Below are 72,089 nucleotides of genomic sequence, written 5' to 3'. Positions count from 1 at the left end.
GGGGTCATTTCATAGAAAAAGAGCTGGAGGAACTCATTAGCATAACTCATTATCATATGCCACACCTCTTGCCATCACCAGAAGTGTAATTAAACAAAAATGGCTGTTCCTGTACCAAATAGACAAAATCCAAAAGAGAGTGCACTCACAGGAGCATACAAGTTATAAATTTATAAGTCAATTAATCAAGTGCTTTTGCTACATGTTACTCATAAAGAGTGACCTCATTCATTTTAGTCCATTAGAATCAAGATGAAAAAGTTCAAAAAGTTCATTAAGTGTTGTTCCCTTGTGGTTTCTTCTGTATCAGATTAAAGCAACAGTGTCCCAAACGAAATTCTTCCCCTTCCTCTTCTCCGGAAAGGTTCCCAGTATATTACGCCGCGGTAGTGTTCCAAATGATGGTTAATGCCCAATCTGACTGCCGGCTGTATAAGCTCAGATTTCGTTCATTTGCTTCCTCAGGGGCATTATATACCGCTGTAATACATACATATATTCATACATAACCTTTGTATTATCAATACAGCAAATTAAAAATAATAAATAATAAATACTCCTCATCATTTTACCCATACAGACCTGTTGCTTTCTTGTGTTTTCTGAACTCCCTTGGAAAGGGAGGACACCGGTGGCTGCATGTGGATTCGCGCAGCCTCTCTATTGTCCGTCGGTGTCTCTTATGCATAATCTTTAGAATCAAGCATTTCATTTAAAGGGTCCGTTTCTAATTCTCAAGTAAAACCCTTGTTACCACAATTGTGGATTCATTTATCAGAAAACCATTTACAAAAAACAATTCAAAGAAAGTTCGTTATTCAAGCCTGAAGGTTTAACTGTTTGTAATTCATGAATCCAAAAAGCCTCCCTCCGTAAAAGAACAGTTTGATCTGTTACCTCAAGGACCGCAACTTTAAAACATCTCTCATTGTGAGTTCTTTCCACAAAATGCTGAACTAGAGGCGCTTCCAATATTCTGTTCCGGATTCGAGACATATGTTCCAGTATACGTACTTTAAGGGGTCTAGTAGTACATCCAACATAAAATAATTTACATGGGCATTCAATTATATGAACCGTATTGTAAGTTTGACAGGTAGCAAATTGTTTCAGTATCAGTTTCCTGTCTCCAATCTGTATCTCCTGCCCCTCCCAAATAAGTCTGCACACACTACAGTGACCACATTTAAAGGTACCTGACGGGAGTTTAGAATCAACTCGCGGTTTTCCCAGCTTAGCATGGACAAGCCTATCCCTTAGACTACCTGTTCTGCGTAATCCACAGACAGGGCGCTGTTCACATCCTTCAATACCCTCAATAATATGCCAATGCTTATTTACAATCTTGATAATCTGATTTGTCAAAGGGGTAAAGTCAAGAGCCCATTTAATTCTCTGTGTTGGTTGTTGGAGCTGTGTCTCAAACAGGCGTGATCTATCAGTGGCCTTAGCACGATTTAGGGCCGCCCGAACAACTCTCCAGGGATAATTTCTATTAAGGAAATCCCTGCACATATTTTCACTGTCCCTTTCGAAATCACACATTGTCGATGAATTACGTTTGATACGCAATAATTGCCCATAGGGAATATTCCTTTTCAAATGCTGTGGGTGAAACGACCCATATTCTAAGTATGAGTTCCGGTCAGTACTCTTTATATATGTCCTAATCTTAACCTTATTAGTTTGGTCCCTATAGGTAATCACATCCAAAAAGTTAATTTCCTGTCCATCATAAGTCCAAGTGTACTGAACATTATTATCTCTGGTATTCAACCAATTGCAAAAGGGTTCCACTTCCTCCTTTCCTTTGAATATGAAAAATAAATCATCCAAAAATCTAGCGAAAAAATATATGCACGTTATATATGGATTAGATAAATTCATAATATGTTGTTTTTCCCAGTGTGACATAAATAAATTGGCGATGCTCGGCACTGCCGAGCACCCCATCGCTACACCCTTAATCTGAAAATAAAATTTATCCTCAAAACAAAAATAATTTTTCTCTAGAAATAAATCCACCAACTGCATAATAAATGTCGAAGGGCAAGAGGCCACTTGTTGATCATAAATAATTTCTTCCACTACTGATCTAGCCTCCTCGTGTGGGATTATAGTATAGAGTGATTTAACATCCATAATGAACTTTTTGAACTTTTCCATCTTGATTCTAATGGACTAAAATGAATGAGGTCACTCTTTATGAGTAACATGTAGCAAAAGCACTTGATTAATTGACTTATAAATCACCAGAAGTGTGTCATTAGTATAATATTTGCATATGCCACACCCCCTGACACCACCTATTCTGGCTGTTTTGGACCCAATCCTGGCCATTCAGGGCCAAAATTGGCCCCAAAAGGGGCTCAATCAAGGCCGAAACAAGCCCAAAATGGCTGAGAGTCAGGTGGGTGGGGCCACCTGACATGTGACCTCTTTGGGGAACTGCTGGAACTGCGTTCCTGTGCATTCCCCCTCAAAATGAGCCCTGGTGGTGAACAAAGACAGTGTTATTATTATTCCCGCAATACAGATGGGAGCTGGAGCTGAGAGGAGCGACTTACTTAAGGCAGTAAATGGAGAGTGCAGATTCACAGCCCAGCCACTTAACCACTATGCTTCTGCAGGTCTCTCACTGAGGGAGACCTGAACTGAACTGCTTCTCTCCAGCGTTCTACTTCCCTCTGAAAGGTGATGGGATGCCTGAGCAATACTCCCTTAGGCTCAGGAGCAAAATAGTTTGGTTGGCTGATTTGCCTTTCAGGGGTGGGAGAGCCTCCTGTCTGTCACAATGTCCATTAAAACTGTACTTCAGTGAAATATTTTTGGATATTTTATCATGCTGCTGGTTATCCAGAGCTTTAAAAAATCGTAAGTGGAGCAGTTTGCCATTTCTATTATTTTCATGTATTCATCTTGACACTAACCTTATAGGAATGTTGTTGATTTACTAAAATCCAAATAATGAAAAGCTTTCCCTTAAACTGATTCTGACCCTGCTGTGTCTAGTCTTGATTTCAGCTAAGTGATTCTTCAGGCTTCCTGAGCACAACCCGGGTGTATCAGGCAAACAACAACAAAAAAGAAAAGGTAGCATTTTCCCTGCCAGCATTTGGGTGCTTCATCTCTTTTGAGTGTAATTCTATGGAAAACAGTTTGGCACAGCTGTTATCAAAAGGCCTTCTGCAATAAAACAATTTGTATTTTGAAGGTTACAGCTCACAGCTTCCTGCTGTCAGTTCTGTAGATGGATGATGAAAGTGTTTCAGAATAGCTACCAAAGTATTACATCCTGAACAAAACAGGGGATGAGTTAGTAATAACAAACGGGGGTACCCAGATAATGTTTCTGTACAGCACGCTTTGGTTTTTCAAAAAACAGCGCCTGTTGCAAATAGTATGTTAGTTTTCACTCTCATTTTATTATGTATGACTTGCTTCTCTCCTTAACTGCCTCCTGTTCTTTGCTGTCCCCTTGCAGCTTCTGTTCCAGGTTTTCTCTCAAGGCCTGGATGCTGAAAGACGACACCCATCAAGAATTGGAGGTTGCCTGGAAAGCATAGAGGATTTCTCTGTGTGAGCCTTGAACAGAAAACCTGAGGAAAGAACAATATCCTCGTTCCAATCCAATTATGGCTTGTACACAGAAAAATACTAAACATGATTATGTCACGTTATATGTTACTAGAAGTAGCTGCTGTAGCACAGTGTTTAAGTGGTTTGGCTGCAAATCAGCATTCTATTGGTTCGAATCCCACTACTGCCATGAGCTCAGTAGGTGTCTTTGGGTAAACTACTCTCAGCCTCAGCTTCCTAGCTGCATTGTGGGGATAATAATAACACTAACTTGTTCACTGCTCTGGGTGAGGCACTAATCTGTCTAGTAGAGCGGTATATAAGTGCAGTTGTTGTTGTTGTTGTTGTTGTTGTTGTTGTTGTTGTTGTTGTTGTTGTTGTTGCTGCTGCTGTTGTTGTTGTTGTTGTGTAGATGTTGCCAAGGGAGTGCATTGGGGAATGCAAGTTGATAGTAGCTACACAAGCCCTGTTTGCACATTACAGAGAATGAATACACAAGCAAGCCCTATTCACAAGTTATCATGAATACAAATACAAACTAGCCCTATCTACAAGTTACAGTGAATGCATGTTCAACTTTCATGTAGATGCAAAGAGATAACATACATTCACTTTAGAAATGAAACTAGAGACCACTACCTGGATAATGGATAATACATTCAGCTGTACATGAATTGAGTGTAACATAAGAATTACTCAACACATATATAGAAAAAATCAAGGGCACACTGTACACAGATTGTACATGTGATCCCTGTAACTTATGAACAGGGCTACTGTACACAGTATACACTTGATTTTTCTTTATTTTAAAATAGAGCATGTAGTTAGTGGATATCATCTGGTCAGACTGCAAGATGGTTACAGTCCTTTTTAGAGAATCTGCTCTATCACCATTGTTAGTAAGGTGGTGAGTAAATGAGGCAGAAGCCTTATTAATTGCAGCATCTAAACTGTGGAATGTCCATCCCCACTGCTGTTGCTGAGTAGGGATGTGCGTTTCGGTTATCTGATAACAGAAAAATTACCAAAACAGACCTGTTTCGGTTTGTTTCGGTATTACCGAAACTTTTCTGATTACCGAAACAGTTTCAGTAATACTGAAACAGATATTACCGAAACATTTCGGTATGTTTCGGTAATAGTTTCGGTTATCAGAGAATCGTCACCATTTTGCTAGCCATTTGCATTTGCAAGTGGCTAGCAAAATCCTGCAGGAAGCTATAGCTTCCTGCGGGCTCTTTGAAGAGGGGAGGGGGGGAGAAGGAGTGAGTGACTCACTACCTCCTCCTCACCCCTCTTGCTGGAAAAGGCGGGAATCCTTACTTTGCAAGGTGCTTGCTTGCTAGCATTGCACTTGCAAAATGCAATGCAAAGCAAGCAGCTAGAGAGATTCCTGCCAAGATTCCCAGGTAGGGGAGGGGGGAGCAGGAAAGAGTGATAGAGTAGGACTCCTAGGGGGGATGTGGGGGGTCAGGCAAGGGAGGGGGACTTAGGAGTGTCCAATCCCACTGCTGCATCCTTCTTCCAGCCAATGGATTCCTTGGAAGAAGCAGCAGCAGGGGATTTAAAATACAGGCTGGACTTTGGGACAGCCTCTGTTGCTGCTGGACTGGAGAGAGATAGTGAGAGACTGCTTCTTCTCACTGTCTCTGCCTTGGCCTTCTGGACTGGGCTGGACTGCACTGAGTGGACTTTTGCCTGTGGAGTGGACTTATGCCTGTTGATCAACTCAGGGCTGGACATCAGGAGAGGACTGGTAGAAGAGGGTCTATTTATGGGAGAGATGGGAGGAAGGGAAGGCACAGAGTTTGTTTAATTTGATGCTGGGCCAATTTGCTGGCCTCTGCTTAAAAATGTTTCACTGTGACACTGGCTTTGCCTGCAGAGTGGGCCTTGGTTTTCTTAAGGCTTGGATTATTGTTCCCTGTTTTATCTTTTGGTGCCAGCCATGGAACCAAACTGGGAGCATTTTTACTGGGGGTTTGCCTCACTGCTTACATGTTTGCTCACTTCAACTCTGTGGCCTGGATCTGCACTGTGGCTCAGGGCCTGGCCAGGCCAAAACCAGGCTGAAGTGAAAACGGACCGTGAAAGGACGCAAATTCGTTTCCAAAGTTCTTTTATTGGTTCATCTCAGGCAACGTGTTGTACATCCAATTTAGTAATAATCATACAGGGAGCAAACCCCCACGAACAGTTGGGGGTTTCTCCCGGCGGGAGAGTGGCTTTTTTTTTCCGTTTCCAAAGTTCTTTTATTGGTTCATCTCAGGCAACGTGTTGTACATCCAATTTAGTAATAATCATACAGGGAGCAAACCCCCACGAACAGTTGGGGGTTTCTCCCGGCGGGAGAGTGGCAACGGGTGTGCCTGGCTAAGTATCCCGTTTCGCTATATACACACTTCTTCAAAAGCCTCCATACATTTGCCTGGGAACATAAATTAAATGGATACAATTCAATGTATGTCCAAATACATGAATCTTAACAATTGCACTGGGGTTATAATGTAAAATGCAAAAGAGACCCACCAGTTCTATGTACTCACCAATGAAACCTATTTTTTATATGAAGCAGGAGTCAAATAACATGTGAATTTCCTTATTTTAATCCTGGGCAAAACCTCTATCCTTTCTCGATCTCCTCTCCTGTATAGGTATAATTCTGGGTGGAGTTTATAAGAGTATCACCCCGTTGAGGGTTGCTACTTGCTGTTAACTATTTAAAGTGCACACACACATTTACCCATTCTCCTTGACCACACAAAACAGACTCTAACAACGCCATTCTTTGAAATACAGTACCAGTGTCTTATCACCTGAAACATACCTCCTTATTGAGAACACTTCAAACTACAAGAAAGGTGTAAAATCTGCCTCCAAATTAAGACCATTTGGGGCCAAGGTGCGTAGTCTAATGATCAATTCTGTCTCCAATCTTAGTAAAGACCGCCGCATATTTATGCCTGCCCCCTCCTGCAAAACCTTCAGAACTGTAAATACCAATTCCCGTTCGTTTGTGTGATGCTGAATGAAGTGTTGGGTGAGGGGCACCTCCAAAACTTTATTTCTGATTTTTGACATATGCTCCTGAACGCGGAGCCTAACTGGGCGGGTCGTGCTTCCTATATACAACAGCCCACAAGAACATCTTATTGTATAGACTACATTACAGGTGCTGCACGTGGAAAAATCTTTCGAAAATAAATTCCTCTTGGACACAGGATTCATTATAGTGCTTGTATTCACAGACAAGGGACAAACATTGCAGTGGCCGCATGGAAAATGGCCAGTGGGGAGGGAGCGGGGTGCTTCTTCCCTTTTGAAGTCAGAATGCACCACCAGATCTTTTATATTCTTAGATCATCTCAGCCCCACCAAGGGAGGCTGAGAGCAGCCCGTAATGCTGCTTACTATGTGCCAATTCCGTCTGATGATGCTCATGATGGGCAAAGGTAGGGGGGGGGGAACTTCTACCCATGGCATCCGCCCGTCTCCTCGCATTTTCCACCACTCTATACGGATACCCCCTGGAAAGAAAGGCATCCCTCATCTTAGTGGATTCCCTCCTATAGTCCTCCATTCTAGTTGAGTTCCGTTTAATTCTTAAAAACTGGCCAAATGGAATGTTCTGTTTGAGACTCATCTTATGGTGGGAAGAATAATGTAAGTATTCCCATCTGTCCGTGGGCTTCCTGAATGGTTTTACCCCTAATTTCCCTTCTGAGGTCTTATACATCACCACATCCAAAAAGCTAATGCTGTCGGAATCAGACTGCCAAGTCAATTTAATATTGCTGTCCACCGAGTTCATCCACTGTCCTAATTCCTCAAGATGTTCACTAGATCTCAGGATCATGGCCACATCATCAATGTACCTCCTGTAATAGAGGATCTCCCCATAAAAGGGATTCACCCCAGGGTTTAAATAGTATCTTGTTTCTAAATCCGCCATGTACAGTATGGCTATGCTAGGTGCAGCCGGACATCCCATAGCCACCCCCTTACGTTGATAGTAGAATTTATTCCTGAACCGGAAATAATTTCTTTCCAAAACAATATCCACCAGTTGTAACAACAAACTGGTGGGAGGAATGTTAAGGGATCGTGAATAAAGAGCGTTTTCCACCCCTGTTCTAGCTCCCTCATGGGGGATTGAAGTATATAACGATTCCACGTCCATGGTGACTAGCAAGGATAGTGGGGGGACCGTTAAATGCTCTATGGAATTAATAAAGGCTGTGGTGTCCTTAATATATGCCTCTGTCTTCTGTACAATGGGCTGTAACACATAATCAATGAGGAAGGACAAGGGTTCCAAAACAGAATTGGAGCCTGATATAATGGGGCGGCCCGGGGGCGGGAACCTGTTTTTATGTATTTTAGGGAGAATGTAAAAAACAGGAGTGCGTGGGAAATCATTCATCAAGTCCCTGGCTGAAATGTCATCCAATTCTCCCAACAGAGTAGCTTCGTCCAAAACAATCTTAATGACTCTCTGAATGTCTGGCAAGGGGTCCTGACTCAATGGTGAATAATTTACAGAATCACTGAGTTGTGATTCAATCTCATTGAGATAATCCTTAGTGTTCAAAATTACAACCCCCCCCCCTCCTTTATCAGCCGGCTTCAAAATTATGGACCTGTCATTATCAAGGTCTCTGAGTGTGTTCCGTTCCGCTATGGACAGATTTTGCCGAGCCCTGCAGGGACGGCGTTCTAGGCGTTCTATATCCATTCTCACCAACCTTTCAAAAGTTTCAATTAACCCATCCTGCACCTTGGGGATGAAAGTAGATCGGTGTTTAATGCCCCCCATTCTATTAGGGGCTGCCTGGTCACCAAAAAGCTTTTTAAATTTAATCTGTCTGAATAGCCTAAATAAATCCACTCTGGTTTTGAAACCATCATAACCCTGGGTGGGAACAAAACCCAAACCTTTATTCAGTACTTGAATCTCTGTTTCCGTGAGTCTTCTGTCAGACAGATTGAAAACTAGGTCCGAAACCTCCCGCGTCTGGGCCTGTTGCCCTTCCCTAAAAAAGTCCCAGAGCGCTGATTACCATAAGCTATGGTGGGTCTCTTTTGCATTTTACATTATAACCCCAGTGCAATTGTTAAGATTCATGTATTTGGACATACATTGAATTGTATCCATTTAATTTATGTTCCCAGGCAAATGTATGGAGGCTTTTGAAGAAGCGTGTATATAGCGAAACGGGATACTTAGCCAGGCACACCCGTTGCCACTCTCCCGCCGGGAGAAACCCCCAACTGTTCATGGGGGTTTGCTCCCTGTATGATTATTATTAAATTGGATGTACAACATGTTGCCTGAGATGAACCAATAAAAGAACTTTGGAAACGAATTTGCGTCCTTTCACGGTCCATTTTCACTTCAGCTTGGTTTTCAATTGTGACCGTTCCCACCTTTGGTTTGCAGGCCAAAACCAGGCCTGAGCCTTGACTTTTGGGGGTTGTGCAGTTTATGGATCTCTGCTAACATCCCACTTTTCTGTTCCTGGCCTAGAGAGGTGAGACACTCTCGCTGCTTGGGCGGCTTGCGCCTGCCGCTGAGGAGGAGAGGACTTGCTGCACACCTGTCTGCCTGAACATCACTGGACTGCAGGACAGGTAAGTGAGTCTGTGACTCCCCGGGGTTAATATTTGGGTGGGCATAGGGATGGGTTTTTGCTTGCTTGGGTTGGGGGGAGGTACATTTTCAGAACACTGCATCCACACCCCACACAGACACCCCACAGAAAAGTTTTTCCCATTAAATAGTGTCTTAGGAAGGTAGGCCAGTTTGTAGGCGTTCAGTGGCTAATTGCCCTCAACTTAACTGATAGGGAACCAAGTGTAGATTGTTTAAAACAGTGAATAGGGATCAGCAGGGCAAGCAGTAGTTAGAGTCAGGTTATATTTGATTTCTATTCATATATATACACATATTGGTATAGTTGTTAATAGGCTTCCCATTAGTGCTCCCATAACTAGGGTTTCATTGCCCATCTCTGGCACCCGTGGTGGAGCCAGGCCGGCCCGGACATACTAGTCTTGTTAGTGTATAAGGCTTTCCCTTGTTATTGGGGTTAAGGGTCAGCTCAATTCCGGAGGAATTCAGCTGTTTGGCAGGCTCAGGTCCCCCAACATAAATAGGGTTGTTTAAAAAGACATTTGAGTGACCATCTCCAAGTAATAGAGCCACAAGAAGAACAAATTTAGAAGTAGGTAGATAGGTCTTGAAAACAAAGTTCACCTTTGTTTTCCCTTGGTTTCTGAATAGTCAGTGTAGCTTCTGGGAGGGGAAAGGATGGCAGAAAGGAAAGCTGAGAGGGGCCCTAGGGGAAAGGCCAGAGAGAAATCTAGAGGGGTGGGGGGGGGAGGGGGACAGCTGCAGCAGCCCCCCCATCTGAGTGGAGGAGGACCTTCCCTACACTGCTGCCATTCACCAGCCTGGCTTCTGGTGACAGGAAGAGGGTTCACAAGGCTCTCTTTCCTGAGGCAGCTGCTGGACGGCCACCCCCAACACAGGTGTCTCAGGCAGGGGCTGGCACTGGGTGGGGGCCTGCTGCTGAGGCTCCACCTCCTCCAGTGGTTACGAGCCAGCTGCTGGAGGAGGGGCAGCGGTGTCTCCTGGGATGGGTGCGGGGCACATGACTTTCCCTGCATTCCCGCTCACCCCAGGAACCCAGAGGATGTTGGAGGAACTGCCGGTGAGACCCCCTGTGGGGCGGTCCACCCCTGTTTCCTCTGAGGCCAGCAGCAGGCCTCTCACAGCTGTGCAGGAGGAGAGGGTGCGGGAGGAAGAGGAAGAGACTGTGGTGGAAGAGCCCACATCTCTGCCCCTTCAGCCTTGTCCATCCCCAACTGCCCGGATGAAAGTGGGACACAGTATGTCCAGCCAGAGCACCTCACAGGAGGTGTCTCAGGGTGGGCTCGTGAGCGCTTCTCCTGTAAAGCGTGGGCAACCCTTCAGCTCCGAACTCTGGAGTCACTTCCAGAGAACGGAGGACCCTCGAGTTGCCCAATTCCTGCACTGTAGGCAGCGTGTCAGCCGTGGCAGAGATGTGAACCCTCTCTCCATGTCTGGGATGAGGACCCACATGAAGAGGCATCACCAGGCGGTGCTTCTTCAGGGGGAGAGTTCGAGTGGCACCACATGGCTGCCAGCTAGCCAGAAGGAGGCAGGCTCCTCTGGTGCTCTCCCCCCACGGGTTCCTGTAGGGCAGGGACGCCAAGCCTCTCTGACAGAGATGCTTGGTAAGCAGGGCCCTAGTGTGCCCAGAGAGGGGATCCAGAAGGTGAGCCAGCTCCTCACATGCCACATCGTCAATATGGTAGCTGTGGATGGAAGACCGTTCTCCATAGTTGAAGATTTCAGCTTCTCAGGGCTGCTCCACGATTTCTTTCCCTGGTACACCATCCCTGCTCGCATGACGTTGAGCAGATCGGTAGTGCCCTCGTTTTACAGGGCTGCCAGGGACCATGTGAAGGCACAGCTGTTCCGGGTTGCCGGGAGAACTGTGCACTTCACATCTGACATCTGGACCTGCCCAAGTGTGCAGCAAGCGTACCTGTCACTTACTGCTCACTGGTGGGAACCCGAGTAGGTTTTCGGTGTGTGTGTGGGGGTGCCTATAGCTAGGCAGGGAAGGATGGGAGACTGCCGGGCAGGCTACTGCAAGGCCTTGCTCCACGCCGAGGTTCTCGACATTGCGCACACAATGGAGAACTTCGCTGCCACCCTGAGGAGACAGTTGGAGGAGTGGATAGGCCAGGAACCCACCACCGTGGGATGCATGGTGACGGATGGTGGCAGCAACATGAGGGCAGCAGCGGATCTAGAGAGCCAAGAGTGCATTTACTGTGTAGCCCACAAGCTTCACCTAGTGGTGAGAGATGCGCTTGGGTCGGGCTCCTCGAAGGAACCCCGTGATGCCCGGACTCGTGACTTCCAGTTACTGCTCCAGAAATGTTGGAGGCTCACAAGTAACTTCTCGCTCAGCGTGACAGCCACTCACAAACTGCACCAGAAGCAGGTCAGGACAGGCGTGCCGGAGCACGTACTGTTCGCTGACGTCAGCACTTGCTGGAACTCCACCTGTGCCATGCTTGAGCGCTTGGAACTCCACCTGAGCCATGCTTGAGCGCTTGGAACTCCACCTGTGCCATGCTTGAGTGCTTGGTGGAGCAGCAGGCCGCACTCCACGCATGGCTCTCTGAGAGCAGCGGTGTGAGTCAGGTGGGTGAGTTCAGCTGGGAGGATTGGCTCACCATCACCCAGACAGTGGAGGTCCTGAAGCCCTTCAAGGACTTCACTGTGGCGGTCTCTTCAGACACGGTGACCCTAGGTCTGGTCATTCCCCAGGTGCACACGCTCCAGAGGAATCTGGCCACTCTTGTAGACCCAGACGCACCTCATGCTGCCATCTTTCCAGCAGTTTGCGCACTGGTGAGAAGGCTGCAGTGTGGCATAGTTGCCAGGCTAACTCCTCTCACTCAGAATGAGTCGTACATGTTGGTGACCATGTGCGACCCGTGCATTAAGGGCACTTTCACTGAGCGGGATGGGAACCTCACCCAAACCAGAGACACCCTCTGTACTTGGGTGAGGCGCAGGCAGGCCAAGAGGGGATGCCTGTCATCAGAGGGGACCGGAGAGGGGCCCTGCCATGTGGGCAGGCTCCCCCCATGGCCACCACCGGAGTGCTGATGGAGATGGAGATGCTCCGGTGGGCCCTTGGCCCCTCTGGGATCGTGAGGAACGTGAGAGAGGATTCGGCGGAGGCAGTGGTCAGGGGCTGCCTTGCGGAGCCCTGCGAGTTGCTCTCCACCAATCCGGTCAGCTACTGGGCCAAGAAGGAGTTGGTCTGGCTGGACCTCTCCCTTGAGGCGCAGTGGCTGCTCTCATGCCCTCCAACGAGCGTGGAGAGCGAGCGTGTCTTTTCTCGTGCAGGCGACATTGTCAGCCCACATCACTCTCACTTTCTCCCATGGAGAGTAGAGTAGTTGACCTTCCTGAAGGTCAACCCTCGCCTCTTTGATTTCTCAGGACTGGACTTCCAGAGTGACTGAGGTGAGCCCACCTTGTGGCCTGCATCCTCTGCGAGTGCAGTCCTTTGGAATCGTGCTCTCCCCTGCATAAAACTCTGTAGACGCAGTTAAAACCAGCCAGCAGAAGGAGGGTGGTTAGGTACCAGTGGCAAAGGGAATCCACCCTGCAATTTGAACACGCCCCCCAAAGGGAATTTAAAACATCTCTCAATACTGTGACAGACCCTGTGGGACCAAATTTATTCTGAAAAATAATGACATGCCCCAGAAATGTTGATTGCCACTGGAGGGAGAAATAGGTTAAGATAGGGACTGGTTAGGTTAGGGATGCTGATGTTCAGTGTTAAAATGTTAACTGGTTTTTGAATGTTTTCAATGTTGTTTCAATGTTGAAATGTTACTGTTGGGTGTGCTTGGTGGGGTTGGGGGACAGTTGGGGGAGAGTTGGGGATGTTGAGGCTGGCCAGCTGATGATGAAGAGAACATTTGTGTCTCACAGATGTTTCCAGGTAGAGGCTGAGGCTGGTGGGGGGGGGGGGGAACCTCAGCTACACTGCTCCGGAAATGCCATTGTGTAGTGCCCATGGCAGTGCCCGGTTCAGCTTTGTGTCGTTTCCCCACAGGCTGAACTGAAAGCATAGCTGCAGGAAATGACAATGGTTCTGCTGGACCTTGTTGCAATGATTTCCCCCTATTGAGTTTGGTTTGGGAGGGATGGGTGATTGCCCTCATGGCCTCATGTGCCGAGAAATAAAGTGATTTTGAAAAAAACAATGTATGTGTGTGGTTTTTGTTATTCTGTCCTTGTTTTCTCCAATGAAGGATGTGTTACCTAGAGGAGTTAAGGAAATAAGGTGTTTTTGACAGGAATTGTGTTGTGCTTATTTGATGTGAAGTGAGTTGTGTTATTTTTTGGCTAGGATAATGCTGGCATGCCCTTTGGTGTGCCCTCCTACAGTGTAACCTAAATCTGTTCAAGAAATAAAGTGTTTTTGACAGTTATTGTGTTTTTGGTGATTCTCTAATCTGAAGTGAGTTGTGTTATTTTTGTGTAATGAGCTGCTATCATGCCCTATTGTGCCCTCCTGCTATGTAACCTAAAGCTATTCAAGAAATAAAGTGTTTTTTTAAAAGGAATTGTGTTTTTGGTGATTCTCTGATTTGAAGTTAGTCGTGTTACTTTTGTCCAGTAGACTGCTTTCATGCCCTGTTGTGCCCTCCTGCTGTGTAACCTGAAGCTGTTCAAAAAATGAAGTGTTTTTAACAGGAGTTGTGTGTTTTTGTGATTCTCTGATGTGACATGAATTGTGTTATTCTTGTGTGTGGGACACTGCTGGTGTAATGTGTCATGATGCTTTGCAGACTTGTACTTTGAAAGTTAGAAAATATTTTTTTAACAATTTTATTCAGTGTGTGTTTGTGGTTTATTCTTTGTTGTGAGGTTGGTTCCCATCATAGGGAACAATGGGGCTTGCTGGCCATTCATCTCTGAGGGTGGTGGGGGTATCAGGGGGAGGGTGTCTGTAGATCAGGTGTTCTTTCACAGGGACAAGCTGGCACTCGGGAGTGTGCCCACCATTGTGGCACCCCTGGGCTGTGCAGAATTGCCCTGGGAAAGAGAGTTTAAAAGTTCCCATCATAGGGAACAATGGGGGATGGCTGTCCAGCCTGCTCCTGGGGTTCTGGCAGGTGTGGGGCTGCTGGGAATGGATTTGGGTCTGTGTAGGGCTGCTGGGGGGATTTGGGTCTGTGTGGGGCTGCTGGAGGGGATTTGAGTCTGTGTGGGGCTGCTGGGGGATTTGGGTCTGTGTGGGGCTGTAGGAGGTGGACTTTGGGGGCTGAGAGCACCTACTTTGGGAGGCCATAAAATGGCCCCCTAAAGTGGGAGCAGGTTGAGCCTTGGTGGAGGGTGGAAAGACAGGTGCGAGATGGGCCCCTGAGGGTTGGGGGCATTTTGCATGCAAAATGCCACCCCTAGCCAGACAAGCCTCTCTTATTTCCCCCTTAGGAAATAATGGAGAAAGGTGGGAGAAGGGCCCCTGAGGGTTGGGGGCATTTTGCATGCAAAATGCCACCCCTAGCCAGACAAGCCAATCTTATTTCCCCCTTAGGAAATAATGGAGAAAGGTGGGAGAAGGGCCCCTGAGGGTTGGGGGCATTTTGCATGCAAAATGCCACCCCAGACCACCTAGAAAGATGAGGACTTGTTTTTCCCCATAGAGAACAATGGAGAGTGTAGGAGGATGGGAGCACCTTGTTTGGGGGGGCATAACATGGCCACCCAAAGTTCAATCTTTCTGAAACTTGGGGGTAGTTAGAGGAGAGTTAGGAGAAGGTCCCCATCAAGTTTGGCTTGATTCGGTGGGAAAATGCCTCCCCCAGGCTTCCGCAAACCTGGGAGAAGGTTTTCCCATTGAAATCAATGGCCGAAACACACCGAAATACCGAAACGATTACCGAATCGTGAATACCGAAACGGCTTGCTGTTTTGGTATTTCCTGATCACCAAAACAGTTTCCTGATTCGGTTAAAACTGAAACAGGTTTACTGAATCAGGCAGGCCTTGCACACCTCTATTGCTGAGTCTTCTATGTTCAGTTACCAGACCAAAATATATGTATTTTCAGAGGCAGTTTGTTGATTTGTCTGATTTTTATTGTTATACTATGTGTATGATTTGTTCTGCCCTTGTATTGTTGATATTTGCTGATATTTTTATTAATCTGCTGATTTAAAGATATTATAAATCTTCTAGATTTAACATATTTTATTATTACTGTCACCTATGTTTATTATATACTTTTGTTTCTTTTAAAGTTTTAAATGTAAAATTCTAACCTTTTTGCCACCCTGCTGGTTTTAAACTTTTTAGGAATCACTGGCTGGTGTTTTTATGATGTTTTTATGGTGTTTTTTTGGTTTTTTTAACTATTTGATTAATATATTTTATTTTCTACTTCTACTGTGAGCCACCTTAGGAGGTATAATTGGTTGAGAGCATGAAAGTATAAAAATAAAAATAAATACATTAAATCTTAGGCTTGCCAGAAATTTTCTTAAACAAATTAATGACATGCTTCTGAATCTTCCATTTAAAATAACATTCCAGAAGAATTCATAGATTTCACATTTTCACATTAATCCTAAATACAATTACTTAGAGATATGTCCTAGTGAAATCAACAGAGCCTGACCCGAATATAGATACCATATAATAATTTGCCTGAAACGAAGACAAAGCAAAATGAATGATAATTCACGGAGAATTTTCTCAACATCTGTTAGGGTACTAATAAAGCAACCCCCCCCCCCACTCTCTTCTCTGGTATAAAAATCTTTACATTCTACATGCTCCAATCCAAATAAAAAAAGACAAGCATTACTTCATCATGAACAATCATTCCATGAATTTCATTTATTGAGTTTTAAGGCAAAATAATATCATTCTATGAATAATATCCCTTGTATTTGACCAACTTTATAGCTGAACAATACTAGCTGAATAATTTATTCATTGAGTAGAGCTGTATATTTCTTAACAGCAAAGCATTGCTTATTCATCATAAAAATGTACATACTTAATAACTCAATATCCCCAAAATATATATCATGATTAAACATAAAATATGTATTAGTGTTTGACAATAGATTTCATGCATTGGTTGGATTATATAGAAGCCTTGGGTGACCATGGCAAAAATATAGCATTAAAATGAATAATGGGAAAGTCCAATAAATAATTGTCACTATATTTAAATACCCAAACAACATTCAGACTGCATATATACGCTTTTACAATGCACAATTTGCTGCTTCTGTTGAAGCCATTATCCATTTACCGTGATAGAATAATAACATAGTGGGCCAGAAAGGAGTGTATTTTTATCTGACAAGGCTTTCAAAAATGCCGCATAATGGGAAATAGGTCTTTGAGGGATATGCAACAAGTTGAGCAGAGGATATTTCCTTTACCTGCCATCATTTCTAGTTAATCCACTGATAAAGATTAGGTGTCTGGGAAGGTCATGAAGGCTCAGTCCACACTTTTACCTGGGACAGCTGTCTGAATCATGCTAGAGGAATGGACAAAAGCCCACTCCCCTCCACCACAGATCTAAAGTGCTGAGTGAAGCAGAGGCAATTTATGTGGATCTTTTCTCTCAAAACAAACCAGGGAAAAAACTGGAGATGTTATCAGATAGGCGTCTATACAGCCAACCCTGCCCGCCTGTCTTTCTCACCCTTTTTCAAAGGAACTCATTGAAGAATACATCATTCTCTCCTCTTCCATTTAACCTTCCTAACAATCCTGTGAGAATAGGTTAGACTGGGACTGTGTAACTAGATCAAACAGTGCAATCCTAAGAGTTACTTGAGTAACTCTTCTTAGGGGTGCACTGAGAGTCTCCCAGAGAGTTTCATGACAGTGTGGGAATTTGAAACCAGATCTCTAAGGTCCTAGTCTGAGACACTAATCTCTTTATCACACTGTTGACTGGGTCTTAATAAACCTAAAGTATGCTGAGTTTGGTCTATCCTGGGCCCAGGGACATCAAATCAAAATGGATTAATTCAGTGTAAAAGTCATGACTCTGTGAGGTTTTTCTTTCTTTTTTCCTGTCAGAAGCAGCTGGAAAGTGCTGACTGCAAGGACTATGAAATCAGTCATTCGTTTGTATTTTTTTCACAGAGCATCCAACTGCAGTCAACATAAGCTTAAAAAGAAAGACATGGCTGCAATTCAAATAGCCTTTGAAGATGCTTTAAGCTGAGAAGGTGCTTTCAAAATAATTCTTACAGTACAAGTAAAAGATCTCAGGTGTATAAGTTTGCTTTTGTTTTATCTTTCATTTGCTTTCTTGGAAAGGTATATCACCATTTATCTCTTTATGATTCCTGAAATTCCTTTTTATTCTTCCTTTCAGTTTTTCTTTCCTTTTACCTTTTACTACTTAATTTTTCAAGTTACCTTATGGAGTCCCTGTGTTCTTTTAAGCCCTACTGGGACAACAGTAGGGCTTCCTCACACATTGGTCAGACTCATGTGATAATTTAGATAGATGATGGAAGGGAAGACTATTGCCACCTCCTCTACCACATTACCAGTTGTCACCTGGTTAAAAATATAAAGTGGGCCTATGTATAGTATATTAACAGTGAAATCCTAAGCAGAGCCCATCCATTGATGGGCTTAGGCTGGAGTAACTCTGCTTAGGATTTCACTGTAACTCTTGTCTTGAAAACTGATCAGTCAGAGAGGGCTTTTAGCAGAATGACAGAACACATAGATTTGCTTTGCATTCAAGAATTTCCTCCCTAGTTCTATTCCAGGCATCTCCATCTCTCAGGTAGCAGATATTGGGAAGGTTCTTCCTCTACCTGCGACCCTGAAGAACCATCACCACGTTATCAGAAATTACTTGTACAAGGAAGCACACGCAAATCACACAAATCAGAACGCTGGGAACAGTAACAACAACAGCAGTAGCAGCATTTGATTTATATACCACCCTTCAGGACAATGTAATGCCCACTAAGAGCGATTTACAAAGTATGCTATTATTATTCCCACAACTATTACCCTGTGAGATGGGTGGGGTTGAGAGAGCTCCAAGATAGCTCTGCCTGACCCAAGGTCACCCAGCTGGCTTCAAGTGGAGAAGTGGGGAATCAAACCTGGTTCTCCAGATTAGAGTCCTGCCACTCTTTACCACTACTCCAAACTTCGCCTTTTCCCATTATGTACATATAAGCAGGGCTTTTTTTCTTGGAAAAGAGGTAGTGGAACTCAGTGAGTTGCCAGCACAGGGGGCAACTCCTGGCGGGAGGTGGTGCTCCTGGTACCACATGTGCACACGCAAAGTGCATGCATGCTCCCAGGGCCAATGACATCACTTTGGGTCAGCTGGAACAAGGGGGACGTTTTTTAAAGTTTAAATTGCCCTCGGCAAAAATGGACACATGGCTGGTGGCCCTGCCCCCTGATCTCCAGACAGAGGGGAGTTTAGATTGCCCTCCATGCCGTTCCAGCAGCACAGAGGACAATCTAAACTCCCCTCTGTCTGGAGATCCGGGGGTGGGGCCACCAGCCATGTGACCATTTTCAAGAGGTTCCGGAACTCCGTTCCACCGCATTCCAGCTGGAAAAAAGCCCTGCATATAAGTAATAGACAGTAGCTGATTTGGGAAGCAAGGGTCAAAGATATCATTGGATCTGAAAATGTAGTTCCCAATCAGATGATCATTCACACTCTTTCAGAATAAGTACTGGGATACAAGGGGACATATTCCTATGGAGCTAGAAAGGGAAAACGTTATGCTAACAACAGTAAGTTAGTTGCAGTAATAGTAACAATTACTTAGAACTAAGCTACTTGCATTATCCTTGTGGGGAGCCTATTAAAACATCCAGTTATAACTGTCTGTATTTATTTCTTAACTATCTGCAAATGGAAAACTGATATACAGAGAAATGTCTTCACAAAAGTAAGTCTAGGTATGTGCATGTACAGGCGGCAGCTGATTTTGCCAATTTGCAGGGTGGCATCTGTAGAAGGCCCAGTTCAAATGAGCAAAATTGCCATGGCAGAGCGTAGGGAGAGAGGCAGATGTGAGGGGCCAAGGCATGAAGAGATTTATAACTGATAGCCAAAATTTTGAATTGAGTCTGGTAACAGATATGGAGTAACTGCAGAATGGGAGTAATATGCATGCTCCACCTAGCTCCTGATAACAATTGAGCTGTAATGTTTTGCATCATGTGGAGTCTCTGAGTTGACTTTGACAGGAGACCAATGTAGAGTGCATCACAGTAGTCTAGCCTCAAAATTGGCTGACACTCGTATACCTTGTGGAATGGCCAGCCTGAAGAGGTCAAGAGAAATCCCACTCTCTTGACTTTCTGCAAACTGTGCAAAACTGAATTATTTAGGAGGGCTTTTTCACTCAGATATTAGGGCTCTGCTATAAGAAATGGCTCAGAGAGATGCATTAGTAAAGGGCCAGAAACTGAAAACTACGCTACTGGGAACTGCCTGTTGATGGAGATATGCTCCTACTGGATAGTTTCCAGGTTGTTTAATATGTCATGTCAAATTACTTATATTTTGGTTCAACAATGTTTCATCTGTATATTTGGAATTATGCTTATTTTCAAACTTCTGCAATCTATATTCTATTGTATTGTTTACTGAATGTCCCACTCCCAGCCATTAATCATATTGACTTACAATGTGTAATCCACCTAGAGTTATAAATAACATATAAGTAAATAAATGTGCACCCTGACCTGGGTAGCCCAGGCACACCCGATCTCATCAGATCTCAGAAGCTAAGCAGAGTCAGCCATAGTTAGTAATTGGATGGAAGACCATGGTTGCAGAGGCAGGCAATGGCAAACCATCTCTGTTAGTCTCTTGCCATGAAAACCCCACCAGTGGTCGCCATAAGTCAGCTATGACTTGATGGCACTCTCCACCACCAATAAATGTTCATATATCACTGTAAGGATTTGCAGTTTTATTTAATCTTTTAAAACATTTGCCTTTAGACTTTTAATCCAGCTCCTCTTTACTTTACTTTAAATTTATACCTCAGCAGTGCTCTGGTCACACAACCAATACTCTTTCTTTCCACTCACATAGAGCTCCAGGTGTTCTTGACTTTACCCGAGCTTTTACCTCAAAAACACATTCTCTTTTGTGTTTGTATGACCTTTATATTGCTGCCTGTCTGACTCCCTCAAAAGGTGTTTTTTAATTATTTTATTAGAAAATAGCATTGAACTGTAAGTGGAGTGGGAGTTGAAGAAAATGAAGCAAAAATCATTCGAAGGAGCTAATAAACCAGGGAGATATTTGGCGTGGCAATTAAAGAAAGAGAAAAGAACAATAAGTAGAATTATAGAAGAGGGGAAGGAATTATATGATCAAGGATCAATTGAGAGAGCATTCTATAAATACTATGCCAAGCTATATCAGAAAAAAATAGTGGACTATGAAAAGATAAGAGTTTACTTTGACAGGATTGATTTACCAAAGGTGCCGGAGAAGTTGAGAGAGAAGCTTAGTGCTGAGATAACAATAATGGAAGTTTTACAGGCAATACAAGCTACTACAGTGGGTAAAGCTCTGGGACCAGATGGAATTACAGCAAAATTTTATAAAGTGATGGAGGAGGATTTGAAACAACTGATGCAAAAAGTGATGAATGAGATATTGGAAGGGGCTGAGATGCCAGATACATGGAATGAGGCTAATATTACACTGATACTGAAAGAGACATTAGACTTAAGTAATGTTAAGAACTACAGACTAGGGGTGTGCAAGCCAAAAATTTTCGGCTATAGCCGAAAGTAGAAAGCCGAAAGAAGATTCTCTATCGTTAAAGCCGAAAGCCGAAAGAAGAATCTCTTTCGGCTTTCGGCTTTTGGGATTCTTTCGGCATTATTTCGGCATTCTTTCGGCTTTTTTCTATGGAAAAATGCCTCCGTCTTCCAGGACGCCTGGAGGAGGCATTTTCCCACCGAATAAGCCCAAAATTGGTGGGGACCTTCCTCTAACCCTTCTCTAACAACCACCCAAGTTTCAGACAGATTGAACTTTGGGGGGGCCATGTTATGGCCCCCCAAAGCAGGTCCCCCCATCCTCCCATAAGAAAGCGAAGGAGGAGCATATTGTTAGCATGCTGCTACTCATCTTTCTTCATTATTTCCTATGGGAAAAAAATGAAGAGGCAGGCTTCCTTTGCCAGGGGTGGCATTTTGCATGCAAAATGCCCCCTTACCCTCAGGGGCCCTTCTCCCACCCCTCCTCCCACCCCCCACCAAAGCTCAGCCTGCTCCCACTTGGGAGGGCCATTTCATGGCCTCCCCAAATAGGTGCTCTAATCTCTACCACTGACAGCTGGGGGAGGCTTGTGTTGCCAGGGGTGGCATTTTGCATGCAAAATGCCCCCCAACCCTCTGGGGCCCTTCTCCCACCCCTCCTCCCACCCCCCACCAAGGCTCAGCCTGCTCCCACTTGGGGGGGCATTTCATGGCCTCCCCAAGTAGGTGCTCTGCTCTCATCTCTACCACTGACAGCTGGGGGAGGCTTGTCTTGCCAGGGGTGGCATTTTGCATGCAAAATGCCCCCCAGCCCTCTGGGGCCCTTCTCCCACCCTTCCTCCCACCCCCCACCAAGGCTCAGACTGCTCCCACTTGGGGGGGGCATTTCATGGCCTCCCCAAGTAGGTCCTCTCAGCCCCTAAAGTCCACCCCTTACAGCCCCACACAAACCCAATTCCCCTCCAGCTGCCACACACAGACCCAAATCCCCACATTAGCCCCTCACAGACCCAAATCCACCCCCACCTGCCCCACACCCATAAGCCCAGGAACAGGCTGGCAAAGGCCAGCCCTCTCCCTTTGTTCCCTATGCTGGGAACTTCTAAACTCTCTTTCCCTGGGCAATTCTGCACAGCCCAGGGGTGCCACAATGGTGGGCACACTTCTGAGTGCCAGCTGGTCCCTGTGAAAGAGCACCTGAACCACAGACACCCTCCCTCAAATTCCCCCACCACCTACAGAGATGGCTGGCCAGCCAGCCCCATTGTTCCCTATGATGGGAACCAACTGCACAACAAAGAATAAAACAAGAACAACACAAAATAAAGTTTTAAAAAAATTATTTTCTCCCTTCCAAAGTACAAGTAGGCAAAGCATTATGACACATTACACCAGCAGTCCCCCACACAGAAAAATTAAAACAAAAGTCACTTAACATCAGAGAATCACAAAACATGATTCCTGTCAATAACACTTTATTTCTTGAACAGCTTTAGGTTACACAGCAGGGGGGGGAAACACCAAAGGGCATGGCAGCAGTATCTTACACAAAAATAACACAACTCACTTCACATTAAAGAATCACCCCAAAAAATTGCTGTCAAAAGCACTTTATTTCTGTAACTGCTTTAGGTTACACAGTAGGAAGGCACCACAGAGCAGGAAAGCAGTGTACTACACAAAAATAACACAACTCACTTCACATCAGAGAATCACACAAACACAATTGCTGTCAAAAACGGTGAAGTGGGTTGTATCATTTTTTGTAGTACATTGCTATCATGCCCTGTTGTGCCCTCCTACTGTGTAACCTAAAGCTGTTCAAGAAATAAAGTGTTTTTGCCAGGAATTGTGTTTTTGTGATTCTCTGATGTTAAGTGAGTTGTGTTATTTTTGTGTAAGATAGTGCTGCCATGCCCTTTGGTGTTCCCCCCTGCTGTGTAACCTAAAGCTGTTCAAGAAATAAAGTGTTTTTGACAGGAATTGTGCTTTGTGATTCTCTGATGTTAAGTGAGTTGTGTTATTTTTGTGTAAGTTAGTGCTGCCATGCCCTTTGGTGTTCCCCCTGCTGTGTAACCTAAAGCTGTTCAAGAAATAAAGTGTTTTTGACAGGAATCATGCTTTGTGATTCTCTGATGTTAAGTGAGTTGTGTTATTTTTCTGTGTGGGGGTCTGCTGGTGTAATGTGTCATAATGCTTTGCCTACTTGTACTTTGGAAGGGAGAAAATAATTTTTTAAAAACTTTATTTTGTGTTGTTCTTGTTTTATTCTTTGTTGTGCAGTTGGTTCCCATCATAGGGAACAATGGGGCTGGCTGGCCAGCCATCTCTGTAGGTGGTGGGGGAATTTGAGGGAGGGTGTCTGTGGTTCAGGTGCTCTTTCACAGGGACCAGCTGGCACTCAGAAGTGTGCCCACCATTGTGGCACCCCTGGGCTGTGCAGAATTGCCCAGGGAAAGAGAGTTTAGAAGTTCTCAGCATAGGGAACAAAGGGAGAGGGCTGGCCTTTGCCAGCCTGTTCCTGGGCTTATGGGTGTGGGGCAGGTGGGGGTGGATTTGGGTCTGTGAGGGGCTAATGTGGGGATTTGGGTCTGTGTGTGGCAGCTGGGGGGGGATTGGGTTTGTGTGGGGCTGTAAGGGGTGGACTTTAGGGGCTGAGAGGACCTACTTGGGGAGGCCATGAAATGCCCCCCCCAAGTGGGAGCAGTCTGAGCCTTGGTGGGGGGTGGGAGGAAGGGTGGGAGAAGGGCCCCAGAGGGCTGGGGGGCATTTTGCATGCAAAATGCCACCCCTGGCAAGACAAGCCTCCCCCAGCTGTCAGTGGTAGAGATGAGAGCAGAGCACCTACTTGGGGAGGCCATGAAATGGCCCCCCCCCAAGTGGGAGCAGGCTGAGCCTTGGTGGGGGGTGGGAGGAGGGGTGGGAGAAGGGCCCCAGAGGGTTGGGGGGCATTTTGCATGCAAAATGCCACCCCTGGCAACACAAGCCTCCCCCAGCTGTCAGTGGTAGAGATTAGAGCACCTACTTGGGGAGGCCATGAAATGCCCCCCCAAGTGGGAGCAGGCTGAGCCTTGGTGGGGGGTGGGAGGAGGGGAGGGAGAAGGGCCCCTGAGGGTGAGGGGGCATTTTGCATGCAAAATGCCACCCCTGGCAAAGGAAGCCTGCTTCTTCATTTTTTCCCCATAGGAAATAATGAAGAAGATGAGTAGCAGCATGCTAACAATATGCTGCTCCTTCGCTTTCTTATGGGAGGATGGGGGGACCTGCTTTGGGGGGCCATAACATGGCCCCCCAAAGTCCAATCTGTCTGAAACTTGGGTGGTTGTTAGAGAAGGGTTAGAGGAAGGTCCCCACCAATGTTGGGCTTATTCGGTGGGAAAATGCCTCCCCCAGACGTCCGGGAAGACGGAGGCATTTTCCCATTGAAAAGCCGAAAGAAAGCCGAAAGAATCCCGAAACGTTTTGGCTTTTTTCTTTCGGCTACCCGAAACGTTTCGGCATTCCCTGAAACGTTTCGGCATTCCCCGAAAGAAGCCGAAACACTTTTGTTTCGGCATTCTTTCGGTATTCTGAATGCCGAAACGCACATCCCTACTACAGACCAATATCTCTAACTAATAATGACTGTAAAATATATGCAAAGATATTAGCGGAAAGACTCAAGGCGTGGCTAGTGGAATTCATAGATGAAGACCAAGCTGGCTTTTTACCGGAAAGGCAAATCAAAGATAACCTATGGGTGTTGCTGAATGCCATTGAGTATTATGACAAAAATCCAGGGAAGCAGGTTGGTTTTTTCTTTGTGGATGCGGAGAAAGCGTTTGACAATTTGAACTGGGATTTTATGTTTGCAACAATGGAGAAGATGCAGTTGGGAGCGAAATTTATGCAAGCAATAAAGGCAATATATAAAAACCAATCTGCAAATATAATTGTTAACTCGGATGTAACAAAAAAGCTGGAAATAAGAAAAGGAACAAGACAAGGGTGTCCGCTTTCCCCACTTCTGTTTGTAATGGTACTGGAGATTTTACTTAGGCAAATAAGAGAAGATAATTCAATAAGAGGATTGAGGACAAAAGGATTTGAATATAAAGTGAGAGCTTTTGCTGATGACATAATGGTGATAGTGGAGGATCCAATAGAGTGCATGCCTAAATTGATGAAGAAAATGAAGGACTTTGGAGATTTAGCAGGATTTGCAATAAATAAGGTGAAGTCCAAAATACTGTGTAAAAATATGACTAAACAACAACAAAAGGAGTTGATGGATAAGGTGGAATGTGAAGTAGGGAACAAAGTTAAATACTTGGGAGTGGAAGTGACAGTGAAAAATATTGACTTATATAAGAATAACTATGACAAGTTATGGCAACAAATAGATAAAGATATGATTTGATGGAATAAAATGAACTTGTCATGGTTAGGTCGTATTGCAGTAATCAAGATGAATGTTCTTCCAAGAATGATGTTTCTACTACAGACAATACCTATTGTTAAAGATAGTAAACAATTTGAAAAGTGGCAGAGAACGATGTTAAACTTTGTTTGGGCTGGAAAGAAACCCAGAGTTAAAATGAAAGTATTGTACGATGCAAAAGAAAGAGGAGGTTTGCAATTACCAAATTTTAAATTATACCATGATGTGGTATGTTTGGACTGGTTAAGGGAATGGTTGTCATTGAAGCATTTGAAGCTATTAGCACTGGAAGGATACAATAAATTATTTGGATGGCATGCATATCTATGGTATGACAAAGTGAAAGCAGACTCTATGTTTTTACACCATTATGTAAGAAGAAGTTTGTTTGTTGTATGGAACAAATACAAGAAATACATGGAAGAGTCTATACCAATGTGGATTATCCCTGTGGAAGTAGTAAACCCAAGAACAGAATATGCAGGGGAAGACTGGTTGACATATAAAGAGATTCTTGAGATAAAGCAGAACAATTATTTGCTTAAAGGTAATGATGAATTGCCATTCCAATATGGATGGTTTCAATATATGCAGATAAAAGATTTATATGAGAAGGACAAAAGGAAAAATGGTTTTAGATTACAAAATTCTGAGTTTGAGAACTGTTTGCTTCAGGGGGGGGAAGAAAATAATTTCTAAAATATATAAGATATTGCTGAAATGGTTTACAGAGGAGGAAGTTGTTAAAGTTCAGATGGTCAAATGGGCAATAAATTGTAATAAGGAAATTTCAATGGAGGCTTGGGAAAAGGTATGGAAAAATGTAGTTAAGATTTCAGCATGTACCACTGTGCGTGAAAATGTATACAAAATGTTGTATAGATGGTATTTAACACCGAAGAAGTTGGCCATTGGTAATAGCCAGATGTCTGATAAATGTTGGAAATGTAAACAGCATGAAGGTTCATTCTATCATATGTGGTGGACTTGTGATAAGGCTAAGCAATTCTGGGGGGATATAGTTAAAGTTATGTCAGATATTTTACAAAGGAATATAAATAAAACCCCGGAATTGCTGTTACTATGTATGAACCTAGAAGATTTTGATAAAATGGACAGAGTTATGGTGTCTTATATGATTACGGCGGCCAGAATGTGTTATGCACAGATGTGGAAGACTCAGGAGATACCATCTATGGAAGATTGGATTTTGAAAGTTTTGAACATGGCAGAAATGGACAAACTAACTAGGAAATTGAAAGAACAAGAAGAATTGGACTGTACATTAAGCTTGGAAAAATTCAAGAAATATGTGGAGAAAAAGTGGGACATGAAGGGGAAATTGTGGTCTTTGGAGAATTAGGGGAGATAGAAACTTACTTAAGCTTAAAAAGGGGTATATTTTACTGTATTTTTATATTTATAGGGGAGTATAAGTATGAGTAATAAGGTTATAGGGAGTATATGTGAAATATAGACAATATAGTTAATTGGTATGTAAGGAATAGTAGGTTATATATATATATATATATATATATATATATATATATATATAACCTACTATTCCTATATATACATACATACATATATATATATATATATATATATATATATATATATATATATATATATATATATATGTAGTTTTGCTTTAGTTAGTATATGTACTTATTATTACTTATATGATTTTTATATTTTCAATTAAGATAAGCAATATAGTTAGTGTAGATAGTTAAGATAAGTAAAGAGATTTGATTAGTATGTATAATATAGATATATATTATAGATTTTAAGAATTTATATAATATACTTTTTAGATTAATTTGGTTATGGAAAATTGCGGGGAGTCACCAGAAAAAGGGGGGGAGGATGGGGGAAAATGTAATGGGGTGGATAATGATAATGTTTTTTATGTTTATGTTTGTAAACCCATCCAATAAAAATTCTTAAAAAAAGAAAAAGAAAATAGCATTGAACTGTAAAAAATATCAAAAGCAGAATATATAACAAAAAGTGACATTAGACAGTAAACATAATATTGTTAACAGAACATGTAACAAAGTATAATAGAAAGTAACATTAGAGACATATAATAGAATATTAAAGCTGCATAACATTTCTCTTCTCCACCCCCACTTTTTTATGTTAAAATACATTATACTCAACATTTTATATTCAGCATTTTAAAGAAAACTTACCTTTCAGCCATATAGTCAAAAATCTTTCCATTAAATTCTGAAATTGGCCTGTTATGCATATAAGTTTTAGTTTATTCGATATTTAACCCACCCTCCCCACAAGCAGGCAATAATAAAATACATCAAAAATACAATTTCAGAATCAATCATTCGCAAAATCAATAAAGATGGCTGCTTACACATTCCTGCCCTCCAACATATTGAGAGGGAGGGAAACAGACAGATGAGATGCTACCAGATACATACATGGGGTAGTTCACTACAACTAAACAACCCCACGCTTTATATAAGACTGGTGGGAGGCCCAATGATGTCCCAGTGCCAGCCGCAACCATATGCCTGGTGGAACATCTCCATCTTGTAGGCCTGCTAAAATGATTCAAGATCTTGGCAGGCCAGGGTGTCTTCAGACAGAGAGTTCCACCAGGTTGTGGCCAGCCCAGGACTGAAAAGGTCCTGGCCATGGTCGAGACCAAGCGAGCCTCCCTGGGGCTAGGGATCACCAGTAACTGCTTGCCCACTGAACAAAGCACTCTTTGGGTCACATATGGGGAGATATGGTCCCTCAGGTATGCTGATCCCAGTCCGTTTAGGGCTTTAAAGGTCAAAATCAACACCTTGAATCGGATCTGGAATTCCACAGGGAGCCAGTGAAGCTGCTGTAAAATAAGGGGTTAATTTAGCCATTGATGCATAAACATACAATTTAGTCATCCATTCAATCATGTCTAGACAAAGTTCAGCCTTCCATTTTGTTGCATATACTACTCTTGCTACTCTCCCTCGCCTTTTGGGGCCTTCGCCTTAGACACCGTCAGTTTAACTAGAAATATAGGAAGGCTTGTTATAGATGGTAGTTTGACAGAATGGCTAGGGATCTTTCTTGCTTAAACAAAACAAAAATTTATTCATAAGAACATAAGCATGATGGTTACAGAGTTTTGATAAATGCATTGATTTCAGAATTGTTCTTAAGCTTGGTGGTTTCAAAAATAATTATATCTTCTTAAAGATATATTCACAGACCCAACCACACAAAATAATTTTCACCACAGGTCTTCACTAGATATGGGCACAAACAGCATTACGAAAAGAAAAAACCCACGAACAACCCAATTTGCTGTTCGCAAGCAAGCTGTTTGTGAGGCCCCATCCTAAATGAATAGGTAGTTGTTAAAAGCCTTGTTCGTTGCCTTCAGCAGCCATTCAGCAAGCCAGACAGTTTGGATCCTGCTGCAAACAATCCCCTAGGCAACCGGAGGGAGGGAGGGACTGAACTCTGTCTGAACTTCTGGCTTTCCTTCTGGCTTTAATCCTTCAAAGTACTTCCAGCAAAGAGTCCCTTTTTTGCCACTGTGAAGAGAAAATGACAGCTAACGGGGAGACCCGTGGATCATGCCTTTCCCGGGGTGCAATCTCTCTGAAACTTGGAGGGTCTTCAGAGGACAGTGAGGACTATGTCCCCTGCAAATTTTGTGGGTATTGGACATTGGGAAAGTCAGTTTATGGGATGTTTAAAGGGCCCTGCCCCTTGCATGTGGCAGGAAAGGGCCCTTTAAACTATCAGCTGGCAGGTGGCAGGGGGGAATCCCCCCTGCTGCCTGCCAGCTGATAGTTTAAAGGGATCTTTAAAGGGCCAGGTAAGTGTGTTTGAGAGGAGGGGGGCTAAGTTGGGGGTGTTTTGGGGGTGGTTCTGGCCCCTACAAACAATGAACAATGAACATGTCCAGGAACAGTCCATGTTTGTCCATGTTTGTTGTTCATTGTTTGTGGATGGCACCGAACGACGAACAGGGTGTTCGTGGTTTTTTTTTCCGTTTGTGCCCATGTCTAGTCTTCACTAACAGAATAAACTTTCATCCACACAGACATAGATTCACTCAGGCCTTTCCACACAGTTTGCCTGACCTAGATAAATTAATCTCTCTCTCAAATAATACCAAACTGACCCAGGCACATACACAGTTTGCCTGATTCAGCCAAAATCCTTTCTCTGAGACATACAAAGGCTGGCTTAACCAGAATCTCCTGGCTGGTTAACTCTCTCTCAGAAACACAGGCTCTCTCAGGCTCCACAGTTTGCCTGACTTAACTAGAATGAACTCTTTCTCTCAACACTTTGACTAAAAACTGCAGTTAACTCTGCCCCTAGGGTACAGTTACTATCCAATCAGATTGCACATCATTCACCCATCCTCCCCCTTCATTTCTCAGAGGCCTGCATTTTAACTAATAGTAACAATTCCACTCCTTCAAGTGGAGGAGTGGGAAATCAAACCTGGTTTTCCAGATTAAAGTCCTGCCGCTCGTAACCTCTACACCAAACTTATCTGGGCTGGCAACAGTGTGGGGCCCATATGTATGGTTCTCCTCCCTCACACATGTCTTACATCTAGTTTTAAAATGATCTCTGTACTAGAGATGTATTTTTGTTGTGGAACATTTGAGCATGGCATTTTGTACTTACAACTCACATGTATGGATCTTCTAAAGATGTTAGTTATGCCTGGGAAAAATAGTAGATTGATTAAAGATTAGTGTAATGAGATAAATCCATGTAAGTGGATCGATTACAAACCCTTCTGAAGGAATAATCTATAGCTGGTAGAAAGGAACAAAGCAAACATTTTTTAGCATCATCCTAAGAACAGTTACACCCTGCTAAAATGGTTTACTCCAATGGACTTAAAAGAGTGTTACTCTGGCATTGTTAGAAAAGTAGTTAACATTGCTTCTTTGGATCTTTAAGTGTAGAACTTCCTGAAAAGGAAGCATTCTCGTGACAAAAATGAAGGTTGAAAGAAGTAACAAACAAGTAATCTATCAGTTAACCTATTTAATGCATGTCACTGCAGAATCTACAGTTGAATATCTATATAGCATAGGTAGACCTATTAAGGAATTGTTCATAACAAGGAAGGATGAGTAATCATTATTGTGCCAATGGTTGTTCAGGCATGAGAAGCCCATTTCATAATCCAGTTGCAATACAGGACCAATAGCATCAAGAGATCACTTGAATGGACAAATATCCCATCACAGATTAATTGCCAGTTATTATTAGGGGCTGCACAAAAAAAAAAAGATCAGTATATCCAATTTTTTTTAACTGAATATGAGGAAAAAATGCAGAATTCCCTGAATTCTGAATTGATTCTCTAATTCGTTTTGAGCATTTCTGAAAAATTTGGCCATTGTTCTCTATGGGAAAATCACTCTGGGGCTATCCTTCAGCTAAACTACACCAAATTTTGAGAGAACCCACTACTAACTGTCTTCTAAATACCCCCCCCCCCCCCAAGTTTCATGAACATTGGACCTCGGGGAACAATTTTATGGGTACTCAAATTAAGTGCCCCCCCACTCTCCATTATTCCCTATGGGGAAAATATCTGGGGGATATCTGGGGGAATGGGGTGGCATTTTTAATGAAAACTAAACAAAATATTCAGGGGACCTACTACTGACTGTCCTCTAAAGACCCCCCAAGTTTCAGGAAGATTGACCCCAGGAGCCAATTCTATGAGTCCCTCAACAAGTTGCTCTCAGGCACTCCATTGTTTCCTACGGGAAAAGAGTCAAAGCTGACTCCTGTTGCAGAAACACACTAGGCCAAGGCTGTCATGGCCAAGGCACACTCCCAAATGCAAGCTGAGCTCATCCCACAGAAAGCCCAACAGAACAACATTGAAGCAAGAGAATGAAATCTCCCCAGAACCTAAGTGAAGGAAGGGGACCAATACCACATCAGATAAACACATCCATTCCACTCAAATCAAACTAAAGCAAGGGACACTGTTGCAACTTAGTCCAACAGAAGCAAACTGAAGCAAAGGAATGCCTTGTACTTGTTGTTGAGTACAGCTTGGTTCTGTTCTGTGGTGTTTCCCCACTGGCTGAACCCAGTGACTGGCTGCTATTGTTATCTCCTCCTCTGCTCCCCCTACAACCAAAGTGAAGCAAGGGGACTAATATCAGACTAGAGAATAACACCCATTCCACCCAAAATAAACTGAAGCAAGCAAAACTATTGTAATTTAGTCCAGCATAACTAGTATCATTCACAGCAGCTAGACACTGAGTTCAGCAAGTGCGGATACACTGAATAAAGAAGAGTGGGTGGGGGCACCTTTTGGGGGGATCCATAGCATTGTCTCCAGAAATCCAATATTCATGGAACTTTGGGGTCTTTAGAGGACTATCATATGTAGGTTCTATCCAAATTTCGTGAAGTGTGGTTGAAAAATAACCCCTCCAGCCCAGTGGATGGCTCCCAAAGTGATTTGCCCATAGAAAACAATGGCGGAATTTTTCCTGAAAATTTGGCAAAAATCCGGGATACCTTGTTTTTGATTTGGAATACCCAGATTTTACTAAATCAGCCAAAATTTGGTGTTTTAATCTGAATTCTAAACTGAACTGCACACCCTAGTTAGCATAATTCAGTGTTACCTTCTACCCAATGTTTTTCAACTGGAAACAGTTGCATTCAGCAAAGAGTTACAAAGTGGGAAGTAGTCAATTGCTGTACATGCATGCATACATCTGTACTAGCCTTTAGATGCTCACCACTTTGGTCCCACTGAAATAACAATGCAGTCTTAAACACAGTTGTACTGATTTAAATCCATGGGAGTCAATTTGCTTAGAAAATGTAATTCTGCTTAGAGCTCCATTGTTATTTCAGTGCTTTGGACTGCACTGTAAGTCACTGATCCACCAATGTCTTCTAGGTACAAGAGTTGTGTAATTGCAGATTTCTCAATTGAAGCAAATGAACATAAATTGCTTCCAATGTAAGCACTTTGGCTTAAGTAGAGCTGTGGATCAGGATGATAAAGCAATTAAGTTCAATGTCTGACACTCTGATCCAGCACCAATGAAAGAGATTTAGAGCAGGAAGAATTCTGTTAAAAACAGGAGAAGAATAAAGATATTGTTTGCTTGTCATCTGCATGCTTCATTATGTATAATCTTTACTTGGCTCTCACTTGTTTAAATCGAACAGCTGGGAATGTTAGATTGTGTGTGAGAATCTGGTTTTTCAAAATTCATATTGAACTTTGGGCCCAAGTCCCCCAAATAGCAGGTACAAATTATGTTACTGGCTGTTTTAACGTTTTAGTGGATTTCCTTCAGAACTTGAACAAGAAAACACGTGGGAAACAATAACCCAAACCACACATTTCCCTGTCATAACAAAAACAAAAAATTAGCTTTAAAAAACCCCACCTCCTAAGTAATTTGTTGGCTTGTTGCTTTGGCAATGGCATGCAATCATTCTTCACCTCAAGACCACACATTTAAAATCCATTCTAGTGTGGTAGATAATGAACACTGATGCCATCTGTTGCTCAGAACATTTTGAACATGAGTATATCTCTCAGTCAAATTCCAAGTGCACAGGTGGATGTTAATATAACATAACAAACAATTATAACTGCAATGGGTTAATTATTTCTTCTGTATTGCCCTAACTGAAACATGTCACCTGAGAATCTTTGAGATGCACAATCACTATGTGTTTGCATGGGTGGGCTTTTGAAAAGTCTACTTGTTGACAACAGAAAGTACTGTATCCCTGATGGAGCCAATTACAACATGCTGCTTTGGAGGTACCAGGAAGAACCTGTGAATATTTAGCTGCATCACATACACTCAGAATTGGTGATTAGCAAGCTTTTCAGTAAAGCTCGATTCAAACTTCTACTTTTAATTTTTGACAAAATAAATGTCTGCTTTGCTTTTTATTAACTTCAAGAGGTCTCTTGATATTATCCTTGAAACTATACTTGCTGGGTACAGCTTAGCTATTTAAAGGCTGGAAGGAGCATTGGTGGCATTAATTTGCTGCTATATCTGTATTAGAGCAAAATTAGTGGGAGGAATCTATTCGGAATTAGTTGTATTTTGTTTGTGGTAGCAAAGTTATTTAGTCATTTACTCCAACATGCATTAATTAATCTTCAGACAAATGGTAGAAAGGTAGAACTTACAGTTTTATTGAGGTAGATTCCATCCATAGTAATATCTTGGAACAGACAGAAAGAGTCCTAATATAAAGAGTCATTTCCCCTATCACTAAACCACAGCTTGAGTCTGGCAACGAGGCTGAGATGCGGGTTTGTGGATGAGGGCTTCATGGCAGGAACTCAGAGAATTGCATCCTCCTCCTTGGAAGACCATGAGGCAAGAGAGAGAGAAATTTCCCAAGAGGCACAGAGATAGTCAAGAGATGTTCCCACCTTAGACAATGAGAAGCAGTTCACTATCAAAAGATTTACATATACACAGAGAGAGACCTGGAGCGCTCCCCAGGTGTCCAAGGCACGCTGAGTCGCCTATTCCATGAGAATCTACAAGGACTTACCGGGGGGGGGTCTCATTTTCCCCATCTCAACTATTTTTCTTTCCTGAAAACCCCTTTAACCTCTCCCCTTTTCCTACTCCCTTATCTCCTTCCTATCCACCAGCCAACAAACCTTTATCTTCTCCCATGTTCAACTGTATTTATCATTTATTTACTTCATTTATATTCCACCTGGATTACTGTAAAGTGCTCTGTGCAGTAGGATACAGCTGGGGCTGGATGAGGCAAATTGTATGGTAGCAGGTTGCCTGGTGGTTGTTGCCAGGCTTGTCCCCAATGAGTTCTCTCTCAAATGCCAAAACAGCCCTGGAAGGGGAACTGCTCCTCCCTCCTGTCTTTTACTGACAGAAATCAAGGAATGAGGGCTGGCAATACTATTATAAGTCAAGGAGACTGGATGCAGTATACACACTATTGGTAACAATTTTTGTAACTTTCTTATAAAGTGCAGTGCTCAAAGTGCAAGATCAAATATAGATACATAAAGGTATATTGTTACAATTAAATTCCTTCTATCACCAGGGTAAATATCCCTAATAGTCTGCTTATTGTCCAAACCAACGCAAAGACCATGAGATAAGTATACAAGGTATACAAGGTATATAAGTATACAAGGTATATAAAGTATAGTTCTTATTGACCAATATAGTTTTTTTCTTTTCTTTCTTTCCAGGCAAGCAGCCTCTGAGGAGAACCAAGTCTTGTCTGATGTGTTTCCACTTCACTTGGAATATTACCAATGCACCTAAACAGATAGTTATGAATGAATGAGCAACTTTATTATGGCTTTTGAAGAAGCTTTGCAAAACGGGATGTTTTAGTTGCTAGCACACCCATTGCCAACTCTCCCAGATTGTTGCTTCCTGCTGGAACCACATCAGATGAGACCCCATGAAGATGGAGGTCCTATACTTGAGTCGCGGGTGTGTGGATTTGGGACTCTGGCTTCCAACCCTCCATGGGGTGTTACTCACACCAGTTCCAAGGGTCAGGAGACTGGGGGTGATCTTAGATGCTTCCCTGAATATGGAGGCTCAGATCACAGCAGTTGCCAGGTCCTCTTTCTTCCATCTTTGACAGACCAGGCAGCTTGTTCCTTATCTTTCAACCCATGACTTAACTACAGTGATCCAAACAACAGTCACCTCTAGGCAGGGGTGTAGACTTTCGAATTTCCCGGGGGAGGGGGTGCTGGGGCTGGGTCAGAGGAATTGTATATCTGGTCCTTAAAAGAACCGGGGGGCCCAGTGACATCAGACGGAGGAGCCAATGACATCACAGGGAGGGGCTTCCATTGCCACCGTCTATGGAGGTGGGGCCATGGGGGATTTAGGGAGGGGCTCCCCACAAATTTAGGGAGACCCAGGCACCCATGGGGACATCCCTAACAATGCCCCTGAGCTGGGCCAAACCTAGGAAAAGGTGAGAGTTGGCCAGTGGTTATAGTAGTATCTCAGCGATCTCCTGCTGTGTCCTGTTTTTGAAATTCACTTTTAGGATAGTCACTTTAAGATCTACAAATATACATACCATGTGTATAGGACAAACTAATGGTCACAAATTTGACACTCAAAATGGCAACACAGAAAAGCCTGTAGGGGAACATTTTTTTAAGTTTTCCTGGACATTCATTTACAGGAGTCATTTTTAATTAAATGTTTATTAATAACAATCAACAATAACAATATCAGCAGTATAAAAGCAATACAACATTATAAATGACGGTTCTCAAGCAACACAGTAACAACTTTCAATATACAACCGCTTGTAGATGAACATACAGTGCATGTGAGATTACATGATAAAGAAAACTGAACGCCAACAAGGCGAGAGAGAAACAAGCTAACAAATCTATTATAACATAGGGCACAATTATAACTCAGATTTCTGGATTTATGATTGTATAAAAGGGCAATTTCGATACCAACAAGTCATTCTTGGCTAGGAAGTCTAGGAAAGGGTACCATTTTGCAAAGAAGTTGGAGGGTTTCGAAGGGTTCAAAAGAAGTTGAGTTCTTTCTGATATTTTGTCCATCATAAGCTGAACTCATACCATTCTGTACCAAATGTCAAGATTGGGAGGAAGGTGATTTTTCCATCTAACCGCAGTCGCATTTTTGGTGGCAGCCAGGAATGTTCAAACTAAATCCTTCTGCTGTTGGGGTACAAGTGAGTCTTTCCAGAGATCTAAAAAGACCAGCTCAGGGCACAAGGGTATAACATGGGCTGTAATTTTAGAGATTTCATGAAAGACCGCCTGCCAAAAGTCTGCAATAAACTGACACTCCCACCAGGTATGTATGAACGTCCCTTGACTCCCACATTTCTTCCAACAAAGAGAGGATCTTTTGGGGTATACTTTCGCCATTTTCTGGGGAGTAAGGTACCATCTGTGGATGAGCTTTTAGGTCTGTAATTTCAAATTAATAACAAGGGAGTTTACCAATTTAGAAGACCAAACCTGCTCCCATTCTGATTGTGAAATGCTAACCCCACAATCTTGTTGCCATTTATCTTGCAGTACCACATTTTGCATAGTTTGGGAACTCAACAATATGTTATAAATTTTGGATAGTAATCCCTTACGAATGAATGAGTGGGAGTCCAGGAGTCTTTCAAATTCAGTCATTGGTTTAGTCAGTATATTTTGTATCTCTAGCTCGCCCAGGAGATAACTCAGTTGAAAATAGAAGAACCATGGTACTTCCCTACCCATTTTATGGTTCATTTCTGTTCTATCTATTATGCCATCTTTAGATGCTATGTCTATCAGTCTGACATCCCTGAAGCTATCCCAAGCTTTTAGGGCTGTTATGTTATGACGGAGAGGTAGACCTTTGTGTGATGTTATTACTGAGAATCTAGATATCGCTGGAAGCCTTTTATTTTTATGTCTGTCCCAGTGCTTCAAGAGTGCCTTAAGAAAGATGTTGTGACTTGTTGAGGAGGGGTGACAAGTATGATTGGACCAAAATGTTTCACGAATTGTGCTAGGTTGATGAAATATATGCAGAATGTCAATCCAATCAGAGTGTACTTTATGATGTAGGATTTGAATCACATCTGATAACCTGGCTGCTGCATGGTAAAGCCCCACATCTGGATAGTTAAAGCCTCCACTACAGCGCCGAGTGCGCAAGGTTTTAAAGGCTATCCTAGGACGTTTATATTGCCATAAAAACCAGTTTAGAGTTGTTTGCCATTGACTTAAGGTGCTCTGAGGAATGTCTATTGGAATAGTTCTAAAGAGAAATATTAGTTTTGGCAAGATGAACGACTTTACTAGGTGGTACCTTTCGTACTAAGATAAGTTCTGTTTGTTCCATTTAAGGAGGGTGCTTTTAATGTCTTTCATTTTTTGCAGATGGTTAATTTGAAGCAACCGAGCTGGATTTTGTGGAATATTTATACCTAAGTAGTGCAAGTGGGACTGAGCCCACTGATACGGAAATTGCTGCCGTATGGTATTACATGTTGAGACAGGCTAATTTATGGGCAGAATGCTGGATTTATTCTGATTAATGCTCAAACCAGATATCTGTCCAAATTGTGAGAGCTCCTCATGAAGATATCTCAAAGATTTTAATGGCTGTGTAACAAACAGCAAGATATCATCTGCGAATAGACATAATTTAAAAGTATTTTTGTTGATTGTTACGCCCTTAATGTGGGTACAGGAGTCTTGATTCTGCCTTATTCATAAGGGTGACTTAGTACTGAAACTTACTAAATTGTGGCATCACAGATGCCTTTATTTGGTAAATGTGTGGTTGAAATCTGAACCAGGGCAGAACACAAAACAGTTGCTGTGCACTCAATTTCTGAGCAAGGTACAGAGTTTAGAGTAGTAGCAATCTCCTTCTCATTTCAAACTCATATCCTATAAGTGAGTACAAGCACATTTTGAGGCAATTCAGAACAGTGCTAGTCATCATGACCCCAAAGAAAACTCGCAGTTTTACTACCTAGGATTGTATATACCTTGCTTTCTTAGGACACTGCTTAAAAACTCCATCTTAAAAACACTGACATTCAGAACACATTATTAACAAAATCACATAATTAAGTGCACATTCCTTGCCAATGTTCTCTCTGGGCTGCATATAGGGCAAAAGGACATTTTTAAAAGGCCTCTGATCTGCATCCCCCCTCCCTCCAGTCTTGTGCATGCAGATGGGCTTTCTCATTGTTTCAGAGAGACAGCACTTAGGCTGTCTTTTAGGAATTGTCCTTTTCTGCAATAGATACCACATCTCCATTTAAAAATGGAATGGAAATTGAAAGAGGAGCTTAGGAGTGGCTGAAGCAGCACCCCACCCCCACTACCATGAAAAAAACTTAACTGTTCTCCCACACCCAGCCTCCTCCCCCGCAAACAGCAGGCAAGCAAACAAACAAAGCTATTTCAACAAGGAAACATAGGATCTATCCTTTCCCAGTGTTCCATTTCCAAAATACAATGTAATGATGAAGTGAAAAGTAAAATAAAATACTTGCTTTTTCCCTATTAAAAGGAACAGAAACTGTTCCTTAACAGAGTAGCATTGATTGCAGAGGAAACGTGATGATGGGTGGTTGAAGCATACTGGCTGGTGTGAATGTGAAAGAGAAAGAGAAAATAACAAACTTATACTTGCTTATACAAAGAAATGGGGGAATACCACTGTTTGGATTATTTTGATCTTGGTTCCCAGAAAGACATCTTTATCTTTAGGGATCTTATCTAGCTCCCTCACAGCTGCTCTTCCAAGTCTCAATCTTCTTCTGATTTCTTCATTTCGGTCTCCCTTTTGGTTGATGATTGAGCCAAGGAATAGAAAATCTTGGACAATTTCAATTTCCTCACAGTCATTACTTTTGTCTTCTTGATGTTCAGCTGTAATCCTGCTTCAGTGCTTTCTCCTTTAACCTTTATCAGTAGTCATTTCAAGTCTTCACTATTTTCTGCCAGTGACGTGGTGTCATCTGCTTATCTCAAATTGTTAATGTTCCTTTCATCAATTTTCACTCCACCTTCTTCTAGATCAAATCCAGCTTTCCTTATGATATACTCTGCATAGAGGTTGAACAGGTAGGGAGATAATATGAATCCTTGTCTGACACCTTTGCCAATTGGAAACCATTCTGGTTTCCCATATTCTGTCCTGACAGTAGCCTTTTGTCCAGAGTACAGGTTGTGCATTAAAACAATCAGATGTTGTGGCACCCCCATTTCTTAACCGTCTCCGTAGCTTTTCATGAAGCTTTGCTGTAATCTATAAAACAGGCTGATTTTCTTCTGAAATTCCCTGATATTAGCTATCGTAAATTTGCAATGTGATCTCTGGTGCCTCTTCCTTTTCTGAATCCAACTTGAAATTTGGTATTTCTCGTTCCATATATGGTAAGAGTCTTTGCTTTAGAATTTTGAGCATCACTTTGCTTGCATGGGAAATTAATGTGATAGTTCGCTAGTTGCTGCACTCTTTGGCATCCCCTTTTGGGGGAATTGTAATGTAGACTGAGTGTTTCCAGTCTATGGGCCATTGTTTTGTTTTCCAAATGTAAATTGGAGCCAAGCAATTATGTTGCAATTATGCCCAACAGAGGCTTTGCAATCTGACTGTTACTACATTGAAAGTGGGTGCAGCCAGCCAGGGTTAAGGACTAAGCTACTTAGTGTGGGCCATAGCCATATTTTAAGGCAGTGTATAAATTATTTTTTAAATAAAATTTATTTTTATAAATATAAGCAGAACAGAAAAAGAAAATAAAAATGATAGCACAATCATAACTACATCAAAAGAAAAAGAAAAGAGTAAACATATAATAAACAATATAAATAACTCAGGGTTTTTTTTTTATATCCAGCATATCTGCAGAGTCAAGCCTGTGGTTCTGCTAATATTAGCCTGTTCTGTACCTGCCCTTTCAAAAAATGTTATCCTAAACTTAGCTTCCATGTCCACTTGCTTCCAGAAACTTCTGATTTTATGGGAATCCTTGCATGATGGAGAACTTTTGGTTCTAATCTTACTGATGTTCACTCTATTGCTAGGGCAGATTTGGCAGTGAGTTTGCTGATCCTTTGTGTTTTAGCACATGCGTGTTTTAGACTAATGCTTTTAAAATGTTAAACTGTGTGTTTTAATCTGTTTTAATTTTGTTTATTGGATTATTATTTATATCTTTGTATCTTTGTTGCTAAATTTCTTGCCTCCTTGAATCCAAAGAGATAAGGCAGGATAAAAATATTTTTAAAATATTCTTAGTGGTTTCTTAAAGATGTGTTTATACAACTTCATCTTTTACTAGCTGAGAGACACATATGCATGCACCCATCAACACAACGAATCCTTCACAGAGAACTTCTTGCCACCATTTTGTCTGAAATTCTAGTACTTTTATTAAAGTTACCCGGCACACATTGGCCATGTGAGTCAGCTCAGCCATGCCATAACTGAAACTATCCAAACTGGCAGATGACTTAGACTTGCTGCCTGAACACCTATAATTTAGGGTACGAGTAGTGTTGCTAGGCCGAGCCTGGTAAAACAATAGAATTTCTAGTGATTCCTAGAGCTTCCTGTTGTCATTTCCAGGCTTTCCTTTGAAGTGACATTGCCATGTGGAAAAGTTTTTGAGCTGAAATCTCTGGCTGTCTGTGGGAATGTTTGAGCAATGCAGTTAGCTGGGTAGAGTGAAAACAAAATATACTCAGTCATCACAATTAATTAGGACTGCTGTTTCACTATTAGCTATTCAGTGCAGGGTTGTTGTTTTTTCCCCAGGGGTTATGTGCTGGTGCAGAGTAATGGCACCTCTTTATGGAGTACCAGCACCTCTTGGACATTCAGGTCTTGGGCTGAAAGGGACAAACATCTTGAATACTGGCAACTCTTTTTGTAAAAGAAAAAAAAGGCTGATTCAGTGTATTGCTGTTGATATGACAAGAAACAACAGGACAGTTGAGCATGTGGCCCAGTAATACAAATTCACATGTTATTCCCCAAAGTGATTTGTATTTTTCAGGGCAACCAACTCAATGTTATGCAAATGAGCCCCGTAAAAGGCCTGTCACATCAGAGCATCTCCTACATAGGTACAGTACACACACAAGACCTGGGACAACACTGGAATTGTTTCTAACAGTATACACAACTCCTGTTTTTACAGAGCAAATCTTGACAAATAAAAGGAGGGAGTGTTTTAAGCAATTATCCTGCAAGTAACTATTACCTAACAAAATACTGTCTAGAAATAGTGAACAAAACTGAGATAGCAGGCAACTATATCACAGAACAAAGAAAAACAAGCAATTTACCCAGTCCTGGTGTGTAGTTATTGTTTTAAGCTAAATTCCCAGTTAAAGTTTGTTGGTAGTTGCAGCAGCAACAAGATATGATAATAATAATAATGATAATAATAAGTTTGCAGAGTAGCAGAGTTTGGTAATAGCACAGCGGAAATAAGACAGACTTCTGTGATTCTAGCTCTATAAAAATACTTTACTACATAATAGGGTAAAAAGGGTACATTTGATAGGAAAAACAACAAAGAGTTTCTGACTACATCTTGATAGTCTCAACTAGGTACTAGAGAGAGAAAAGCTTAGACTGCATGGTCTAGTGAAGTAGTAGGTGTTGCAGACTGCAGACTGAACAAAGAGCAATAAAACCTTAGTATATGTTGCCAGCTAATTGCCCCCCAATAAACTGGCTCATCCAATAGACAATCCTGGATTCCCTCATTAAGACTAAAGACTCCCACTTTCTCTGGCAGGAACTTCTCTTGAGGCCTAAGTGGTCCTATGCTAACTAGCTATCTGACTAAACAAACAGAACAACGATTTAACTCTTTCACGGCTGAGTGTAGGACACTCACACAGATTCCAACAAAGTTACTATTAACCCAAATTATGTTCTCCCTACTTGTCTAGTTCATAGCATAGGTGATGGGCTGCCCAAACTGGAACCAAAAGCTGTAGTGGGGAAAATGGGACAGGACATTAGGATAATGGGGAAGGAGTTCCTAATCAGGATGCAATGAGGAAGAGCCAGCTGTAGTTAAACAAACCTGCTTGCAATGGGAAATGGGAGAGCCAATAGAGGGGAACCATGTTTTCCCAGGGGGCAAATGGTTCTTTTGGATTTGGATACAATAAACAAGTGTGGAAGGAAAGCAGATTTATTAAATCCCTGCAGGAATTTACAGGAAAGTAATGAGTAAGTACAGAACAGAGATATTGCTTACACCCCTCTACTGTTGTCAGGAACTCCTGGAGATGATAACTGGCAGACCCCTGGTTCTGGCCAGCTGCATGGTGCTGTCTGCAATTTTCAGCCAGGGCTGAGGTTCAACTGTGTAGGAGTTCTCTGAGACTTATATAGATGCTAAGTTACATACATAGTTGCACTTGGCACTTGTTTTCCCCGAACAGTCTTAAGAAAGAGATGATGTATTCACGGCCAACTGATAACACAGTACATCTAGCAAGAGTCCAGGATGAAGAGTGTTCCCTAAAATTCTCATACCAGGTGCTAGTCTAAATGACCGCACTTCTAAATATGATACATGACACCATGATTAGATAAATAGAGTGAAAAACAAGATCTTTAAGTGAAAAACATCTTACATTGCCAAAAAGGAATGTCCAGGCCTGATCTGCACAGTAAACTGGGCATAAGATGGAGGAACTGTGGCACACAACTAAACTCCTCGAAATCACAATATTCTTCTGCATATACCACTATAAACTATAAAGAAGGATATGAAAGGTCAAATTTAGGAAGGAATGCAGGATGGAAGAGAATGAATCATACTCTTCCTCTCTTGAGGAGGATGAGTCTGGTGGTGTGATCTTAGTGACAGAGAAGTCCTTCTTTATCTCAATTTACCTTTGTGCCAATGAGGTAGAATTGTCGTTGGTCCAATATGAGGATCTTTCTTGACTTTGGACCAGGATTTTGGAACTTTGGAACTTTGGACTTGGGGCTGGATCTTGACTGATGCACCTGTGAATCTGAGACCTCTTTCTGGTGTACTGAGAAACTGGAACTATGATAGGATAATATAGCCAACCTATAGAAAAGGGGACACTAGATTATTCATGGAAAATGCACTAGGAGTTGTTAAGATTAACACAGATATGCTGATACTATGATCTTTCCTTGGCTGCTGCTCAGAATACTACTCAGGGCTATTCAGTGAGTCTTACTCCCAGTAATGTGTTCCTCAGGTTGCAGTACTCCTTTTTGCTCTCAAGGCTTAAGCACGCAAAAATAGTGTTGTCTTTTTATGCATGTTTATTGCACAGAAGTATGTACTTTGTAGACCCACATTAGCTTCCAACCTCTTCTCCTCAGGGTGAGCCAATCTGTCATTAATGCACATCATTACTGTTACAAGCTCTATCCTTCCTTCTTTCTATCTCTTACTAACATATATATTAGCTATACCCTGAATACAAATAAGGAAATGTATAAAATTACCCTGGGAGAAAGATGAAGCTAGGCATAAGTGGATAAATAACACTCTGCGTACTGATTTAACACATGTGCAATTGAGAGATTTCATAGTGCCTGTAGTTAGCAATATTGATTTCTAGAACATTTGTAATTTACAAGATTTTCTTTTTTCTTGCACTTCCTAATTGCTCTGAAAGTAGAGGAGAATGTCATTGGAGCTGAATGCTAATATCTAGCTATGGGGTTTAGCTTTTATGATTGCACAAACAAGATGCTGACATTACAAAGAATTAACTTACAGTGCCTGGGAGTAAGCCCCATTGAATAGACCTGAATAAGAACTTGAGTACACCTGTTCAAGATTGCTCTTTTAACCACTAAAATGAAAGTCAATGCAATGGCTATCCTATTTGGGGGGACTATTTTCTTTCTAATTGTACAATAGCTCCTTGCTTTTGATGCTACTGTACTCAAAAGACAATGGGGATACTACTCATAAGTGTGCACACACTCCAGTAAAAATGATATACATTTAATTAGTTTACCTATGATCAATTTACATGCTGGTCCATATTTACCTGGAAGTTACAGTGCCATCCTTAGCATAGTTACAACCTTCTAAATCCATTAATATTGTCAGGTTTTCCTTGGGGTGCCACAGTGGCGGCAGCGGCAGAGCCCAGACTTTGGCTGCCCAGTTCCATCCTGGGCGTGTCTGCGCCGGGTGTTGGTGTGCTAGCCGGTGGTCCCAGGATGCTGCTAGGGAATATGCAGGGTCTTGCTTTGTGGAAGGAGGGGAGATATACCTCATCCATGTACCCTCTCAAGCCACCAGCAGGCCCTCTCAACCTAGCATCTCTCCAGTGTGCCGCCGCCTCCGCCTCCTCCTCCTCCTCCTCCTCCCTCTCCTCCATCAATCCTCCTCCTCGCATCTTCACACTCTCCTGCTTGTCGCTCCTCCACGCCATCACTCGCTCCTCCGCTACACAACCCACCATGACCACTTTTCTGAGCCAGCTTTTATAGGGCATTCCATCCTTGCCCCTTCTCCCAGGTTCCTGCCCTCGCCTGATGCTGCCCAGCTGTGTCCACCCCCAGGTGTTCCTTCCTTCCAATTACTCCCGCCAGGCCGCCCTCGCCTCTCTGACAGGGTGGGGCTAAAGGCTAAAGCCTCCCAGCTGGGGCTTCCCCCAAGTGTGTCTCCTTTCCCTTTTTCCTTCTCTCCCAGTCCTTCCTGGAAGACTGGGCTGGCTGGGCCCTTCCAAGCAAGGCATTGCATCCTCCTCTGTCTTTGCTCACGAGGACCAGTGCTCATTTCCCAGTGTTTCGCCCCTTCCCTTTGCGAGCTGGGGCTGCTTCTTTCCCCTCGTGCTCGGTCTGGCGTTTCCTATATCTCCAGCCCTTCTGCAGAGCTCTGACCAGGACTGTGGATCTCTTGCCCTTTTAGGTGGGTTTGGGCATTTTGTCCCTGTCTGTCTTCCCCCTCTCTCTCCCCCCATTGCTGCCTCTAACACCCCTTTCCTCTCCCCCATCGCTGCCTCTGCCTCCCCTTTCCTGGGGCTTCCTGTGCCTGCTGTCGGCATTCCTTCAGGGGGCTATGACCAGTCTGGGGTGTTTGGGATACCCAACCCTGGACAAATATCAAAGGTTTTAGAAAGATGCGACTCTGCATTGGACAGCACTGTTATCCCTTTAGTTCAATGGGACATTTTCAAGTGTGCATAAGATTGTAACAAAATCATTTAAAATGTCACAAGACTCCATTTATGCTAAAACAGCAGGTTCATAGCTTGGAGGTGCTGCTAGATCCTGTCCTCCTGTTGGAGAAACAGGTAGCAGGGGTGCCTTTCACCAGAATTAGATGGTAAACCAGCTTCAGCCCTACCTGGGTGGGGATCTTGCCACTGTGGTGTAAACTCTGGTAATCTAGATTAAATTACTGTAATGTGTTGTATGTGGGCCTGCTCTGATGACTGGAAGCTAATGCTGCAGCTAGAATGGTTTTGTTTTTTAAATAAACTTTTATTGGGTAGGTTAAACCAATACTACATGTATACCCTACGTTCATTTTCTCTCTAAATAACAATTATCACATACATTTTTCATTTAACAATTACAGTGTATATTTCCCCCCCTTCCCCCTCCCAACAGACCCCTCACAGCACTTAAACCCTTTAACTTTTATAAGATTCCCTCAATTCCGTTAATCACCCTTATCTTCCAAGGTAAAGTTATTTTGCATATCAACTTAACCCAGTTTCTCACACTTCAATAATTGTCCATAGACCCCAATTGGTCCTTAACATCCCAATTTTTTTCCCAAATACACTTTAAATTTCTTCCAGTCACTCATAAACTCACTTTGTTCTTTCATTTTTCTAGTTAATTTATCCATTTCCACCATATACAGTAGTTTTTGTATCCATTCTTCCACTTCTGGTACCTTTTCTTGTTTCCAATATTGTGCATATAGTAATCTTGCTGCTATAGTCATATACCACATTAATGTTCTATCTCTTAGATCTATTTTTTCCATATTAAGTCCTAACAGAAACGTTTCAGGATTTTTCTGCAGATTACCTTTCATAATTTTCAACATTTCCACATATATCATAGACCAGAATTGTTTTGCTTTGTCACAAGTCCACCACATATGGTAGAAAGAACCTTCATGTTCCTTACATTTCCAACATTTGTTTGACATCACAATATTCATATTTGCTAACTTTTTCGGCGTTAAATACCATCTATACATCATTTTATAAACATTTTCTTTAAAATTAACACATGTAGATATTTTCATGCCATTTTTCCACAAGTACTCCCATGTATCCATTGTAATCTCTTTATTAAAATTCAATGCCCATTTCACCATTTGAGACTTAACCACCTCATCCTCTGTATACCACTTCAGCAGAAGCTTATAAAACTTCGAAATTATCTTTGTTCCCTCTCCTAAGAGAAGTTCTTCCAGTTCTGAGTTTCTAGTTCTAAAACCAATTTTCCTTTTATCTGTCTCAAATAAGTCTTTTATTTGTCTGTACTGCAGCCAACCGTATTCAAATGCTAAATCCTCTTCCTTCTTCATTTCGACTGTGTTTCCATCAATAAGCAATAAGTCTTTATACGTTATCCAATCGTCGCCTTGGTACTCTGTATGCGGTTTTATAACCTCTGCCGGAACAATCCACATAGGTCTTTTCTCTTCCACGTATTTTCTGTATTTCATCCAAACCGAAAAAATATTTTTCCTTATATAATGATGTTGAAACATACCATCCATTTTATATGGATGCCAGCCAAAAAGATTATTGTGGCCCTCCAAAGTTAACATCTTACAATTAGTTAAATTCACCCAGTCTCTTAACTATGTCAAACAAACCGCCTCATGGTATAATCTCAAATTTGATAGTTCTAAACCACCCCTTTCTTTGGCATCATACAACACTTTCATCTTTACTCTTGACTTTTTCCCCACCCACACAAAGTTTAACAATTTCCTTTGCCACTTATCAAATTGTTTCACCTCTTTTATAATTGGGATTGTTTGTAGTAAAAACATTACTCTTGGCAATACATTCATTTTCAAAATAATATACGATCCAGCAATGACAAGTTCAGTTTGTTCCATTTTATCATGTCTCTTTCCACTTGGCCCCACAGTTTTTCATTATTATTCTTATATAAGTCTATATTCTTCATTGTTAATTCAATTCCCAGGTATTCTGCAGCCAGAATGTTGACTGGAGTGGGGAATAGGAGCCATATCATTCCAGTCTCTGGCTCTCAATTTGCTTCTGCACCCAGTTCAAGGTGCTGGTATTGACATTTAAAACTCTGTTCAGCATGGGTCTAGCATATCTGAAGCACTGCCTACTCCTGTATGAACCTACACAATCACTCCTGGCCATCTTCAGAGGCCTTGCTTCAGAAGTACCCACTATCTGAAGCTAGATGGGTGGCAACCTCAGAAAGGTCTTTCGCAGTTGTGGTGCCAAAACTTTGGAACTTACTCTCTAAGGAGATTTGTCTGTATCCCTGTATGGTTGTCTAAGAGTGTGCGAAACTGTTTCGTTTAGATAAAGCAGTTTTGGCAATGGTGAACCGAATCCCTTCCTACCTATCATCCCTCCCCAGACCCCTCCTGCATCTCCACCCTTCCCAAACCCCCCTTGCCCTTCCTACTTGCCATCCCTTCCCAGATCCCTCCTGACTCTCAGATCTTCCCAGACCCCTCCTGACTCTCAGCCATCCCCAACCCCACCTTGCCCTCCCTCCCTACCATCCCTTCCCAGACCCCCTCGCCCCCTGCCATCTCTCCCCACACCCCTCCTGCCTCTCTACCCTCCCCAAACCCCCTTGCCCTTCCTACCTCCAGACCCCTCCTGCCTCTCAGCTCTTCCCAGACCCCTCCTGCCTCTCAGCCCTCCCCAGACCCCCCTTGCCCCCTACCTGCCAGCCCTCTCCAGACTCCTTCTGCCTCTCATCCCTTCTGTCTTAGAACAGACTGCATGTTTTTTTTTTAAAAAGCCTGGAAGTGGTGTGCACACAGATGAAAGACTATTAGTGGTTAATCTCTCACAGAATCAGAGAACTATGAGTGTCAGGCTACTCCAAGGAATCTGATTGGGTAGCATGAGCTGGAAAGTGGAAGGTCTTTTTTCAGTCGTAGTGGAGAGAGAGAGAGAGATCAAGTGAGAAGAGTTGGGTGAACAGTTTTAACACCGTAGAACAGTTTTAACACTGGCAAGAGAACTAGGGAAAGTTAGCAAGGAGGTTTGGGAAGTAGGTACAGATTCCCAAATGGGCCATAGAAAGGAGATAGCTCTTCTAAGGAGAGATTTTCCTTCCTCAGTCAGAGAGGTAGCTCTGGAGAATGAAGAGATCCCTGGTCAGATGTGGTTGGAAACTACCTGTGGAGACCTTCAAATTCAGTTAACAACTGAAGGAAGCACTGGGGTAATAGAAAGTTGGTACAAGCATTCCTAACTCTAGAAGAGAAGGAGAATACTAGAAGAATGTATTCTAGAGTGCTTGAGGGAAAGCAAGGAAACCAAAGCCTCAAAACAGAAGCCTTTAAGTGTCTGTGAAGAGCATAAGAACTAACATTTGTATATGTTCTGATTTTACCTTAGGGTGTGTGTGTGTGTGTATACACCTCAGAAATTTTCAACACCTGACCTTCCCTTCTAAAAGTAAATGTGAGGTTCTCCATCAGCAAGGGGCGCCATGCCCGGCGGGTCCATTGTGGTGGGGGTGCGGTCTTCACAGATGGCGGGTCCAGAGTGGTCCCGGTCCCTCCAAGGCCGGGCGGGCAGCCTGTAAGCTGGCCCCATGGGTCCAAGCTTCCCTTTTGATTGGCCTCAGATGGCCCAGGGCTGTTAAGCCGCGTAGGGTGGCTGGCAAGCACAGCCTCTGGGCCCAGGGACGGTCCTTCCCTCAGGACCTGTCTCCCTGTTTCTCCTCCCCGGCCGGGAAGCTCCTGACCCCTTTTATCCCCTCCCACTCTAGGGGCAGCCCCGCCCCTCTCCCCAATTGCCAGTGCCCCAGGTGAGCCCCATTACCTGGGCTAAAGCTGGCAGCAACACCTGGCCCCAGCCCTTCCTGGGTGGGAGGCTTGGTGCTTCCTCCACCCGCCCCTGGGGCGTCATTGGGCCCGAGCCTCTAGCCTCCCTGGATGGCGGGCAGGCCGGCCTATTGCCTGCCGCCGCTGGAACATTCTCCCGCCCCCTCCCTGTCCCTGGGCGTCGGGTGGGGCTGGGCCTTGAGAGCGCAGGCCTCGCGGCTGTGCCGCTTCACCTCTGCCACGGCTGCCGCGGCCAAGTTGGGGCCATCTGCCCCGGCGGCCACTGCCTTGCCGGCCCTCCGGCCTGCCCGCTTGCCCTTCCCGGGGCACTCTTGCCCGTCCAGGCCGTGGGCGCCGTGGCCCCTGCCGTGGCAACGCGGCGGCCTTCTCCCAGGTCACCGGTCCTGCCACTGCCGTCGCGCCGGTCCGCCCCTGCCGCCAAGTAAGCTTCGGGGCCCGTGGGGCCGCAGGGGGTGGCGGCAAGGAGGGAGGGGAGACCCATCCCCGGACAGTAAACAAACTTAGTTATTTTTCAAATAAAAAAAATACCTCAGGTGCATTTCTGTTAAGGATGATGGAATGCCTTAACAGTATATTCTGCTAGCTGCACTCCATGTACCGATGCTCAATCAGCTGCCAGTCTGGCTGATATCCTATTTGTCATTTGCAAACTGGGAGCCAATTTTTAATGGGTTGTTCACCAGCCCATTAACTTGTGTTTCATTGTTCAGTGGGTTGCTTCATCCTGTTCTTTCTTATCTGTTCAGTATAGTGCCAGCAGCTTTCAACACATGCATATTGTCACACAGCCTGATAGAGATCTACTCTCTGCTCCTTTCTGTATTGCTACTCTTGTCAATGCCCTGACCTAGATATCCAGGTGAGCCTGAACTCATCAGATCTCAGAAGCTAAGCAGGGTCATCTTTGGTTAGCAATTGGATGGGAGACATCCAACCATGACCAGGGTTGCAGAGCCAGGCAATGGTAAACCACCTGTGTTAGTCACTTGCCATAAAAATCCCACTAAGGATCACCATGACTCTGACTTGAGGGCACTCTCCACTACCACCTCTCCAGTCAGCAGAAAATAGAAAGTTAAATAATTCATAAATTCGTGATTTTTTTAAAAAAACCTACAATACATAGTTCTTCTAATTAGTCCTTAGTTACATTAATGGATGTGAGGCAATCACCCCCAAAGTCCCACCTATCCTCCAGGGCTCTGAACCAATCCTTGTGATTTAAGCCTTAAATTAATCCAAGGGATTGCCATCCAGTTAGAGTCCTTGCAACTCTATGGGTTGGGAAGGGGTGAGCTAGCCTCAATTTCAGAAGGGAAGCAGATACTTTCCCCCTCACACAGAAATATTGGCAGCTGTATGAATAATAGTGTAAGATTAGACAGGCTTTTTATTTGGCCTTTAGTTAGGATTTGGGATCAAGTTAGGGAAGCCCTGTTAAGGGCTCATAAAATCTCACTTTCTGTGTACAGGTTCTATGACCAAGATCTCTATGAGTTAAAGGTGGGGCCTTGATCTTGAGTAGTAGTAAACCTATCAGCTGTGGTAAAATGTTATAGCTGAACCTTGAATGCCGAGGGACTGTATCTGGAGAAAAAGGAATCAAATCTCCCCTCAGTGTTTGTGTTTGGTAATAAAGGCAAAGTTTTAATGCGTTAACCCCCAGTGGGGAAAGCTTATGATCCCTAGGAAGTGAACTTGAGACGAGGTGTGCATTCCATACAGATTATTCCACATGAAACCTCAAATTTGCCTTATTTTATGTAAATAAATGTTTGTTGTTCAGTTCCTTCTGTGTCTAGTTTGTCAAGTTAAAATAGCTGTAAAAGTGGGGGATTGTATTTATCTTACAATTAAATACCATATTATTTTAGTGTCACAAATAAAAAATATATAGGGAATACAAATAGGGCTGTGTATCAAGAAAGTTTTTGGTTTTGCTTCTGGGGGTTCCAACTAAATTGCCCTGGGGCAATTTACCTGGTTCCAGGGACTGTCACTCTACCTTGAGGCCATCATTCCAGCCCCAGAGCACAATTCTCTAACTCCATTCCACATTTTTATTGCAACTTATGGTACAGTAATGTATTTCAATAGAGCCAATGAAAGTCAATTGGCACTCATGGTTCCTGTTATATCCAATGGGCCTTCATGCCTCTCCTATTGTTTTCAATGGGTGTTCTTGTCATTTGTTTTAGTACCTCCCTCCAAATCCTTCCTTTTGATATTCAGCATTCTGCTGCAAAATGGGGTGTTCTCATCACCAATCTTCCACATCACTCAAGTGCAGGCAGGCAGGCAGAATGATTGGCTGAATTCCCGCCTCATCCTCCACCCAAAAAGACCTATGCTTTCTCCGTAAGTTTTCCCTTTGCTGTGGGAGTAGGCAGGATTGTTTTTGAAATGGGTTGGGGGGAGCTTCAAGAAATGAAGGGCTTCAAGGTCAGGTGCAAGTTTTAGCTTCCTATGTCCATGCACTCAGCTTTTATATTTAAAAACCCAATACAGGCCTTCTCATGTCTTTTGCCTGCCCCATTTTTACTGCTATTGTTGATGATTCTTTTATTTCTTATTAGTGGGACCATGAATTTTCATGCAGAAGGTTTGAGGTTGAACCCTTGGTATCTCCAGCTAAAAGCATCAGTTAGTAAGTGATGTGAAAGTCCTCTGCCGGAACCTGAGAACTACTACCAATCAGAGTAGACAGTACTAATGTTGACAGACCAATGGCAGCATCTCGTATTTTTCAGCTTTTTGAATTTGACAGCATATTCACACTATTCATATGCTATTTTTAGGCAATTTAGAGACCGTTTATATGTAGATGATATGCAAACAGCATTAAAAATGTGTGGATTTTTACATGAAAAAATTGTGTGAGGAAGTCAAAAATGATGTGAAAATAAAAGCTCACAGGTTCATGTTTTACATGGGAGAGAAGCAAATCAGAATAGGGATGCTACAGATAGTCAGCAATTTGAGAAGAAGACTGCACTAGACTCTTCCTTGAGGCATTCATCTTTGCAAACATGGGGAGTTTGATGTAGGGCAGACATGATATTATGTGATTTGACACATGGATTTTGTAAGCCTCTTGCAGGCTGCATAAAATGCCTCCTTTTTTACTGATCCACAAAATACTGAGAGATCTTTGTATCTGGTCAGGGATGAGTTTTAGTGGCAAGAATTAAACCTGGAACATAGAATGAAGCTTTACACTTTTACTTAGCTTTGTTATTATTTGCAGATTTTGTGTGATTCTTTGTATAGTGACATGTTCTGAGTCTTAAGAGTTGGGAAGAAGTCCAAAATGAATATCAAGTCAATCAGTAATAAAGTCATGGATGTGCTTAAGCAGTGATAGGTAGGCAGACTTTACACTTTCTATTGGTTGTAAAAATTCTCCATTCTAAATATTTCACACTGTCATTGTGTTCCAAAAACAGAGTTGATATTACCTATGCATGGTCAATGCCCAAAGGTGATCTCTAAAATTCATTTATGTATGAGAAAACAAACAGAATCAGAACATCAGTGTTTGAGTATGTGGAAGCGGGATTTTTTTGTTTATGTTTTTGATATATTATTGAAAGGATATTTGTTATTTCTGACCAGAATTTTAATCCAAGCAAAGGATCTAAAAACTGAAATTAGCTAAAAGTGTGGGATAAGAAGTTATGTCTTGGAGTTTATGTTTTTGCTGAATAGAGCCTGTTTGGAACTATCTCACTTCCATGAGGTAGTTTCTCTTTTGCCTTTATAATGGCAAGCCATTTATATAAACTCAGCCCATTTATGTGGACTCATTTCTCAGTTTGAGGGGATTATCTTTTGATACCTCTGTAACAAGGCTTGCTAGGTCAAGAATAAAACACCTGCTTTGTGTGGCAAGCACCTACCTACACATTATGGTCTGATTAGATGATATATGAAACACAGGATGGGTGGGGGGAAAACTCTAACCCAACTTGCATTTAACATGTGACCTGGTGTTAACGTTAGAAATAGTGGGGGCAAATCATGTTGCCTAGGCAGACACATTGAACCAGCAGTGGGATAAGTAAGATGTAAGTAAGGCACAAGTATGGATCTACACTCAAACTCTGTTCAGCATGTCCAATAAATCCATGAACAGTGAATTCATTCATATGTTCTAAATTTCCATTGCCTTTTGTTACAACAGTGGAGCTCCCTGCAACCTTCTTTTTTGTATTCTTCTTGTTCTTCTTTGGATTTTTAAAAATATTTTCCATCCAACAAAGGGCACTTCTTAATATTCTGTTCTGAGGAGATCATTTTCAAGTTTCTGTGATTTATCCTTTTTTTTTAAGTGAGAGTTTTTGGAAGTTTGCTTTAAAATGAAATTCAGAGTAAACACCCTTCCCTACACAGGTAACTTCAGCTTTAGAAAAGTTCTATACTAGTACTTAGCTGTTACAAACACTATCATTGTTGTAAAAATAAGAAGATATGGGGCTAGCCTTGTTATGGATGAATAGTTTCTGCACAGGGAGCGAGATTTTTTCTTAAGTGCAAATGATACTCATAACCTCACCATATCCTTGCAGGAGACCTAGAACAGTTCTTCGTTTAGGGAACATGAACTGTTATTTATTAGGAACTTGATACCGTAAATGTTGCAGTATCATTACTACCTGGTTTGCTATAATGGGTTAGTTCCCAGGCAATGTTATTTGGTTAATTCTGTTAGAGTTACAGATGCACGATCTCTGCGCCAAAATCATTTGATCTGGAAAAATTGCTAAGTAGTCTTCCTCAGCATGAACTTGCTACCTAAACTTTTTTTTTAAGTGAGAGTTTTTGGAAGTTTGCTTTAAAATGAAATTCAGAGTAAACACCCTTCCCTACACAGGTAACTTCAGCTTTAGAAAAGTTCTATACTAGTACTTAGCTGTTACAAACACTATCATTGTTGTAAAAATAAGAAGATATGGGGCTAGCCTTGTTATGGATGAATAGTTTCTGCACAGGGAGCGAGATTTTTTCTTAAGTGCAAATGATACTCATAACCTCACCATATCCTTGCAGGAGACCTAGAACAGTTCTTCGTTTAGGGAACATGAACTGTTATTTATTAGGAACTTGATACCGTAAATGTTGCAGTATCATTACTACCTGGTTTGCTATAATGGGTTAGTTCCCAGGCAATGTTATTTGGTTAATTCTGTTAGAGTTACAGATGCACGATCTCTGCGCCAAAATCATTTGATCTGGAAAAATTGCTAAGTAGTCTTCCTCAGCATGAACTTGCTACCTAAACTTTTTTTTTAAGTGAGAGTTTTTGGAAGTTTGCTTTAAAATGAAATTCAGAGTAAACACCCTTCCCTACACAGGTAACTTCAGCTTTAGAAAAGTTCTATACTAGTACTTAGCTGTTACAAACACTATCATTGTTGTAAAAATAAGAAGATATGGGGCTAGCCTTGTTATGGATGAATAGTTTCTGCACAGGGAGCGAGATTTTTTCTTAAGTGCAAATGATACTCATAACCTCACCATATCCTTGCAGGAGACCTAGAACAGTTCTTCGTTTAGGGAACATGAACTGTTATTTATTAGGAACTTGATACCGTAAATGTTGCAGTATCATTACTACCTGGTTTGCTATAATGGGTTAGTTCCCAGGCAATGTTATTTGGTTAATTCTGTTAGAGTTACAGATGCACGATCTCTGCGCCAAAATCATTTGATCTGGAAAAATTGCTAAGTAGTCTTCCTCAGCATGAACTTGCTACCTAAACTTTATCTTATCCTTCTTGTACATGAACAGTTACCCAAATTTCCTTTTCTTCCATACCTAAGATTTATTTTTATCCTTACCTCATAAATAGAAAAGGTTGTAAGTAGGCTATGGTGGTCTAGTAAAGTCAGATGAAATATTGTGCAAGTTTTTGAATTTTGTAAACATCTACCCTGAAGAAGAGTTCCAGAGAACTTGAATGAATCACACACAATTTTGTGTTATTTTTGTTGGTCAAAAGAAATAAATTAATTTTCGTTTTTTACATTTTTAATGTAACATACATTTTGAACATCATAATGCCAATTATAAACTCTTTGAGCAGTGATCATGCTGTTCTTACAGTCTTCACAATGACTAGTGCATTTTTATTGTCAACAATTAGTCATATCTCATAACAATGGAAGTAATAGGAATAAAATACACATCAATGTATTTCCATTCACATTTTGTGTATTAGGCATATTTTCAGGATGAGACATGGATCGCAATGACCCAGAGGGCATATCTTCTAGATTTCTTAGTTTGGTAGGTCAAACTGTATTAGGAATGTCATGAACATGTTCAAGGGTTGCATTTTACTGTGTTCAACAGTAACGATTAGATATGAGCTAAATAGCCAAACACTTGGTGTGTTTGGTTCAATACTGAATGGCTTGAATGCCTGCTGAATGGGCTTGCATTGGCTATTTTCAAAAATGTGAATGTCCATAAAAGCTACTGATCAAAATATATTGGCAGCCATGGCAGCTGCACTGTCACCACTTTTATATTGTGGCACAGTGGCTGTTTTCACACTGCTTACCAGCCACGGAACTTTATTTACAATTAATTCCACTGTTTTATGTATGGGCTAGAGTTTTGTCCTTTGTTTTCCACCATGGATGCTTTTAAATATAATAAAAATGTTCAAAAAAACGTATCAAATCCTGGGTAATTAGTTCATTTTTTATAGAGAAAGGGGATGATCTTTTTTTCTTGCATCTTTTTGCTTTTGTGTGGGTGGGTGGGAGGGTCTTAAGCCTTTACCTCTTTCACCAATAGACTGCCCTTCCTATCACTGGAATGAGAAAGCAAAATCTGGACTGTGCTTCTATGTTCCCCAGTCTATGCAGAGCTCAAAGTATGTGCAAACAAAACCTTTGCCTCTGTCTCTTGTAGAAAGGCTGGCTTTCTGTCTACTGGGAACTGGACAAACTGTTTGCATTTCTAGGGTTTTTTCCCCATTATAATGAGTTTCAGCCCCATTATTTGCAGTGAGGGCTTCCAGGCTCCTCGAGGCAGCTGTTTTTGCACTTAACATCATCAAAATTACACAGAACACAACCCTCCCTCTAAACTATCAATCCACCAAGTTTTTCTTCAGTTACACTATACACACAAAACAACAACAACAACAACCCCTGAAGAAGGCAAGTGTTGGTGAGTGCAAACTGTGGTGGGAAATTGGATGGCAAAGGAATACAGGGGTGGCAGCAGCATTAAAAAACAGTTCTGCTTATGTTCACATTTTTCTTTTTCTATAGCTCCAACAAATTATTGCCTTCACAACCTGCTGTCACCTGTTGGTGCCATATTTCCTTGTTCTCACAATGAGGGGGGAGCTCTTGCATTAATCTCCACTAACCTTCATCACCCAAATGCAAGCAGGAAAGCAGCATGATTGTCTCTCTCTCTCTCTCTCTCTCTCTCTCTCTCACACACACACACACACACACACACACACACACACACACACACACACACACACACACACAGACTGTGTTTTCCCCATACATTTTCCTTTTGCGGTGGGCAGTCAGGATTGTTTTTGAAAGGGCTGAGTAGTCAAATGGCTTGCAGGGCAGGGGAAGACCTGATTGGCAAGGAGACAATGCGGTATCTAGGTAGTGATGGGGGGGGGGGAGATGCATTCATGCATATTGTGCACATTCTCCCATCCTGCCAACAGAATTAATGATGTAAAGGCTCTATCTTCTTGGGATCCTATTGATGAATGCCATAAAGGAAAACTATTGCTGCTATGAGGTAAGAACTGAACTAAACCAAAACACACAAACTTTTTGGTGGGAATTAATCATTCACCATTCTGGGAGGTACTTTAACAAAATGAAACAGCAATTTCTAGGTGTATTTCCAGCTTGTTTGTTTCATTTTGTACACCCCTAGGAGACAGCCTGTCTTCTCCCCCAGTCTGCCTTGTCTGATAGCCAGAATACGCAAACAAAGCCTTTGCCTCTATCTAACAGTGTAGTCATGGAGAATGAGCTGACTCATGAAACAGTACCCACATTAATATAGAATTGTCATCCTGTTGAGGCATTTAGAGACAGAAGTGGGCATCAAAGGATATGCCATGAACTGGTTTGAATAATTTTTCATGGAATGGACTCAAAGGGTTGCCATTGGAAATCAGCTACCTCCAAAAGGGGAACTATCTTGTGGAGTTCTGCAGGGTGCAATCTTATCTCCCATGTTATTCAACTTCTATGTAAAGCCTTTAGGAGAACTCACTCACAGCTATGGAGTGGGATGTCATCAATATGCAGATGTCACCCAACTCTACATCTCACTATACAAGTCCCCACAGGATGCAGTAGAAATCTTGGACTGCTGCCTGACAGCTGTGGTCAAATAGCTGAAAATGAATGAATTGAAATTGACCCTGGACAAGACAAAAGTGATGCTTGTTGGGAAGACACAGATGTTGAAGGACACTTTCGACAAAGTTCATCTGACCCTTGCAGACTCAGTTAAAAGTCTAAGTGTTTTACTGGATCCAGTACTACTACTAGAAAAGCAAGTTAAGGCAGCCAGAAAAAATGCTTTCTGCACCCTCACTCCAGCTTGAAAGATGGCTTCCTACCTCGACAGGGATGACCTGGCCACCTGGATCCATGCTATGGTAGCATTAAGACTTTATTATTGTAATGCTCTCTATATAAATTATGATCAGTGGGTCCAGGAATTCCTTCTTGACAAGTAATCTGATGATTGCCAGTCAGAATTAATATTAGGAGTTATTAGCCTATATGACATTATTAAATTTGCTCCTTACAAATCCTGGCAATCCTACAGATAGTAATTCTTATTATTTAGATATTTCTCTGCACTGTGTAGCTTGCTATGCTTACTCATGTCAGTGTCTACTTGGGAGTGGATGACACCTACACTGACTAAGTATTCCTTAGGCACCTGTTTTCTGCATTGTACTGTGATATACCTTGTGTATTGCTTGAGTTTGGCAGCTTAGTTTACTTTATTTTATTTGTGTGTCATGCATGTCATCAGCACTCTGTACTGAGGGTATACATTGTAACATACTTGTTAAAGGAAACCAATTTTAATAAAGGTAGTTTCAGGTGGATAGCCGTGTCAGTTTGTAGTAGATGAATGTGGTTCGAATCCAGTCGTATCCCCCATGTTATTCAACCTCTCCATAAAGCCGTTAGGAGAACTAATTCATAACTATGGAATTGGATACTATCAATATGCAGATGACAGACAGCTCTATATCTCACTATCAAAATCACTGTGGGATGTAGTAGAAATCTTAGGTTGCTGTTTGATGGCTGTGGTCAAATGTCTGAAAGTGAACAAATTGAAACTGAACCCAGACAAGATGGAAGTGATGCTGATTGGGAATGTCTTGAAGGACATCATACTCCCCACTTTCAATGGAGTTCCTCTGACCCTTGCAAACTCAGTTAAAAGCCTATGGGTTATGTAGAATCAAGTGATACAACTAGAAAAGCAAAGCAACTGCAAAAAATGCTTCTAAGAAGGTTTCTCAGGCCACTTTTCAGCAAGATGTCCTCACGCGTCTTTCTGTTCTGGAAAGTTCTGCAGGTGGTGAAGTGAGCGAAGTGGGTGCACATCAGGAGGACCTTGACGGAGCCGGGCCTTCGGCACGGGCAGACGAAGACACAGCTGAGGTGTCGGAAGTTACTCATGTGGTGGTGGCCGTTGATCAGGCAGAGCCTGAGGGTAAGTCTGCTTTGCCACAGACATCTCAGACATGGCCCTGGGGGGCAATAGGGACATCTGGCGGTCCTGCCAGCTGGGGATCTCAGTTAACACATGCTTCTTCGTCCAGTCCTGCAGTTTGGCCTGGAATTCCTGGGCAGCTGCAATCGGTTGGTGTAGGGACATGGCAGCTTTGGGGTCATTTGCCTGTTCCAGTTCAGCAGGGGTTTGGGGGACCTGGTCAGGGTCCTGCTGCGCCTGTTACTGCAGCCATTGTGGGTTGTAGCACGCAACCGTTTGGGCAGCCTGCAGCCTTCTGGCCTCCTTGTCTGGGGGGGGTCCCTACTATCAGCCTACCGCCTTGGGGGCGTTGCCCTACTGGGTCACTCTATTTGGGGATGCGGCCCTCCCTTTGGGGGACCACCTGACTCCTGCCACCAGGGACAAGATATTGCGTGGTGAGTTCATTGACGTCTTTACTCTTCTTTTCCGGGAATTGGAAAAGAAGGATAAGGAGGACATGGATGAGCGCGATAAGGAGCGGATGAAGAGGCATAAGATTGACCGATCCTGGGCCAATTGGCTGCCGGGCATGTTGATCTATGCTGGGGTTATTGCCCGTGCGCAACCTCAGAGGGCTTCCCCCCTGTTTCAATATATTGACATCATATACAGGGGATATACGGACTTCGTTGGTGCTGCTTGGATGCAGTACGACGAAGAGTTTCGTATGCGTGCTGCCTCTGATCCCACCTTGCCTTGGGATCGTATCCATCAGCAGCTTTGGCTGCAGTTGATGGCACCTGCCAAACCCAATCTTGGTGATAGGGCTGACAGTGGGCATCTGTTGTATAGGCCTGCCTCCACCTCTGGTACCCGCGCCTCAGCGGGGCAGCCGGTTCAGCCCCGGCTGCTTTGTTGGGACTTTGCCTATCAAGGCGTGTGTTCCAGAAAAGGGTGCGGGTTTAAGCACGAGTGCCCACGATGTAGGGGTTCCCATTCATTCTCAGCCTGTCCCCGCCCCAAGCCACGAGGCGGCGGGAATAGGTGCCCAGGAGGTGGCTCCGGGCAGACTGTGCCTGACAAAGGGTCCTTCTCCCATAAAACTGAGGGCTCTGGCTGAGGCCCTGCGGGGTTACCCTGATCGAGTTTCTGCGCAGTTTTTGTTAGAAGGTTTCACCTACGGTTTTAGGATTCCATTTCAAGGCCCCAGGGCCCCTTTTATGTCTCAAAATTTGCGGTCAGTTAAGGGTTAAGAGGACATAGTTAGGCGTAAGATAGATAAGGAATGTGCGGAGGGGCGTGTCTTGGGCCCATTTGCCGTTCCTCCGGTTCCCAATTTGAGGGTTTCCCCCCTTGGAGTGGTGCCTAAGAAGGCAGCGGGTGAGTATCGGCTGATACATCACTTGTCTTTTCCCAAGGGGGATTCAGTTAACGACGCCATTCCGGAGCATTTGTGTTCCGTGCGGTATACATCGTTTGATGAAGCAGTTAGCATGGTTAAGGGTAATGGTTTGGGTGCAGAAATGGCAAAATGCGACATCAAGTCTGCATTTCGCCTTCTCCCTGTCCACCCTGAGGATTTCGAGTTGTTGGGGTTCTGTTTTGATGGCCAGTTTTATATGGACAGGGCGCTCCCAATGGGGTGCTCTGTGTCTTGTGCGGCCTTTGAGAAGTTTAGTTCCTTTTTGGAGTGGGCCTTGTGTCAGAGGCAGCGATGCCGTGACTCCGCCCACTACCTTGATGATTTTATTTTCTGTGGGCCACAGGGGTCGGGTCAATGTTCCCGTTTATTGGCAGGCTTTATGGCATTAGCAGAGGAACTTGGGGTTCCTTTGGCACAAGAGAAGACCGAAGGGCCCACCCAGGTTTTGACTTACCTGGGGATTGAGATTGACACGGTGGCGCAGACCTTTCGTCTCCCAGCGGCGAAAGTGACTGATTTGCATGAGCGGTTGTTTGCCATGCAAGGAAAGCGTAAGGTGACGCTGCGCGAGCTGCAACAGCTTGTGGGTCACCTAAATTTCGCTTGTAAAGTTGTGGCACCTGGGCGTGCCTTCTTGCGACGCCTGTGCGGGGCCATGGCTGGACTGCGTTTGCCCCACCATAAAGTTAGGTTGTCTCAAGGTGTACGGGATGACCTTCGGGTGTGGGAGGACTTCCTTGCCTTTTTTAATGGAGGTACTTTATGGCGGGAAGAATTGCTCCTGGAGGTGGAATTGCGGGTGGCATCTGACGCTTCTGGAGCTTGGGGATTTGGTGTCTTATTTAGAGGGCACTGGTGCGCTGAGCCTTGGCCGGCGGGGTGGCACGCTGGGGGTGTTACCAGGGATCTCACGTTTTTGGAGTTTTTTCCAATCCTGGTTGCGCTTTGGTTGTGGGGGGATGAGCTCGCCAACCATGTCGTCCACTTTTGGTGTGACAACATGGCGGTGGTGCATGTGATCAATTCCCTCTCTGCCAAGTCTCCCAGGGTCATGGGGCTGGTCAGGCCGTTCACACTCCGCTGCCTGCGCCTGAACATTTTGTTCAGGGCTAGGCACGTCCCGGGTATTGACAATGGGGTGGCGGATGCTCTGTCTTGCCAGCAGATGGAGCACTTTCGCCTGCTCGCCCCCAAAGCCGATCCCTCGCCATCTCTGATGCCCAAGGAGTTGTGGAGCCTTGGAGGGACGAAGTGCACAGAGCCATCCGTCTAGCTATCGCCCCCAGCACAAGAAGGGCGTATGATCGTGCTGTGTGGCAGTTCGCGTGCTTCCGGATCGGGGCTGGTTTGGATCAGCGCTGGTCCATTCAGGCTGAGCACCTTATGCAATTTTGTGTTGCTAGAAGGGCTGGCGGCCTATCTGTCAAGTCTATTCGGGGCTCTTAGCAGCCTTGGCTTTTATTAGCAAGGCGAGGGGATTTCCAGAGGTAACTGGTGACTTCAGGATTCGTAAGATGCTTGAGGGCTGGTCTCGGGATGCGGGTGCTCAGCCGGATGCCAGGCAACCCATTTTGCCAATCATACTGAAAGACTTGGTGGGTGCTTGGCAGTCGGTTTGCTCGTCAGATTATGAAGTGGCACTCTTCCATGCAGCGGCTCTTACGGCCTTCTTTGGGGCCTTCAGGGTCAGTGAGTTGGTTGCCCAGTCTCGCTCCGACCTCTCACAACGTGCGTTGCTGCTTCGGGATGTAAGGCTTGTGGGGGGAAAAGTCTCATTATGTATACGGACGTCCAAAACTGACCAGCATCGTAAGGGGTCGATTGTTTGGCTGGGCTCGTGTGCTGACGCTGAGCTGTGCCCGGTGCGGGGCTTGAGGGTGTATCTTAAGAAGAGGGGAGGTGGCGAGGGCCTTCTCTTTCGCCATTGCGATCAGTCCCCTCTTACTAGGTATCAGTTTTGGTCTGTTACCGGGAGGGCCTTGGCTAAGTTGGGCCTTGAGGGCTTCAAGTTTGGTACCCATTCTTTTAGAATTGGGGCAGCTTCTACAGCCGCGGCTATGGGTTACCCCGACGCTGCTATTCGCAGGGTGGGGCGGTGGCGCTCGGCGGCTTACCGGGGCTATGTCTGCCCTCTGCCTGCCCTGGAGTGAGCTGTGTTTGACTGTTCTTTCTTTTAGGTGCTGTGGTTCGCCATGGGAGGTGTCGGATCCTCATCTGTGGACACAGCATGGTCTTCTGGGCCGACCATCAGGCCAAGAGGACCCACCTTGGATCCCAGCTTGGCCTCAGTCGTTGGGCCCAGATAGAGTGGCAGGGTCGTCAGGGCCTATGCTGGCCGGGCCTGTTGCCTCTCTTGTTTGAGGGAAGATCTGCCCCTCCGCCTAATTTCTTAGTTATACATTTAGGGGGTAATGATTTAGGTTGGATTAAGGGGAAGGCTCTTACGCTGCAAACACAAGCTGATCTTAAGTTTATCTTGAGCCGGTGGCCTGGCATCCTCATTATGTGGTCGGCCATCCTCCCTCGGCGGGTGTGGAGGGAGGCTTTGGATCATGATGCTGTTGAGCGGACTAGGCGTAACGCCAATAAGGCCATGTTTAAGGCTTTGGGTGAGGGCCTGGGGGTCTATTTGCCCCATCCTCAAATTAGGGACACGTACGCTGACCTCTACAGGGGGGATGGCGTTCACTTGTCCTTTAAAGGTAATGAGATCTTTCTCACTGACCTGCGGCAAGGGTTGAGGTTAGCCCTGCAGGAGATGTGGGGCGTTAGGGCCTAAGCAGAGGCTTGGCCCTAACGATGGCAGGTTAGCTGGGGTAGGCAGAGCGGGCTGGTGAGCACCCGGTGGCACATCCCCATTGGTGGAGAATGGGAGTCTGTTGCGGATCGGCTGGCGGGCCTTACGGCTGCCAGCTGAGAGGGCAGACTGCCCTTGGGACCCCCCGGAAAAGGCATTATCTCGGGCCTTACGGCTGGGGTGTATGGTGCTTTAAAGGGGGGAACCATTAGCCTGGCCGGCTGGGTTATAGCCATGCAGTGGATGGCTTGCGCCTAGGGCAGGGGGTGCTCGCCCATGCAGTACGAGGAGCTGGTCACAGTGACCCCCTTGCTCGAACTGTACCGCTAGTTTCACCCTTGCCGTTAGTTAGGTCCTAGTTCAAGTTTTCTTGTTGAATTGGTCAATAAAAGGCCCTGTTTCACCCAAGCCTTTGTGTCCGTCTCTTCTTTCCGAATATGGGGGCAAATAGGCACTCCCGGAGCGTGCGCGCACGCTTACCCGGGTGCCTGTCTTTGCCCTCATGCACGGAGGGAGAGCAGCAGGCTTTCCCGGGCATCCGGGTGCCTGTTGTGGGCGGGGTTTTGGGAGCCGTTATTGGCTCTCCCCGCCTTTTCCCTCCATGCAGTCTCGGGCTGGTTCATCCCGCCCTCCTCACCCTTAGGAAGGCAGTACAGGTATAGCCGGTCGCTGGTTTTGGGGCCAGGTAGGAATTTTTTCACCCCTCACTGGATTGGCAGTTTGTGAGGGGTGTTTTTCGCCTACCTTGTACTGCCTGGTTCAGGTGTAGTTTTGTTGTTGGCAGGTTAGCTGGGGTAGGCAAAGCGGGCTGGTGAGCACCCGGTGGCACATCCCCATTGGTGGGGAATGGGAGTCTGTCGCGGATCGGCTGGCGGGCCTTACAGCTGCCAGCTGAGAGGGCAGACTGCCCTTGGGACCCCCCGGAAAAGGCATTATCTCGGGCCTTACGGCTGGGGTGTATGGTGCTTTAAAGGGGGGAACCATTAGCCTGGCCGGCTGGGTTATAGCCATGCAGTGGATGGCTTGCGCCTAGGGCAGGGGGTGCTCGCCCATGCAGTATGAGGAGCTGGTCACAATGACCCCCTTGCTCGAACTGTACCGCTAGTTTCACCCTTGCCGTTACTTAGGTCCTAGTTCAAGTTTTCTTGTTGAATTGGTCAATAAAAGGCCCTGTTTCACCCAAGCCTTTGTGTCCGTCTCTTCTTTCCGAATATGGGGGCAAAGGGGTATCATTGTCCTGCAGTGCAGGCCAGCAATGCAGTCCAATAATGATGTGTTGAATTGGTTTGATCTGAGAGCTGTATGTGACCCCAAGTGGAGTTCTGTTCTTGTTTCATTTGGGCCTATCTTGTAGGAGGTTGTCCCTTGGTATCACTCTGGCTTTGTTGGTCTGTTTCCTTACTATATCAGGTGGATATTGTAATTTCAAAAATGTCTGTTGCAGATTTCATGGTGAGAATGTCTGAGGGATTGAAACAGATTTGGCTATAACACAAAGCTTGGCTATAAATGATGGATTGTTTGCTGTGTTTAGGGTGGTGACTGGAAGTGTGTAGATATGCTTGGCAATCAGTAGTTTTCCGGTATAAGGTGGTGGTTATGCTTCTATCATGTATTTGGACAGTGGTGTCTAGAAAATATATTTCTTGTATGGAATGGTTCACAATCAGTTTGATAGTAGGGTGGAAATTATTGAAGGCCTGGCAAAATTCCTCCAGTGCTTCTTTCCCATCTGTCCAGATGATTAAAATGTCATTAATGTATCTCAAGTATTAGATATATTATGCCCCTCCCACCTTCTGACTGGGATAAAAAGACACAGATCTCCATTACTGCTCATATCTGACAAAGTGATCTTGACTCTTGAAAGCTTTGGAAACTCTTGTTGGTCTTCAAGGTGCTGCTGGACTTGAACTTTGTTCAACTTCAGTAAAGGTTTTCAAGTGGTCTATTGCTCAGTCACCAGAACAGATTGTAAAGACTTTTTAAGAAGTCAACTCCCCCAGAACAGAACAAAACTAGAAACAATACAGAACCGACCCACACTCTCAGATGTGCAAGAGTACCATCATTGGTAGGTGGTGCATATATAACTGTTATAGGGGATCACTTCATGTATTGGAGTAAGCAGACCATAAAAGTTCATGCCATAATAACTTGATTACCCTTCAAGTATCACAAGATTTTTTTGCAGAAGAAAGTTCTGTCACTGTTGATCAGATCCTGAAAACCCTTCTGTGTTTGTCACTGATGTCCAAATATATAGCAGATTGAATATGTTGCAGTGTGTGTATAGTTAAGAGACACTCTTAGAGCTCATAACAGTTTATAGACAAAGAGACAATTCTATGAGCACTGATATTACATTGAATAAGACAGCTTAGATATATTTATAGGAGGGTTTGGCCAAGATCCAGGCTTAAATGGCAGCTTTCTCTCAGAATTTAATCATTTTCTAGTTTTCCAATTGACTTAATAAGAAATACTATTAAAACTATATTATGAATGGTGCATTCTTATCATTTTTGTTCAAATGCAGCTTCACATAAATATTCATGGGAAAAGCTCTTTCATCCATGCATTTTAAATTCTTGCTGGATGGTTTGGAGTTCAGTTTCCAGCACTGTTCAGTTTGAAGAACAATATACTTTTCTCTAAGCAATTCTTTGTGTTTAACTGGAAAAAATGTAACAGTTGTCTTGTCATATTGCAAAATAAAAATGAAGTTATGATACTGCATACTTGTAAGTATACCATAGCATGAACACCTCAACTTTATCCTGTCTCTTATAAGTGTGAGATACATAGATGCAGAGGGACTACTTGCATATGTGGTATTAAAACAGCCTTGCAAATATGTTTACAAAAGTTACTAGTTCTCATTTTTTTACTTCTCCACTGGGTTATACAAAGTCATTTATGATTATGATACATAAACAGTCTACTGGAAAAAGAGAACCAGCTCTCTTGCGGTGTTAAGATATTCCCTAATTTCTTGGATTAGCTTTTTATTTACAGATCTTTTCTATGTTCCATGTATATTCAACATTCAGAATGTGTATCTCATGCAATATTTATATCATTTATATAAATCACCCAATATACATCCAGAATATTTGGATAATTGAACATCTTCCAAAATGATAATAGTTTGAATTTACATTATTAATTTGATTCTTGGCCAGGGAAAAATAGCATTTTGGAATGTTACACTGCCATCACTCTCTGTATTAATAAAATATGTGTGTCTTGAAAGCTAAAGAAGAAGAAGACAGAGAAAAATATTGTGTTTGGGGGGTGTCAGAGTGGCCCTCCCTGATTTCATTCCTCAACCCTAAACTGGCAGAGCTGACAGTTAAAACAGGGTGAAAGAAAGCTTGTTCAGAGATGAATACCCTGTGGCGTTTTAATAATTACTATAACATGTCCTATGTACAGAAAGCCTCCAATAAGAATCTCACTCATATATCTTCACACAGCAATCCTGTGAGATAGGTTAGCCTGGGATGTTGTGACTTGTTCAATATAAGGTTAGTACAGTGTCCAATGGCTGAGCTTTAAATTCAGCTAAATGCCATAGCATAGTCCTTCACACTGTAAATTTAGTCTGTATATGAATGTTTCCCCATACTAAACAAGCACACCATTTAACCATAGGCAATTAGAAATCTGCTAATAGGTTACATAGTTTCAGAGAGTTTCTTTTTCTGTGTATAGTTTGTATATTGATACACTTCTGTGCTGGTATCTTTGTTATAAATATTCTCTGCATGTTTTTTTTTTCTTCTGGGTAGTAACAGGGTAAGGTTAAGGGAGGAGAGATCATGCTTTACTTTGGGCACTGATTTACCCCCCAGTTAAGAATTTAAAAAACAACAGTATTTTCATTCAATATCTAACAATGAGATATTCGTAGACTTTTGACCTTGGTAATGGAATTATAGTTGCTACTGGGCACAAGGAGCTCACTGATTTTGTACTCATTTATTTGAACCCACCTCTGGAAATGTGGCATTCCACTTGGGAAGGAAGAGTGACTTCAGTTTTGTTCTGTCCTAAATGTAGTATTACTGCTTTAACCTTGATTAGGCTGACTTGGGATCTTTCTTGGTTAGGGAGGCGGGTAAGGGACAGTTCTTCGATAATGTGTTGCTATCATGAATTATTAAAGCAACAGGCTCTGAATATGGATGATTTCAAATTTCTCCCCATGCAGTTTCAACCTCAAAAATACTTGTCTCAATTTTTTTCTCCCCTTTGTACAATTTAGACCTGTGATTATCTATTTAGAGTTAGTATGGTGTAGTGGTTAAGAGCAGCAAGACTCTAATCTTGAGAACTGGATTTGATTCCCCATTCCTCCACTTGAAGTCACCTGGGTGAACTTGAGTCAATCACAGCTATTCCAGAGCTCTCCCAGCCCCAACCACCTTGCAGAGTGATTGTCATGAGGATAATAATAACTAGAGAAGGGCACATACTGAAATATGAAACAAGGGCCGTCATGAACCAGGCTGATTCAAGGATCATGAACCAGTGGATTGTCGGGGCACATTTTTGACAAACCATGATAAATTGCTATAATTTTTAGGCCAGTTTGTGGTTCATATTTCATTTCATGATTCCAGACAGCCTGGCACCAATCAATCTATTCCCTAGGCAATGCGGGGGGGATGGAGGTCTGCAGACCTTCTGCAGCCCTGGGAACACCAATGCTAGTCCTCTAAAGCTTGATAGGCAGCTCTGGCTGCCAATGAGAGAGTTCCCATTCTGCTTTATGAGAGCAAGGAGTATATAACACTCAGCTCTCACGCAAGTGGTTTCACTTTCCAGCAGGCAGTCAGAGAGGGAGGAATTGCTGCTGGATTTTCAGACAGAGAGGGGGTATTTGGAGCTTGTGCTGGAGATTCAGTTATATATTAGACTGATTAACAGTCTCATTCTTATTTAGAGCACCTGTCCTGGCTGGGAAGGTGCATGTGTGGTGGCTCAGGGCTCTGACCCCACTCCAGTCTCTGTGATAGCACCAGCCTCAGGGGCCAAGCCTAGTGGGTTCCTCAGCGGAGGGCTCTTCCAAATAGCACCTGTACTGGCTGGAAAGGTGCCTGGGGGGTTGGTCAGGGCTCTGAACCCATCCCAGTCTCTGTGGCAGTGCCAGCCTCAGGGGCCAAACCTAGTGGGTTCCTCGGCTGATGGCTCTTTCAAACAGCCCCTGTCCTGGCTGGGAATGTGCCTGGTGAGTGTGTCAGGGCTCTGACTCCACACTGGTTTCTGTCACACCAGCAGCCTCAGGGGCCAAGCCTAGTGGTTTCCTCGGCTGATGGCTTCTCTTTAGAGCAGCATGAAGGTTAGAGTGAGGGCCAAGGGTGGTCATGGGGGAAACAACCCCCAAGCTCACCCTGCTGGCCTACTAGTGCCCAGCACTAGTGGAGAGGTCTCAGAGGCAGAGCCTCTTTTTCAAGATTTCTTCTGAGGATGAGGAAGAGGCAGAAGGAACAAGCAGACGACTTGTTAGCATTACCAGAGGAAGAGCAGCTGCTAAAACTTTTGGAAGAGGAGGAAAGATCTCAAGTTGCATCAGGGGGGCTTGGATAAACATCCAGTTGCCATCCACATACCAACATCTTAGAATCATAAAATCATAGGATTCGAAGGAACCTCTAGGGTCATCTAGTCCAACCCCCTGCACAATCCAGGAAATTCACAAATACCCCCCCCCCCCCGACTGCCCCAGTGATTGCTGCTCCATGCCCAGAAGATGGCAAAACACCTCCAGGATCCCTAGCCAAACCAGCCTGTGGAAAGCCACCACCCGACCCCAAGGTGGTGATTGGCAGCACCCTAGGCATGTAAGAAGGGCCACGAAAACCAAGCACCGATGCAACCCCTTCTGCCTTCCCCTTCACAGTATGCCCAGGCTCACAGAATCAGAATTGCTGTCATATGGCCATCTAGACTCTGCTTAAAAACCTCCAAAGAAGGAGAGCCCACCACCTCCTGAGGAAGCCTATTCCACTGAGGGACCGCTCTGTCAGGAAGATCTTCCTAATGTTTAGCCAAAAGCTCTTTTAATTTAATTTCAAGCTGTTGGTTCTGGTTCGAGCTTCTGGGACCGTGGAAAACAACTCTGCACCATCCTCTGTATTGCTGTTCTTCAAGTACTTGAAGATGGTTATCATATCACCTCTCAGTTGTCTCCTTGCCAGGCTAAACACTCCGAGCTCCTTCAACCTTTCCTCATAGGACTTAGTTTCCAGACCCCTCACTATCTTCGTTGCCCTCCTCTGGACACATTCCAGCTTGTCTATATCCTTCTTAAATTGTGGTGCCCAAAACTGAACACAATACTCTAGGTGAGGTCTAACCAGAGCAGAGTGATACCATCACTTCACGTGATCTAGATACTATGTTTCTGTTGATACAGCCCCAAACTGCATTTCCCTTTTTAGCCACCACATCACACTGCTGACTCATGTTCAGTGTATAGTCCTACTAAGACCCTTAGATCCTTTTTGCACATACTACTGCCAAGACAAATCACCCCCATCCTATAATTATGCATTTGATTTTACCTACCTGAATGCAGAACTTTACATTTATTCCTGTTGAATTTTATTTGTTTTAGTTCAGTTTTCCAGCCTGTAAGGATCATCCTGTACCTTTACTCTGTCTTTGACTGTATTTGCCACCCCTCCCAACTTAGTATCATCTGCAAATTTAATAAGCATTCTTTCTATTACTTCATCCAAATAATTTATAAAAATGTTGACCAGAACAGGTCCCAGGACTGATCCCTGAGGAACTCCACTTGTCACTTGTCTCCAAGAGGTTGAGGAACCATTAACTAGCACTCTTTGGGTGTGATCTGTCAACCCATTACAGATCCACCTAACAGTAATAGGATCCAAACCACATTTTACCAACTTGTAGACAAGGATATTATGTGGAACCTTATCAAAAGCCTTACTGAAATTGAGATAAAATATGTCTACAGCATTCCCCTGATCCAACAAAATAGTAACGTTCTCAAAAAAAGAGATAAGGTTAGTCTGACATAACTTGTTCTTGAGAAACCCATGCTGGCTCTTATTAATCTCAGCCATCCTTTCTAAATGCTCAAGGACTGACTGATTATTTGCTCAAAGACTTTTCCCAGTACAGATGTCAAGCTGATGGGTTGGTAGTTACCTAGATCCTCTTTTTTCCCTTCTTGAAAATGGGGAAAACATTTGCCCACCTCCAATCTTCTGGCACCTTGCCTGATCTCCAAGAATTCTCAAAAATAATGGACAGAGGCTCAGAAATTACATCTGCAATTTCTTTTAGTACCCTTGGGTGCAATTCATCTGGCCCTGAGGACTTAGTTCTACTTAAAGAAACTAGATGTTTACATAGTACCTCTATGCTGATCCTAGGCTGTAACTCCCTTCGCCCATCATATGTTCTGTTATTGTCATGTTGAGCACCATCTCCCTCACAGGAGAAGACTGGGGGAAAGTAGGAATTGAGCAGTTCTGCCCTCTCTTCATCACCTATTACAATTTCACTTCCCTGTCCCTTCAATGGGCCTACCATATCCTTGCTCTTTTTCTTACTTTGAGCATAAGGGAAGAACCCTTTTTTGTTGTTTTTAGCATCTCTAAGCTCATACTGAGCTTTAGCTTTTCTAACAGTCTCTCTACAAGCATAGGTTATTTGTTTATATTCATCCTTGGCTATAAGGCCTTTCTTCCATTTCCTAAATGAGTCTTTTTAATTTTTCAGTTCATCAGAAAGTTGTTTATGAAGCCACCTTGGCTTCACTAAGCTCCTCCTATTTTTCCTTCTCATAGGATTCGTTTGTAATTGTGCTTTCAATATTTCACTTTTAAGAAACTCCCACCCCTCTTGAACTCCCTTCTCCTTAAGTTTTTCTGACCTTGGGATTCTACCCAGCATAGCTTTCAGTTTGTTAAAATTCGCTTTCCTGAAGTCCTACCTATATGTCTGACTACATACAGCTTTTCCCTTCCCCAAGATTGTAAATTCCAAAATTACATGGTCACTGCTACTCAGGGTGGCTACTACTTTCACCTTATCAACCAATTTTTCCCTGTTAGTGAGAATCAAATTTAAGATAACAGAACCCCTTGATTCTTCTCTACTTTTGAAAAAATGAAGTGGTCAGCAAGACAACTCAGGAATGTATTTGACTTTTCATTTTTAGCAGAGTTAGACTTCCAAAAGATATTCGGGTAATTGAAATCTCCCATGACCACTGTGCCCCATTTCTTTGTGAACTTTGTAATTTGTTCTAGGAGTTTCTCATCCAAGTCCTTTGCTTGTCTTGGTGGTCTATAGCAGACCCCCATCATAGTATCACTATTATTTCTTATTCCTTTTATTTTTACCCAGAGACTCTTAATTAGACATGGGCACAAACCAAAAAAAATTAACGAACCAGCGGTTCGAGGTTCGGTGCCAATGATGAACCCAAGTTCGTGAACCACAATGAACATTTTCCATTGCCGAACTGGTTTGTGGTTCGCAGTTCGTGAGGGGAGGAATGGCCCCCGTTCACACTTACACAGCCCATATTCCCGGGGAGTCTTTTGCATGCTCTCCTACAGCCATCACCCAAGTTTGGACAAGATTGCAAAAGGGATCTTGGAGTTATACCCTCTCCAATCCAAGGCCCCAGGAAACTCCCACATGATACAATTAGAGCCACTGGTTGATGTTGGCCTATTGTACAAAAGGTGGGTGTTTACGGTGGCCGCCGAGCCTGGCAGGCATGGGGAGACGGCATCTGTGGGTCCTCACCCAAGGGTCCCACCGAGGAACAGTGTGGCGGAGGCAGCCAACAGTACACACCTTCCTGCCTTGCTGGAAAAAATGGGAGGGAGAGGACCTGTCATCATGAGGAGGGGGAGGGGAAATATCCCCTAGCATCCACGGGTCCTCACCCAAAGGTCCCACTGAGGAATAGTTTGGTGGCGGCAGCCAACAGTACACACCTTCCTGCCATGACAGAAAGGACAGGAGTTGCAGGACACATTCCCACCCAGCTGAAAGAGGTCCCATCAGTCCTGTTGACAGGGGTGCTGCCACATTGTCAACCAACTGTATCCGTTCACAATACAATCGGCTGCACGAGCGCAATTGAGCTGTGTAACC

The sequence above is a fragment of the Eublepharis macularius genome, chromosome 2, assembly GCF_028583425.1.
Source record: "Eublepharis macularius isolate TG4126 chromosome 2, MPM_Emac_v1.0, whole genome shotgun sequence".
In the NCBI taxonomy this organism is placed as follows: Eukaryota; Metazoa; Chordata; class Lepidosauria; order Squamata; family Eublepharidae; genus Eublepharis; species Eublepharis macularius.
The sequence above is the reverse complement of the archived record's forward strand: the minus strand, read 5'-3'. Positions refer to the sequence as shown.